At 33.7% G+C, this 72,089-nt stretch overlaps 4 protein-coding genes across 17 annotated transcripts; 2 read left to right on the plus strand and 2 right to left on the minus strand.

Annotated features, from left to right (window-relative positions):
• Positions 1 to 30,689: 30,689 nt before the first annotated feature.
• LOC101244846 (transcription termination factor MTEF18, mitochondrial-like) lies at positions 30,690 to 49,193 on the minus strand. 14 transcript variants are annotated; one of them, XM_069294943.1, is made up of 7 exons: positions 45,720 to 49,193; positions 44,503 to 44,621; positions 43,167 to 43,233; positions 42,381 to 42,472; positions 33,155 to 33,322; positions 31,221 to 33,071; positions 30,690 to 31,142 (listed from the first exon to the last, which is right to left on the minus strand). In XM_069294943.1, the coding sequence occupies exon 1, from the start codon at positions 47,567 to 47,569 to the stop codon at positions 45,872 to 45,874; it is 1,698 nt and encodes a 565-aa protein (XP_069151044.1). In that variant the 5' UTR covers positions 47,570 to 49,193; the 3' UTR covers positions 30,690 to 31,142; positions 31,221 to 33,071; positions 33,155 to 33,322; positions 42,381 to 42,472; positions 43,167 to 43,233; positions 44,503 to 44,621; positions 45,720 to 45,871. The 14 variants fall into 14 exon arrangements, with proteins under 14 accessions (XP_069151044.1, XP_069151045.1, XP_069151048.1 ...); XM_069294944.1 differs by lacking the exon at positions 42,381 to 42,472; XM_069294947.1 differs by lacking the exon at positions 33,155 to 33,322 and having other exon boundaries at positions 31,221 to 31,474.
• LOC112941067 (pentatricopeptide repeat-containing protein At5g39350-like) lies at positions 31,409 to 33,160 on the minus strand. Its single transcript, XM_069295833.1, has 5 exons — positions 32,874 to 33,160; positions 32,634 to 32,766; positions 32,363 to 32,565; positions 31,794 to 32,064; positions 31,409 to 31,474 (listed from the first exon to the last, which is right to left on the minus strand). The coding sequence occupies exons 1-5, from the start codon at positions 33,158 to 33,160 to the stop codon at positions 31,409 to 31,411; spliced, it is 960 nt and encodes a 319-aa protein (XP_069151934.1).
• Positions 37,180 to 42,933, plus strand: LOC138347220 (uncharacterized). The gene has a single exon (XM_069294950.1). The coding sequence runs from the start codon at positions 37,180 to 37,182 to the stop codon at positions 38,338 to 38,340; it is 1,161 nt and encodes a 386-aa protein (XP_069151051.1). The 3' UTR covers positions 38,341 to 42,933.
• LOC138347539 (uncharacterized) lies at positions 48,848 to 52,023 on the plus strand. Its single transcript, XM_069295834.1, has 3 exons — positions 48,848 to 49,217; positions 51,305 to 51,309; positions 51,487 to 52,023. Exons 1-3 carry the CDS (start codon positions 48,848 to 48,850, stop codon positions 52,021 to 52,023), a joined length of 912 nt encoding a protein of 303 aa, XP_069151935.1.
• The last annotated feature ends 20,066 nt before the right edge of the window (positions 52,024 to 72,089 follow it).

Genomic DNA, 72,089 nt, shown 5'->3' on the forward strand with positions numbered 1-72,089 from the left:
ACCTCTACACACTCACTAGAGATGATATGACCAAGAAATGCAACCAACCACAACAAAAACTAACACTTGTTATACTTAGCAAATAGTTGGTGATCCTTAAGCACTTTCAAATTCACCCTCAAATGGTCCATATGCTCACCCTCATTCTTCGAATATAACAAGATGTTGTCAATAAAGACAATGATAAATGATTCTAGGTAATTTTGAAACACCCTATTCATGAGTTCCAAAAAAACACTGGTGCATTTGTTAACCCAAATGACATGAATAGGTACTCTAGTTACCTTATCTAGTTCGGAAAGACATTTTGGGATATCTTCACCTCTCCCCCTAAGTTGGTGATAACCCGACCTCAAATTAATCTTATTAAAGTAGCTTGCTCCTTGGAGTTGATAAAACAAGTCGTAAATCTAAGGGAGAGAATACTTGTTCTCAATGGTGTCTTTATTGAGTTTACGGTAATCAATAAACATCCTAAGTGACCCATACTTGTTTTTCAGAAACAATACCAAGGCACCCCACTGAGAAATACTAAGACGAATGAAGCCTTTGCCTAGTAAGTCTTTGAGTTGATCTTTCAACTCTTTCAACTTGGTTGGAGCCATCCGATAAGGAGGAATTGAAATGGGATTCGTATCTGGTAGCAAGTCAATACCAAAATTAATTTCCCGTTTGGAAGGGATTCAGGGAAGATCATAAGGAAAGACCTCCGAAAATTTCATCAATATGGGGACCAAAATCAATAGGAGGATTTTTGGAGTCTAAATCTTTAACTCTTACAATTTGGTATAAACACCCTTTAGAGATCATCTTACTATTCTTTAAAAAATAAATGATACAACGTCTAGGAATAGAATTTCCCCCTTCCACTCTAATATGGGTTCATTAGGAAAATTGAACTTGAAAACTCTACTTCTACAATAAGTGGAAGCAAAACAAGCATGAAACCAGTCCAGTCCCAAAATGATATCAAAATCAACAATATCAAGTTCTACTAATTCAGCATGAATAACTCTATTATGCAACATTATAGGAAAATTTTTATATACCCTTTTTGCAACCACCGAATCACCCACAGGGGTAGACATCATAAAAGGTTCATTTAAGATATCGGGTAAAATATCAAACTTTCTATCTACCAAAGGAGAAAAAAAGACAAGGTAGCGCCCGGATCAAGTAAGGAATAAACATTAATAGAGAAGACTTGTAGCATACCGGTCACCACGTTGGGAGAACTCTCCTGTTCACCCCAAGACCAGAGAGAATAAAAGTGATTCTTTTTTGAAGCATCAGCATTAGAACCATTTGTGTGTCCACTCCCGTTGTCTTGCCCCTTCACATTATAACAATCTCTAACCTTGTTACCATTCTTGTCATGCCCAAAGAAATTTTCCATCTCAACTAGGAACTCACCCCAATGTTTCTTGCCACACTTTCCACAAGAAGGCTTCTTGCTTGGTGAGCTAGTACCTCTTTCATTTTGATACTTAGGGTTAGACGCCCTATCTTCACGAGCCTTAGGTAGATTAGAAGGAAATTGATTAGAAAGCCTCTTCTTGAATCTAGGCTTGTTCTGAAATTTTTCATCTCCCCGTTGAAGAACCACCTTCATAAGCTTTGGCCCTCTTGGCCTCTATATTCTTCCTCCTTAGTCTACTTTCTTCCACTTGTTGAGTATGAACCATGATATGAGAGATATTCATTTTATCATGAAGCTTAGCCGAACGACATTTTTCCATCAAGTCCTTGGACACTCCCGTAAGGAAATGACTCATCTCATCCTTCAGGTTAGAGACCGAGGAGGGAGCATACTTGGACAATTTAGTAAACTTTAAGGAGAAATCAAGCACACACATACCTCCTTGACGAAGGTTGCTGAATTATTCAACCTTAGCTTCGCACAACTCTCTAGTAAAGAACATATCAAGAAAGTCCCTTTTGAAGATCTCCCAAGTCATAGGAACACATTTATTAGTGACCTATTGTCCCTTCATTCAGTGTACCATGTTTGCACACCATCTTTGAGTTAATAGGCGAACAACTCGACTTTTTTATTCGGAGTCACACATATATAAAATAAGATCTTATAGACCTCATCAATAAAGTATTGGGGGTCTTCATCCAATCTTGAGCCGAAGAACATAGGAGGGTTCATCCTAGTAAATCTCTCAAACGAGAAGCCATAGTGCTATCCTGATCAGGCATACAGGGTGCAACTTCCTGATTCACTTGAGTCATCATGGCTTGAACTAAAGAAGTGAAGGAATTAGTTTGAGAAGTCATGGCTTGAGCCAAATTAAGAAAATTTTACCTTATCTCTCCATCTATCATTGGCGGAGGAGAAACCACAACTTTATCACCCATAGTAACTTGCTCAAGTGGAGGAACGTGATTGCCTAGTGGATGAGCTTGGTTTTCTTGATGAGGATCTCCTGCATTAACAATCTATTATTTGACCCTTATTGTGGATTCCCTCTAGTATTCATACCTATAACCACAATAAAAGGTTTAGGTGAAAACAAACACATAAAGTAGACTCCATAGGCACGACATAGGAGTACAAGAAGATAAGAATTTCCTAAGCATCACATAGTCTTTAATTCATAAATGTGGCGCGTTTCACAATTATAAATAAAAATCTACATAGACGTGGTTTAATAAGAAATTGATCCTAAAGATATTCAACATCATGCTCTGATATAATGTTTTTCACATCTGGGGAGCACCCCTTAGACGTAACATGCATTGTTGTCCTCGAAGAGGATAATATATGCATGAAAAGCTCGTCGATTATTTTTATTAAATTATTTTGGAGGGTCTTCCATGATTTAGTAGAAATTCCACGCCATATCAATTTTGACATAAAATAAATATTTTAATGGGAAAGATGCACATCTTTAACCAAATTATTCGTTATGAACCTAATCCTATATTCCCTTGTAAATCGATTTGCAATGTCACAAATATAAATTAGGTATATTCATTAAAAGTTAGTACACTTTCGAAAAGGGGTTGTTACATATATCCCCTAAAAGCATAGAATTTCTGCACCGGGTCTCCACAAGATCTGATACCCCCAACAAAAACTTCACATTTGTGTCCTTTGATCGGCAACCGTGTGTTGAGCATACTTGGAGAATTAGTGAACTTTAGTTCGTACTCTTAGATGACTAATATGGTACCCTACCTCAAATTCATAAAATCGTAAGCCTTAGCGTCCCTTAACTCCCTAGGGAAGAACCTGTCTAGAAAAGTTCAAATAAAACAATCGCAAGTCACATGATCTCATCCACACCTTTATTGTATCTCCTAAAGTGTGGACCATATGTAAGCCACAACCTTATGCTATTAAGATGACAACTTCACCCTATCACTCCAATTCACTTGCATCACTCTTGAAAATCTTCTTGACCTCATATATGAATTTCAGTTGGTATTCACAAAATATTGACCCTAAAAATTCTGGTGGATTTTACCCAAGAAATTTTTAAACCCTAGCTGCAGCTGATCCACCATTAGTTTTTAGTGGGAACATGGTCTTCTGATTGTTCTGATTTTCTACACTATGTTCAAGGAGATAAATTGGATTTCAAAATACCACATTTGTGACCTCGTGATTTGGGACTAGATGGACTAGGTTAGCATCGTGTGCATTACTATTCCATGTTGTTACAACCCGCAAGTACACCCTAAAAGTAGAGCATCCTTGTGTCTCCACACAGAAAATGAGACTTGAAGAAGTCTCATCTAAGCCACTCGTATCGTTCATTGCATAATAAACATTCTAAAGTGAGTAAGAATTCAAAACTTTGTTCACGCACAAAGAATTCTTTCCATAGTCAATACGCAAGCGGAAGACTTTCATTTAAAACATTATACCTTTACAACATGTCATTGAACCATCTAAACTTTGGAGTATACAGCACTTGGGATTAAGCCCATACAAGGCATAAAATAAAGACTAAGACATAAAGGAATGTATGGACATTGTCAGCGAATCGATGAGGACTCACCAATACTTAATCTTCAACACTTAGAAACCTATCCATTCTCCATGGCGTATCAAGACTTCTAATTCCCTACACATTACTGAAAAGGGGAAAAGAAGGGGTTGGCACATTATATGCACTAAGTATGTAAGCCATGCAAAAACCATAAAAAAGGGACATATAGTAAATAACATGCTTTTCATGAATTTTGATTAAAACATCATACTAGAATCATAAGAACAACATTAAACAACTTAGAAACACATAAAAAATCATTTAAGCAATTATTCACATTTTTTAGGAAAACATTACAGTGAGCAAGTTCACTGTTACAGTATAGTGAAGTCCTTTAACTTTATCTTAAACACTTTCTATCATGAAATCCCCTCATTAAAAGCTATCCTAAGACTCACTTAAATAAGACAAAAAGATACTGCACATACAACCTCTCTAGGAAGACCTAAATGATCCCTAAGACCATCTATAATGAGATACATGCCAAGCACATAAACACATGAGCATGAGATTCTCCTACCAAAGGTGATTCTAAGTCTCACTTGAGTGAGTTTTGAAGAGACCGCCCATACAATCCCTTACACACACACTTAAGAGGTCCTATAGACTACCTAAGATACAATCATGCTCACTTAATACATCAAAACATAGATAATATGACATTCTCCTTCCAAAGGCTATCAAAAAACTTACTTAAGTAAATCAAGAAGATAACATCCATGATTGACCTCTTCAAGATTACCTAAATAATCCTTAAGATTACCTAAGTCTTAGATCATGTCTGCATACTCAACCATCATTCCTAACTAGAGTCATTCTTAAGACTAGTCTAGTTAAGATACGAAATGACCATTCATATGCCCCCTTCACACCTTAACTAGACAACCCTTAACAACACTAGATAAGTACTTATTCATTTAACAAACTTTCTTAACTTCAGACATTACATTCATTATTTCATTTAAGACTCATGCATCACATAAGGACATTCAAGTAATGGTCTTGGACAAGACCTGGAGACTCTAACTAACACCTCCAAAGATTATTGTGCAATGTCTAGATAGTGTCTCATACCACTACCTAAACTTCATAGAACTTCTCTAATTCTAGTAGGTATCCCATATTATGAGAATAGGAAATAACCAACATAGACCATGGTAGCAAAAAATGGAATATGAAGTTATAACCTACTCCGATTAGGGTGTTCTACTTGCCAATGATAGAACTTGGACCCATCCCATGTAGGAACATCGGTAAGGAATATGAAGGGTGTGCTTTGTACTCTAGTCTCATCCATTAAATATAGCTACTTCCTTACCATACTCACTCAGTTCTAGCCTTTGTTATTATAGAGTAATTTACACTTTAGGTTCATACAATTGGGTTCCATATCTAGTTCACAACCCAATCACATTTACCCTACCAAAGAGGTCCAATAGGGCTACCTTACAATGGCGACAAGAAGTTCATAATGACTTTCCTAAGAATTTATATGATGTCGATCCATCCAACCAACCTTAAGTCTATCATTCCCTTACTTGAAGGATACAATTACGGCTTTCTACTTCAACATTCATAACCTTACCACTAGGTTCGAGGTTCCACCGAAATGACATTCTTAGAATCATTCAAGGTCTCATGTTATTCATACATACAAGACTAAGACGCTTTAGCTCCTAAGTCAAGACATCTCATATTCACATTAATGCATGCATCAAGTAAGGGACACAAGTCAACAAAGACAAGACATAACATGCTTCACTTTAACACATATTACATGTCATTCTAGAAGCACATAGAAATAATCATTATAATCTTATTGTCATCCTGTACATTACTATATCATCATCAATATAACCATCACAACTCATATATTCAAGTAGGAACAATCATACATCAACATCTAAGATTACACATATAAGCACATAGTCATAGTCTACATGATCACATAACATACATAGAAAGAACATATACTTTCAAATTGATCACATGCAAATAGATATACTCATACTCCACATACATCAACTACACAAATCATCATAATACTTCAAGTAGTGCCGACAAGTCCATGATCATCATAATATATAAAGTAACGCCGACAAGGCCACATCAATTCACATTGCACCACCACCATAAGTGGACCATACCAATCAACATTATAATACAAAAGCTATATATAATATTAAGAGAGTTAGGGAAGCATACCACCCATTCCATCTCACCACTTCAATTCAAAGCTAAATAATCCAATTCAATACCAATAGGAACTTACCCATAGCCATGAACATCAATTAAATACATAAACTATAATACTCAATGAATCTAGGTAAATTCAATATAGATTTATAAATCTACGACAACCTAGATATCAATAAAATTATTACATCAATCAATAGCCTATAGAAAACTACACTAGAATTCATAATAATTAAGTCAATATCAATTAAATAAGCTTACTATTCAATGGATCTAATAATATTCAATACTCAGTTTGTCAAACTAAAACAGCCTATAAACCAATCAATCATAATCTAAACATAAATCAAAAGCCCATAACAATCTACAGTTGAATTCATTAAAATCAAATCATGATTACATAACCCATATTTTAGTGAAATTGAGATATTTGAGAAGGTCAAGGTTTCATGGATAATTTCAATGGAAAACATCAATTATGCATCAATAATATCATATCTTAATGTTTGAAAAACTTTAATGAAAGAACCCAAGATTTATAGTAGATATTGGACTTTTTTCATCTTTGAAAATCATATTTGAAATTGACATTAAGGTGATAGCAAGCCTTAGAAGAAGAAATCCCATACCTTATTAGAATAATCCAATGACAATAGAAGAAACTCCATTGAAGATCCATCTTCAAGATCTATCTTCACCTTGAGCTTTCATGGAGGTTTTTGAACAAACTTTGGGAGGGAATGGGTTTTGATTTAGGTTATAGGAAATGAGAGTTTTATGACTTATATAATATTAAAATACCCTCAAACACCCAAAATAACTATCCTCCTATCTTATAAGACATAGAGTGAATTTCCCAAAAACCCCAAGACTTAAAAGAAAACTCAGTAATTTACAGCACCATCGAAGCCCTAGCATCGACAGTCCGTGGGTGACACCATGCCCCATCGATGGGGTCCGTTAGTTTCTTCTGCAGCTCCTCAACCTTAAGGACATATGTCTCAATTGACGGGCCGTCGTTTGGGGAAGTCAATTGCCACTGCCTAGCAATGTTGAGCTCCAAGCGGGGTCCTCCTTCTAGGGCCCTTTGTGGGTCCTACATGGAGTCGTACATGGACATTTCCAATCCAAATCTGTTCATATACGATTTTAAGACCTACCACATAAATTTCATTCAAAACGAACACGTAAAACTTGACAAAACATGCATAGACAGATAAAGTCATTTCAAGGAAAACCTTTCGAATGTCATGGACGTTCTTGGACGTTTGACCTCCAAACTTCATGAAACTTGACACACTGCCTTTATATACAACATGAATCCTGTGAGTACCTCATAAACTCATGAAACATACAATTAGGAACATAACCACATATAAGGCACATACTTAGTCATCAAATATCTTGGTCGTCCCTTGACGTTTCACTTCCAAAACACCTAAAACTCTAGACACTACCTCAATACTACATTTAAAATATTTTAGGACCTTATACCATCATTAAAACCATGTTAGGATCTAGCTTCACCTAAGTCATTTGAGGGGTGTTATACCATGTATAATCTTTATGAGGAGGTATGATCTACATCACATAACGACGGATTGGAAATGAGAAGTTGGATCATACCTATGCACTCACCTTGTTCCTACTTGACTTACCAGGGGGGTAATGAATGATAAAAGTATTAAACAATGGAGATTTATTTATGGATTTGTTTCTTTATACTATTCTGACTTTAATTAGTCAACGTGAAGGTGAATACCCAACCCAATAAATAAGGACTAATCTGGGGTAAAGGTAAGAGTTAGTAAAGCACACACCTGTAAACTTGCCAAGTTATAACGTGGAAGTTCCTATTTCTATTACCAATCACTTATGGATACCTAACTTTATTAGCCTTGCATGTCAAATACTAGGATAGAATTACTATTTTTAGGAATAATGTGTTAAGAGACTGTGGGCAACAGACATACCATAGTTTCCATCTTTTATTGATATCTCAAATTTTGAATCTTGTTTAGTTGTTACTCATTAATTCAAACCAACAATATCTTTTTTTATTAAACCCCCCCCCCTTACTTTTTTCCAGAAATAGTTTGTGACACCTCAATAACAAGACCCAAAAATAATTTGCAGAACTCAAATGAAGTAGTGAACCACGGTAGGTTTCAAGGACCATGATAGGGTCCACATTCTATAGACCTGCCCTTTTTTCCAAAATCAGACCCCAGCAGGACTGACCGTCAGACCAAGGGACCCTTCACGGGTCATGGTCTCGACGATGCACTGAGGAGGCCTCTGTGGTGATTGAATCAGTTGATGCCCTAACCTATACAAGACCTTCCACGTATAAGTGAATAACACACAAACTTTCACGATCTGTAGTCCTTCACAAAGACTGTAAAAGGCTCGAAGAATTCAAGCAGTATCTCCCGCCCCTTGGTCAGCCCCTCAGACGACCACACACAATTCAAGATCACAATGGCCTTCACGGTTCGTGGACGTCATTACGACTTATAAGAGCGTCCGTGAGGATTAACTAGTAAACCTCTATACCTGAGCCTCCATACCTTATCTCAAGTGTTGACCACAGGACCTTCACGGTCCATGATCCTCAATAAAGGTTGTGGTAATGGCTCGTGAGCCAGAGGCCCTTGATTCAGGACTAGGTGCGAATCACGATCGACTTCACGGTAAATAAAGAAGATTATGGTCAACACCTTTGCAGCTTTAAGTCAAGGGTACTTCGGTTTTTCCCATTTTTTGACCCCTAAACTACATCGTTTTAACCCTAAACTAGGGGGTTTTGGTTAGTTTTTGCGTAGAAATATAACTAGAACTTATATTAGTCAAATCTTTCATCAAAAACTTTGGAATTATAACATATAAGGAGATAGAGGTTGATCAACCCTAGTTCCAAGAACGCGACAAGATTTCCATCAGCTCCAACCCTGAAATCACAAGATTTATCTATGGAGTTTGATAACAAGTATGTGGAATTACACTACTGGGTTCCTTTTTCCCATTAGGTTCCTAGATTTCAGTCAGATTCTTGATTCCCTACTATCAACTAGACCTAGGATTTTTGGAACTTCAGCAAATTATCATCAATTGGTTATTTATATGTTCCAAATTCGATTATCATGTTATAACTTTGATTATTGCATGATTTTCATAAACCAAGCAATGTATTTCTTTATTTCTTTAACTACGCATGCTAGGTCAAATATTTCAGTATGTCAGCTATATATGCCTAGTCTTCAATGTGTCATTATTAGTATTTAATGTAGATTCCCAATTTGTATGTCAATTTTGAGCTATCTAATATGTTATAAGCATTTAGTCATGATGTGTTAATCATCTAAACTATTGGGAGTAGCATCATACTGAGTTGGTCTAGGGTCAAACACCCATATAGTTCCACAACTACGAGCCACGTAAGTTCTAAGTCCCCATTGTGTGCATCACGCTAGCATGCCTCTACATCTTTGTTCGCGTATACTAGGTCCTCTCGATGATGCATATACATTGGACTCCATATCTACCTCACGTGGTTCTAATATTGCTTATTAGTACCTCACACAGTTAAATCAAACTCTATTGCATTTACCACATGTCAGTACAATTTGTATTTAGTCTTATTATGTTAGAATTTGGTCATTGCATTCACTTAGCTCAGTATTCAGTATCTATATCATGTTCAGGTTATACTCTTGCTTTATTTCTTGTTTAGTTACACGTTTATTTCAGCTTACTCTATCCTGCACACCAAGTACCTTTCAAGTACTGACACATACTCTACGCTACATGTTCTTTTAATGTAGGTTCAGGTTCTAAGTATCTAGACCATGCTTAGATCGATTCTCGATCTCTAGATCAACAACATCAATGGTAAGTCCTCATTATTTGAGAATAATAGTCATGTTAACTTTTCTTAATTTTGGTCTTTTAATTTCAGTTTTGCTAGACTTAGTTGGGGCATGTCCCAACCCTTCTAGTTAGTTAGAGGGTATCTCGAAACATACTTAGATTCAGCATATTATTTGAGTTTGATGTTTATTTTGTATTTGAACTCTGATATTTCATATATTCAGTTTTAGTATATGGGTATTCCCCATCCTTTTAAGTATATCTTATGAGTTATCTTCAACATGGTTTTATGGCTAAACTCATAAATAGATCCCTAAACTTGTAGGGGTTTTCCCCTCAAGAACCTCAACTACTCCATTTTCTTATTGAATCATTGAACCACCAATTTTTTGTTCCTTTTAAACTCTATTGACTAATTTTGGTTGGTTTTTCTATTGTAAATTCCTTCAATTGTGTTCGTTTAGTAATGATTTTTCTTAAAGGATTGAAGAATAACGTTTTGTGTTGAGAGAATTACTGTTTGAATTTGAGACACAACTTAAAAGTTGATGGGTAACTTTTATGGACCCTAAACGGATTGTACAAGTCACCATTGGTCGTCTAGGGTCCCTCCAGGTGACTCCCACCTTAGAAGCCTTGCACGGTCTTCCACCATTCCCTAAATAGGTTGTGGACCCATAAACGGGTCGTATAGGGTTCTGTGAAGGTTCCATGATTTATTTTGGGTTTGTGGACTTGCTTGTTAGCCCTCTTTAGCCTTTCTGAAAGTTTGAGGTGTTACACGAACAATTAAAATTTTAAGAGTAGAGTTGGGAGGTGCTATAGAATGATTAGGGTCTTAGACTAGAAATTTTTGGGTGTTACATCATGTCTCCTCATCAGAGGTAGCCAAGGTAATTTTTTGGAAACACTTCAACAATTCTTGAACAATAGGAACACTATTAGTTATAAGATTCTTTACTTGAGTATCATGAACCGTAACAATAAAACCCAAAAACCAACGATTAATAATTTGACATGCCTTCACATATAATACATCTTTTCTTGAGTCAAAAAATCATGATTTTCCACACAAAAGGTGGTTCTCCAGGAAAATCAAAGCGTACAAGTTTAGCATAGCAATCAACCAAAGTATAACATGATTCCAACCAATCAATACCATGCTCAAATCATAGCCGGTCATCGATAAAACTAGTGGAGAAACTATGTTGTCATATTCCTGAACAAATATAAGACAATCAATATAAACCCTATATAGTGTATCACCCCATAAAGTTTTCACGCTAAAATTATATCATTCTTCGTATGCTTATAGGTCAAGACCATTCGTTGTACTTTTATAGACTTAAACACAATGACTTATATAGCATATAGGTGTTAAGGTCATTGTTTTTTAATGTAGAAAGATTTTGGAGATTTATTAAGGTTAGAGGAATTGTCTAGCACAAAGTTGAGCTGAAAGTCTCATTACTGATTGAGTTATGATATAAGTTTTTACTTGGGTAAACTTCAAGAAGTCATATCTTTTAGTATATGAAGAGTTGTGTGCCTCATAACCTATCAAATCAAAGGTCTAACAATCTTATTTACAATGTTGTTACTCGCTCGTTAATCTGATTCCGATGTACAAGGTTATGAGCATTTTACCAAAAGGTAGCGAGCTGACTGACTTAATGAAAGCATGTACAATTCACATTTTGTATTGTGTGTTTTGTAACATACCAAGTGTGAAGGTCACTTTGTTCTGCATATATATATCAACGGCAATCTTTATTTAAATCCATTTTTCCTCAAAAAAATTGTTTAGTTTGATATCCTCTGAAGACTAAGGTTGATATTCTCTCCTATACTCATCCTCTATCTCTAAGGTAAGTCTCTCCAATGAAATATTATGTCATTCCAAGTATTTCAATCCTTGTTTTTTTTTTGGATTATAATTAGTTTTGAATATTGATAATCAACTTTGTTATTGAAGGGTAATTAATTTTTTATCAAGAAGCATGATAATAATGGAAATCAAAGTTAGAGATTTGGAACAAAGTCTCTTATAGTAAGAAAAAGTGGGGGCTTATGAAATTTTATTGAACATATGATAATCTCATTTGGTGAGTGATCCTTCACTTCAGTATATGGGAGTTTCAATGATTTCGAACCTATAATAAATTGTGCTTTTTTTGGTTTAGTCGATTATTCTAAAATACAAAGTTAAGAATATGAAATTTCTTTTATTTATTGTACATTAGAGCCTATTTGGATTGACTTAGAATAATAATTGTTTCACCAAATTTCCGTTGGCGCTGAAAATTAAATACAAGAAAAATAAATAAATGAAAAATGTGGTTTTAATCAATAAATTTTGTGAGTACAGTTTCGGTGTTCTCTTCATTCTTCTCTCCTAAACTTCTTCTCGATTTGAGGGCCTTCAGTAGCATATTTCTGGAATGTAGGAAGATGTAGACCTCCTTGAGATGTAGCATTCTCAAATCCTTGCAAAATGCTTATTAAAGAGTGCTCTTAATTATCATGTACATCCCCTATTTATAGTTGTAAGGGTTGTACAAGGTTATATATGATTGGTCAACGAATGTCATTTTGACAATTGACGGATTGTGATTGGTTCTTGCACTTTATTGGGACTACCATCTCATTTGGACACGTGGTGCCACTTTATTGGTCTTGAATACCAAGTCACTGTGACACATAACATGAGTTTGAGCTTCAAGGTGAAATAGACTTATTTATTTGTAAACTCAAAATTAATCATTCATCCCAAATAAACATTTATTCAATTAAAATTTTGTATAAATTTAATCCAATAAAATTTATGGGTCTTTAACCTTACTTCAGGACTTTTCGACGTGCAGGCTTGCCAAAGTATGGCAACAAGACTTGAAGTACTCATGTATGTCTTTTCATTTTTTGAGACTTCTCTACGTGTAGGGTTGCATAATTTGACGACTCAGAGTTGAAGTCTTGATGAATGCATTATTGAGACTTCAAGTGTATTTGTTTCTTGTTGTCACATTCTAACTAGTCCACGACAAATGATTTGTTCGTAGTGATTTCATTTTTCTTTTTTCAAAACAAATTCTTGCTTGACAACCACATGGCCCTCTATATTTATTTTAAGCAGATGGGTCTAGTGATCAATAATATTTCTTTTTCATGTGATCTGCATTGCAAGGTGTCAGAAAAACAAGAAGATTGAATGAAATTTTGAATCAAACAAAAAAATATTAATTTTGTTTCGTATCCAAGTCAATTAATATATTCTTCTTTCCTTAACTCTTTGTTCATCCTTCTATATTGGGATGACTTCAAAATGGATAGGGAATATCTCAACAAAAATCAGATTTTCTTTCTTCAAAATTAAATGTATTATGCCTTGTGGAAGGATTAGAAATCTTTCCCAAGAATCTTTATAAAATCCTTTCCAATAGAAGAATAATTTCATCACACAATTTAGAGGCTGCGAAAACCAAGTTATTCGAGTGTATTTAATGATTCAGTTGTGACATCACTTAATTTTTTTAATCAATCGAAAGATGTAGCCTCTATCATATCTCAAAAACTTCAAGTCAAAGTACTCCTGCTACTATCTCAGGTAACTTAACTTTGAATCTTGTTAAGCAGTAATCCATCTTGATGGTTCAGCTTTGTGCGTCTGTAGTGTAAAATACATATATAATTGTAGAAAAATCAAAATTGCAAACCATTTGACTTTTCCGAAACTAGAAACACAAGGATATACCATGGAAAAAAGTGCAGACAAATTTATATTCCATTGCTACAGTTTAATCTTCAATAATGAACATGTTTCTGATTGTCAGATTTGTGCGTCTGTTTTGTAAAATCCATATCTCATTGTAGAAAAATCGAAACTACAAGACGTTATATTTTTCTGAAACAAGAAACATGGAAATATGACATAAATTATTTGTAGCAAAATTCCTCTTCAATTGCTAAAGTTTTGATCTTAAATGTTGAACCCGTTTCTGATTGACAGATTTGTGCGTCTGTAGTGTAAAATTCATATCTCATTGTAGAAAAATTGAAATCACAAGTGTTTGAATTTTCCGAAAGGAGAAACATGGATCTATGACATATAAAATAATTATAGCAAAATTCCTCTTCAATTTCTACAGTTTTGATTTTCAATATTGAACTCGTGTTTTGATGATCAATTTTTTTGTCTTTTGATTTCTCCAGTTGTGTTTTCGCTGAAGTAACATTTTTTTTCTTTCAGCACTTTAGTGATGAAGAGGCTCCATACCCTTGCCTGGCAATTGTAGAGAACAAGCAATATTCGCGGGACAAATTTCTCACCTTGAAAGTTCATCCTCGGGTGATTGGTGCCTTCCCATATGTTAGAAAGTTTTTGGATGATTCTCATAATCTCCCGGAGTGGTCAACATACAGATGAAAGACGTCATGCAAAATTTTTCTAGAAAAGTTACAACTGAAAATTTTCTCCTCTTGAAGTCTTCAACTCGTGAAAATGTTATTGTCGCCATCTTTCTTTGTCGTGGTGAGAATCTTGGCAACTGGCATGTTCCTCCTCTTGGATTTAGTGAGGTTATCTATACGACTGGCTATTGAGAATGGGTAGAGAATGTGCTTGCCCATTGCAAAGAGACATTGGATGATATAAAGACTTATGATGCAATATTGATATAAGCTTTTTAAAATCTTGATGTTTGTCCCAAGTCTCCTTGCAACGGACAGCCACATCCTCTACCCACTCCCAATTGAAAAAAGTAAAGCAAAACTCACCAAACCCAAGAGGAGGAAATTCAGCTGCTAAGATTCTCATCACAGCAAGGATAGATAGCGGCAACTACATTTTGATGAGTGGAAGACTTCAAGAGGAGAACTTTTTCAGTTGTGACTTTGCCGGAAAAAAAGTCCATGATGTCTTTCGTTTGTGTTGATGACCACTTCGAGAGATGATGGGAATATCCAACAATTTTCTAACAAGTTGGAAGGCGCTAATCACTCGTGAATGAACTTTCAAGGTGAGAACTTTGGCGCGTCGATGTTGCTTTTTCTCCATGATTCAAGGCAAGGGTATGTCATCTCTCGGTCACTAAAGTCCATTGTCTTTGCTGGAAATCAAGATTAAAAAATTTCACTCTGAAAGAAAAAAAGAGTGTTACATCGGCTAAAACACAATTGAAGAAATCAAAAGACAAAAAGATCCGACCATCAAGTCACGAGTTCAATATTTAAAATAAAAAATGTAGAAATTGAAGTGGAATTTGGCAATAAATACTTTATATATTGTAGTCCCATGTTTCTAGTTTCATAAAATTCAAATGTTTCGTAACTTCAATTTTCTAAAAGGAGATATGAATTTTACACTACGGATGTGCAAATCTATCAATTAGAAACGCGTTCAACATTGAAGATAAAATTGTAGAAATTGAAGAGAAATTTGACTGCAGATATTAATTTATCGTAGTACCATGTTTTTAGTTTTGGAACAATCAAACGGCTTGTTATTTCAATTTTTATACAATGAGATATGAATTGGATGCGCAAATCTAACAATTAGAAACATGTTCAATATTGAAAATTAAAACTTTAGTAATGGAATAGAAGTTAGGCTGTAATTTTTTTCTATGTTATATCCTTGTGTTTCTACTTTCAGAAAAATCAAAACGGTTTATAATTACGATTTTGTATAATTAGATATGAATTTAACACTTCAGATGCGCAAAGATGAACCATCTAAATAGGTTACTTCTAAACAAGATTCAAAGTTCCTTGAGAAAGTAGCAAGATATTTTGGCTTGAAGTTTTTGAGATATGATAGAGGTTACGTCTCTCAATTTGATTAAAAAAAATTAAGTGATATCGCAGATGAATGTTAAATACACTTGGATAACCTATTTGCTGCAGCATCTAAAACTTTGTGTGATGAAATCCTTAGTGCATTGAAAAGGATTACATAGAGATTCTTGTGAAATATTTCTAATCCTTCCACAAGACATAATAATCTTAATTTGGAAGAGAGAAAATTTGATTTTGGTTGAGATATTCACTATACATTTTGAAGTCATACTAATATGGAAGTATGAACCAAAGAGTTAAGAAAAGAAGAATATTTTATTGACTTGGATACCAAAGGAAAGTTAATATTTTTTTTGTTTGATTCAAAATTTCAATCAATCTTCTTATTTTGTGACACCCTGCAATGCAAATCACATGAAAAAAAAATGTCACCAATCACTAGACTCATCCATTTGAAATAAATATAGAGGAACCACATGGTTGTTGAGCAAGCATTTTTTAAAAAAATAAAATTGAGATCATTACATACAAATCATTTGGAGTGGCCTAGTTAGAATACGACGACAAGAAACAAATAATCTTAAAGTCTCAACAATGCATTCATAAAGATTTCAACTCTCATCGTCAAATTTGACAAGCCTATACATCGACAAGTCATGGAAAAATGAATACAGATTCATGAACACTTCAACTTTCGTCGTCATATTCGGCAAGCCTACAGGTTGACAAATCCCGGAGTAAGGGGCATTTGTAGACACAAATATTATTGGATTAAATTCATATAAAATTTGAATTAAATCCATGTTCAGTTGGACTTAATGATCAAAATGGGATTTACAAATAAACAAGTCAATTTTATTAAATTCAAATGTAAGGTCCATTTCACCTTGAAGCTCAAACTCACGCCATGTGTCATAGTGACTAGGCACTCAATACCAATAAAGTGGTTTCGCGTCTCCAAATGAGGTGGTAGTCCCAATCAAGTGCAAGAACCAATCACAAACCACCAAGTGTCAAAATGACATCCTTTGGCCAATCATATGCAACCTTATCCACACCCTACAACTATAAAAAGGGGATGTACATGACATTCTAGTTAACCAAACTCATCAATTAGCATTCTGCAAGTATTAGAGAATGATACAACACCAGCTACATAGTTCATCAAAAGAATGGTCAATGGAGTTCTTCCTAAAGATCGACTTGAAACGATGAAGTACTTCCTAACGTTTTCGAAGATCAAATACATCTCAGTGAGGTTTAAATCTTTCTGCATTTTTAGAAATATTATATTGAAGACCCTTGAATCATGGAAAAGTTTAGGAGCAAAGAATCAAGAGATCACCAAAATTGTACTTATAGGATTCATTAATAAAAAAAAATTGTGATTTATTTTGTTTGCAGTTAATTTTCAGTGTCTACAGAAATTTGTTGTGAATAAATTTGGCATGCCTTGTGGGACCGATTCTTCTTTTCATCTCTGTCTTTTGAAAACCAAAAACTACAAATTCAACCAGTGTAATTTCCCTCAGAAAGAGTTGTGATTTTTGATATAAAGACTTTGCTGATGTCATATTTGCTGATCTTAGTTCCTTTGGCCCGATTAATTGGGGTAAGTTCAAGAACAGTGTGCTAGATGGATATTTATACTTCACTTATTCAGAGATGATGAAAAACAATAACTCCCATACGATGGTCATAACTGCAACGCCTAGGGGCAATCTTGCTTTCGTGTTGTTTGGAGAATTTTCTCAAATTGGCTCCAACTTTGGTGGATTCGAAGATTCAATAGATTCTCCAATTTCAATAAATGTCAATGATTTGATGGATGAATCAATCTACATGGACAAGAAGTTTTCAATGATGGAGAAAACCATTGAAGCCTTGAAAAAAGTATGTTGATGAAAAAAAACTTCATGTTCCTCAACTTATGAAAAAGTTGGAGATATTCACATCTGGAGAGTCAAGTCATGTCCCCACTTGTCCAGCTGGTTTTGATGTACAAAACAATGATGTTGAGGAATCTCTATGGAAATCAAAATTTCAAAAGGAGAAACGATCTTCTTCAATAGTGGCCTTATCTGTCCAAAATTTTCAAGAAATGGTAACAAACACTATTCAAACTCAATATGATGGAACACCACAAAGTTACTTGTATTACTCTAAGCCATATACCAGATGGATTGATTGTTTGTTAATGTCAACAAACTATTAACAATTTGATGGTAACGGGAACTCAAGGCAGTATATCGCCCACTTTGTTGAAACTTGTAGCGATGCTGGAACACAAAGTGACCTTTTGGTAAAACAATTTTGTTCATTTGCTGAAATGGAATGCATTCGACTAGTATATCGACTTAAAACACAAGTCCATTGATAGTTGGGATAAACTTGAGAAGGCTTTTCTCAATCATTTTTACAGTAATAGTCAAACCATAGGAATGATAGAGCTGATCGGCACTAAGAAAATAAAGGATGAGCCTATGGTGCATTACATCAATCATTGGAGATCATTGAGTTTGGCTTACAAAGATCTCATTTCTGAAATATTTGTTATGCATATATGCATTCAGGATATGTATTGAGGACTTCTAAACATACAATAAGGAATCAAACCACAAACTTTTGAGGATTGCAACACGATGGCATGACATGGAGTTGAGCATCGCAAGTCATGTGAAGGCATCTCTTTTTGCTGATCTGACAAAGGAAAAGAACGAATTCAAGAAAGGTATGACCTTACAAATTCACACAAAGGAATCCATGGCGGTGAACGCAACTTCTGTAAGGGCCACCACCAAGAAGAAACTAAAAGAGGAGGAAGCCCAATTCAATATCTAAAGGAGGAGAATCCATATCCAACCTTGAAAGATTTAGAGGCCAAGGTTTACCCTTTTCCAGATTCGGACTTACCTATGATTTTTGATGAATTACTAACTAAGAAGTCATTGATATTACAGAATCAAAGAGGCTCGGAGAAATCAATAAGAGTGGTGATCTTAAATACCACAAGTTCCATCGCATCATTAGTCACCCGACAAGTAAATGTTTTATCTTGAAGGAGAAAATCATTATATTAGTGAGTGAAGGAAAAATCAAAATTGGGAAAGAGGAGGGGAATGATGCTAGTGTAGTGCCCAATCAAAAGAAGTTCTCAAGGTCCCAAATTATGTCAAACACCATTTCCTTGCAATTCAGAAGTTTCACACCTATTGAAGTTGATTTTTCAAAGAAAAAAACCCTAAAGGTTCACTAGAGACAAACGACAATAAAGTTGATGGTTGGACTATAACTTCACATAAGAAGCGGTGACATCAAGAAGTTATTAAGATACGACTTCCTAAAATAGAGAAATAAGGAATGATGTGAATCAACTACAACTATCAAAAAGCGGCAAGCCTTGTACTAGCCAAAAGATCAATAATTATTTATGTCAAAAAGGTTCTGCTTGCACATTATGTTAGATGAATTCTTTCCTAAAAATTCCTTCGTGGTAGTCGACTTGGTGCAACACATGTTGTCTCCAACACAGATGAAACAAAGGAAAGCAAAGGCGAGCATAATCCATCAATACTACAAGAATATCAAATTGATGAAAAAGTTTCCCCATGTTGTGCTACAATTGCCTTGATGACTTTTTGTTAGCGTCTACGATACATAACAGACCTTTGGGTGTTCTAGGATATATTAGGGAACAACAATTCAATTGCATACTAATCGATGGTAGTTTGGTAGTCCATATGATGCAAAAAGTTATTTTGAAAAAACAAGAGATCTGTATTGATGAATTGTCCAAAAGTAAACTAATGATCCAAGGTTTCAATCAAGGAAGACAATGACCTGTACCAAAGATTTGTGTAGCATTTTCCATTGGTGACATGAAATCAAACACTTTTGTTCATGTTATAGATGCCTAAAATATATACAACTTGTTGCTCGAACATCCTTGGTTCATAAAAATGGAGTGGTACCATCTATTTTCCATCAATGCATGAATTATATGAAAGATTAAGAGGTAAAAAATGGATGTAAACATCAATACTTTCACTGAGACAGAGTCATATTTTGCAGATGCAAAATTCTATTTAGATTCTGCAAGATCAAATATGGAGGAACCTGCACAAGCTGACTCAATTGATCTCGAAGATAGTAAAGTTCAATGGTACCCTATCAAGATGTCTAAGAAAATAATAAAAGAGGTTTCCATTAAGATTTTCTATTTTCCATCAATGCATGAATTATATCAAAGATTGAGAGGTAAAAAATGGATGTAAACATCAATACTTTCACTGAGACAGAGTCATATTTTGCAGATGCAAAATTCTATTTAGATTCTGCAAGATCAAATATGGAGGAACCTGCACAAGCTGACTCAATTGATCTTGAAGATAGTAAAGTTCAATGGTACCCTATCAAGATGTCTAAGAAAATAATAAAAGAGGTTTCCATTAAGATTTCACATCTTAATGATACATACATATCAATATTGATAATGAGAAACTAATTTTTCGCTACATTTCATGTGAACGTGATAAGGCACAACACTCCTACTAGAATGTACTCAACAAGTTCACCCACCGAGTAAAGAATTGAGTCATGCAACATTCAAATATTTGAAGGATAAAATGATTTTTCAAGTTGCACAAGTCTCGTCTATCCCTTTGGATCCATCCAAAGACAATACCCAAGTTGGCAAGATAAAAGGGAACTTTCTTCAATAGGTCTTAACATTTTATGAAAAATCAGGTTACAACTTCTCATATCCAGCAAAGTTAGGATAATTCGTGGATGAATTCACTAGTGAAAAGATACATGGGCTTACAAAGTAACAATTTTGATTGAAAAGAAAAGGTATTATATCGCTACTCTAGGTTTGCGTTAGGATTCAGCTTCCCCAAACCTTTTCGAATTTTATCGAAGAAACAAAGGGAAATAAATCCATCCCATCACACCTCTATAGAAGAAAACAAAGGAGTATAAGGAGGTTTAAATACCACAATGGACTTTAGTATTTTAACACATTATGAGATTAACACCCCTTGTCTCTGCATTTGAAACACTAGGCCACAAAGATGAAGAGGAATCTTCTGAACAAGTGGAGGAAGATGCTACCACCTCAAGGACCTCTGTATTTAATCGCATGGGAGAAAAAAGGAAGTCATTATCAGGAAAGATGTTGTGGGAGCATGAAAATCAAGATTTTTATGATGTAACTGATAACAAAGGGAATCATAGTGTTTTCCCATCAAGTATGAAGAGGAAGATTGTATTATAAATTACTACATATCATTCATTGAAGGTAAAAAAACATTTTTTCACCAAATAGCTTCATGAAAAAACAAAAAAGAAGTCTTCGTAAGAAATCCGAGAGAAGATTCAAATTTGATATAATCATCCTATTACATAATAGTGGAAGAAGGTCCACATATTGATGATACAAATGATGATTTCCAAGAGGATCCCCTCAACTAAAGTATGGTGTACAATCAACCATAGACGACCTCAAGGAACTAAATATTGGAACTCTGGAAGATTCACGCCCAACCTTCATTAGTGCACTTCTTACACCACAAGAAAAGAGGAAATACTTCATGTTATTGTTTGAGTACAAAGACGTTTTTACTTGGTCGTATAGAGAAATGTCGGGCCTTAATCCTAGGATACATATTCATCATTTGGGTATTCAATGGAACACGTACTATAAAGCAGTCATAACGAGTGTTTTGCCATAAGTTAGTAACACAAATAGAAGCGTAGGTCAACAAGATCATCGAGGCTGGATTTATATAAAAAGTGAAGTATCCAATCTGGATCATAAATATTTTACCTATTAAGAAAAAGAATGTTTAAATATGTGTCTGCGTTGATTTTCGAGATTTGAACAAGGCATGTCCAAGAGATGATTTCCCTCTGCCAATCATTGAGTTCATGGTTGATGCTATAACTAGCATGAAGCTATTTCTTTTATGGATGGTTCTTCTAGATATAACCAAGTCAGAACGTCTCCAAAAGACGAAGAATATGTTGTTTTCTGAAATATTTATTGTTACAAAATAATGACCTTTGGTCTAAAGAATGTCGGTGCCACCTACCAACGTGCAACGAAAAAAATATTTGACGAAATGCTTCATAAGAGGGTGGAATGTTACGTCTATGAATTGGTGGTAAAATGAAGCAAAGGGAACACCATCTTGAAGACAGGCGAATTGTTTTTGATAGGTTAACGAAATTTGACTTGAAGATAAATCCACTCAAATGTGCATTAGGGGTTACCTCTGGAAAGTTTCTTGACTTCACTATGTATCACTGTGGAATTGACTTTGATCCCCACGGATATTTATGTCATACAAAATTGACTGAGCCAAAGAACTTGAGAAACCTATGCACTCTACAAGGAAATTTGGAATTCATTTGGATACTCATCTCTAACTTGAATAAACTATGCCAACCCTTCAACCATTTAATGAAGAAAGATGCTCCTTTTCACTAGGATCAATCATGGCAAAATGCTTTTGAAATGATCAAAAGATACTTGTTGAATTCACATGTATTAGGGGCACCACCTCCCGAAAAGTCATTGATATTATACATTACATCACAAGAGCGATCACTTAGGGCATGCTTTGCTCAAGAGAATGAAGATAAGAAGGAAGAATCACTATACTATCTAAATCGAACCTTGATAGGAGTTAAGTTGAATTATATTCCCATTGAGAAGTTGTGCTTCATCTAGCAAGATGGTCTATATTGTTTAATCAATATAAGATCATATACATACCTCAAAAAGTTGTGAAGGGGCAAGCACTAGCTAATTTCCTTGTTGATCACCCTTTTCTGGGAAATAGGGAACTTCATATGAGTATCCTAATGAAGATGCATTTTTTTTGTTGAAGAATTGTCGATATGGGTGATTTTCTTGGATGGATCTTCCTGTTGAGATGGTGCAGGGGCAGGAATCGTGTTGATATCTCCAGAAAGACATCTTACCATTTTCATTTATTCTAGGTGAAACATGTTCCAACAAAACCGTAAAGTACCAAGCTTTGATTGTGGGTCTTGAAATGGCATCATTTATGAAGATTTCCCTACTAGATATTTACGGTGACTCTCATTGATCATTAATCAACTCTTGGGGAGTTACGAGGGAAAGAAGGAATATTTTTTGTCATACCACCAATATTCTACTTTCTTATTTGAAAGTTTTAATCAATTTTTCTTAAATCAAGTCCCAAGAAAAGAAAATTGCATGCGGATGCTTTGTCTTACTTGGACACAATAATGGCACTCGGAGAAAATGAGACAACAAAAGGTATTGTATGTCATCGATGGTTTCGTCCTAGTTGTCTTGATCTTCTAATCTATGGAATCTACCATATACGAATCGAGTGGTTGAAGACGAAGATTGGAGTAAAAGACTAATTCAGCATCTTGAACGTGGAAGGATTCTTGGGGATCCGTGAATAAAAGCAGACATTAGGAGAAGGGCACCACGATTCATCTTTCACTAGAGAATATTGTTTTGTCATTCTTATGAGGGACCATTTTTGTGGCGTCTGGACAAAGAAGAAGGTCAACAAACAATGGAAGATGAGCATCATGTCACATGTGGATCAAACCAATCAGGGCCTAAAACTTCATTTTCGCATCAAGAGGATGGGATACTATTGGACAACAATGGTAATAGACTTCTTAGAGCATGCCAAACTGTGTCAAGCGGGTCAATTACATGCTAATTACATCCATAAATCTCCATAGGCTTTGCATCCAACTATAGTCTCATGGCATTTCGATGCATGGGGATTTTATGTTGTTGTACCTCATCCAAAGTCGCCAAAAGGACAAATGCATATCTTGGCCACAACTAACTATTTCTCTAGATGGGCTTAAATTGTACCATTAAAAGAGTTGAAGTAGGAAAAATGTTGTTGATTTTATCAAATCAAACATTCTTTTTAGATATGTCATACCAAGATGTATAGTTACGATAGTTTATCACCCTTTAACAATAAATTCATGAGCAGTTTATGCGACAAGTTCAATTTTAAGCAACATAAGTCTTCAATGTACAATGCACTTGTCAAAGGTCTTACTGAAGATATTAACAAGAAACTTGGTAACCTATTGAAGAAAGTATTTGCGAAGAATAAAAGAGACTGCCATGAGAGAACTAGTGAAGATTTCTAGGCATATCGTACAACCTTTAGAACGGCTATGCAAGCGACTTGATTTTCATTGGTGTATGTCGTAGAAGCAAAATCGTCCACTTGATAAGAAAATTCCATCATTTTAAATAGTAATTTGAAACGGACTTATAATTGAAAGTAACACTTAATTTTGTCTAGCATAGTTGGAAACTTTGGATGAGAAGAGATAGGAAGCACAACAAAGGTTGGAAAGTTATCAAGCTCGAATTGCGAGAGCATTCAACAAGAAGTGCAGCCTCTATCATTTCAAGTGGGAGACTTGGTCTTAGTAGTCAGGAGACCCATAATGTTCAATAGACATATCGGTGACAAGTTTACATCAAAATGGGATGGGTCGTATTTGTGAAGGAAGCATATTCAAGTGGCGCCTATAAATTTGTTGACAAGAGAGCGTAAGAGTTGGTCCAGTCAACGCTAATTTTCTAAAGCAATACTTCCCAAGAAGGTTTCCTATGCTCGTTAAGGTATGAGCATAAATTGCATGTTACTCTTGGCCTGCAAGAGTATAAATGATGTACGTCCCAAAAAACACTCGTCATCTTGAATTACAATATGACTTGATCATCTTCACCGAGGTAAGTAGGCGCTTGGAGTAATCACTCTCAGTTCAATCGCATGATTAAAAAAAGGGGGGTGGAATCATGTGATCATCACACCAGCTCTTTAAAATGATATAGCTAGCACGTGAGTTCAAATGTGTCACAGATGAGCAGAGGAGAAGAGTTAAGCAAGGCATCCTAGCTAACTTCAAAGGCGTATTTATAAAAATTCGTAAAGGTCTTGACTATGATTTTTACATATATCACAATTCTTAGAGTTTATTTCACAACAGAAAAATTGGCTCGTAATTCAGAGGCTTCTATGCTGAGTTATGATTTTTCTACCACGACCGCCAAAAGCTGAAAAAATCATCATATTTTGGGGTTTATCTGAGCAGACTTCAAAGGATTGTTTGTGAAAATTAATAAATAATTTGATCATGATTATTACACATATTTCATCTCTTGGAATCCACTTTTCAATGAAAAAAACGGGTCATGATTTCAAGGCTCCTACGTCAAGTTGTTAATGTTCTACCACGACCGCTCAAAGTTGTGAAATAGACCAACAGATTTTGGAATCAATTTGAGCAGACTTCAAAGGCATATTTGTGAAATTTCATAAATACTTTAATCATCATTTTACACACATTGAAGTTCTTGAAGCCCTCTCCGCAACAAAAGAAGAAGCTTATAATACAGAATCTCTTACGTCGAGTCATGGATCTTCAACTATGATCATTCAAAGTTGCATATCAAACATCTTAGGTTTGGAATTAAACTTAGAGATGATGAATTCATTGGTATTGGATCAGGCGACTTGCGATTCAACTTGAGTGTTTGCTTATGGTGGAGATAATTTTGTGTAATTCATTTATGCTTCAGTAAGTTACTCAAAATTAGGGGCCTCTTTACCTAAAACATCACATCGAAATAACCTTCAGATAAAATTTCTATATTAAAATGGTGTACCCACAAAGATCCTGATGTTAACACTCCATGTTCAAGAGACAAGTTTTTTAATTGTTGTCAAGAGTGCACAAAGTTGAGGAATTGACATTCTGGGCGAATAGCCTACTTGAGAATTTTAGAATCAACAAATTAGAGTGAATTTTGTTGTAACTTCTATAAATTGTGTTGTTCTTGATGCGCTCGTCACAATGAGATAATAATCTCTTGGTTTCATCACACTTATATCGATTTTTGTACTTTACACTAAAGATGTTTTCCACCAATTAAAACAATAAAATCTCATAGTTTCATAATTCGAGCTAACTTTGCAATGTATTTGTATTAATATGGAAAGATTTTGACTGTGATTTTTACATATGTTGTACATCTATGAGTTATTCTTCCAATGGTACAATAACACATCATTTCAAGGCTCCTATGTCTAATTATTGATTTTCTTCCAAAGTTGTTCAAAGTTGATGAGTTGATCGAGATAGAATTTGAGCTAACTTTAAAATACATTTGTAATAATCCAGAAAGATTTTGGCTGTGATTTTTACAGATGTTGTACTTTTATGAGTGATACTTCTAAAAGAACAAGAATTGCATCATGTCAAGGCTCTGACATCGAGTTATTGATTTTCTCCCGAAGTTTCTCCAAGTTAAAGAGTTGAACGAGATAGAATTTGAGATAACTTTAAAGTGACAGAAAATAAATTAAAATCACAAATAAAATATGAAAAAACAGTTTTTATTGATCAAGATTGTGGGTATAATTTTGTTCCTCCCTTGATTCTTCTCTGATAAGATTTATCCATGATTCGAGAGTCGTTCGTGGCATGATTCTGAAACAAGCTAGGATTATTTAGTTTTGACCTCTATATAAATATTTTATGAATTTTCTAGAATATTAGGGATATTCAAGATCTGTAAGAATACCCAAGAGCTTATGAGATATTTGAGCTCTACAATGGGTACTTCACTTATCGGATAAATCCAGCTTCGATGAACTTATTCACCTCCGCTTCAAGTTGTGTTACCAACTCAGGGATAAACACTCGTTATGATTAATTTTATAGGTCGTGTTACATTTTTCATCCCCAATTACGAATAGTTATCCTGGGGCTATGGCCCAACATTTTTCTGTATGACCAGCAAAAATGTCTTTATAACCTCAACCAATAACTTGAAGTATTTCATCTCTTCTTGTGGTGTAAGAAGTGAACTAATGCAGGTTGGGTGTGGATCTTCCAGGAGTCCCAAGATTTAATTTCTTTAGGCCGTCTATGGTTGATTATACGCCATCCTCTAGTTGAGGGGGAGCCTCCTGTACATCATCGTTTGTATCATCAATGTATGGACCTTCTTCCATTGTTATGTGATAGGATGATTGTGTCAAGTTTGAATCTTTCCTCTGATTTTCTACGAACACTGTGATGGCTTCTCCTTTCTCATTTCCTTTAATTTCATGAAACAGGTTGGTGTAAACAACATTGCTTCTTTTTACATTCAATGAACAATCTATGGTAATTGGCAATACAGTCTTTCTTTTTATACCTGATGGGAAGACATTGTGAATCTCTTTGTTATTGGTCACATCATAAAAATCTTGATTTTCATGCTCCAACAACGACTTTCCTAATGACTTCCTTTTTTCTCTCAAGCAATTTACAGAGGTCTTTAAGGTGGTGCATCTCCCTCCACCTTTTTCAGAAGATTCTTCTTCATCTTTGGGTCCAATCTTTCAAATGCATAGACACGGGGTGTCAATATCCCAATGACTTCAAACGACGAGGTACATCATGGTGTTTTCCCTCCTTAGACTCCTTTTGTTTTTATACTAAGGTGTGGTAGAATGTAGTTATTTCCTTTTCTTTCTTAGATGAAATCCAAAAAGGTTCCAGCAAGTTGAATCCTAACCCAAACCTAGGAGTGGCAACATGATATCCTTTTTTTGTCAACTGCATTTGAGACTTTGTAAGCCCATGTATCTTTTCACCAATGACTTCATCCTTGAGTTTTCCTAACATTGTTGGATTTGAGAAGTTGTACTTGATTTTTCAAATAATATGAAGACCTTTTGATGAAAGTTTTATTTTATCTTACCAACTTAGGTATTGCCTTTGGATGGATCCCAAGGTATAGACAGGACTTGTGCAAGTGGGATAATAATTTTCTCCTCAAAATTTTGGAATTTTGTGTGACTAAATTCTTTTCTCAGTGGATGAACTTGTTGAGTACATTCCTCTAGTAGTGGTTGTCCCTTTTTTCATGTGAAATTTTCAACGTTCACATGGAACGTAGTGAAAATTGGTCTCTCATTATCAATATTGGTATGTATGTCTCCTTTGATGGTAAAACCTTAATAGAAACCTCTTCTATTCTCTTCTTAGACATCTTGATAGCGGCCCATTAAACTTTACTATCTATGAGATCGATTGGCTTAGCTAGTGTAGATCCTCCATATTTGATCTTCTAGAATCTAAATAATATTTTTCAAATGCAAAATAGCCGTCTCAATGAAAATATTGATGTTTGCATAGATTTTTACTACCTCTCAATCTTTCATATACTTTATGCATTGACGCAAAGTGGATGCCACCACTCAATTTTCATGAACCCAAGGATGTCCGAGCAACAAGTTGTATGATGTTTCTCCATCTATAACATGAATCAAAGTGTTTGATTTCACTTCACCAATGTACTATCCTACGTAAATCTTCCGTATGGACCATTGTCCTTTTTATTTAAAACCTTGGATCAATAGGTTACTTCGGAAAATTCATCAATAGAGATCCCAAGTCTTTTCAAAAAAGCTTTTGGCATGATATTGATTGTCAAACCACCATCAATTAGTATGCGATTGAGATGTTCCTAAATAGATCCTAAAACAAAAAAAGATTTTTTATGTAGCTTAGACCCTAACAACAATTCATCATCTCTAAAGGCAAGTGTAGCACAACATGGGGCAACTTTTTCATCAGTTTGTTCTTTTGTTATTGCTGGATTATGTTCACGTTTGATTTCCTTTGTTTCATGTGGGAAACAACATGTGATTCACCAAATTGACTACCGCATAGGAATTCTTTCAGGAAAGAATTCAGCTAACATAATGGGCTTTTAGAGCTTTTGCAATAAAAACTATGAATCTTTTGGCTAGTCCAAGGCTTGACGCTTTCTAATTGTTGTAGTTGATTCACATCACTCCTTATTTCTTTTGTTTTAGGAATTCGTATCTTATGAAATTTGTGGTGTATGTGCTTCTTATGAGTAACTAGAGTCCAACCATCAGCTTCATTTTGTCTATCTCTAGTGAACCTTCAATGGTTTTCTTTGGAAAATCAACTTCAACAGGTGTGAAACTTTTGAGTTGCAAGGAAATGGTGTTTGGCATAATTTGGAACCTTGAGCACTTCTTTTAATTGGGTGTTACACTAGCATGATTCGCCTCTGATGTTTCATCCATGTCAACAATGATTTTTCCAACACTTACTAACATCATGATATTCTCCTTCAAGATAAAGCATTTACGTGTCGGGTGGTCAAGGACGCAATGGAACTTGAAGTATTTAGGATCACTAACCTTATTGATTTCTTTGAGCCTCTTTGATTTTGGAAGATCAATGACTTTCTTAGCAAGCAATTCATCAAGAATCATAGGTACGTCTAAATTTAGAAACCGGTAGACCTTGACCTCTAATTCTTTCAAAGTGGGACATTGCCTCTCTTCCTTTAGATATTAACTTTGGGCTTCCCCCGTTTTTAGTTTATTCTTGGTGGTAACCTTTACAGAAGTTGCTTTCACCGTCATAGATTCCTTTGTCTGGATTTTTGAGGTCATAGGTTTCTTGAATTCCTTCTTTTGCTTTGTCATATCAGCAAAAAGAGATGCCTTCGCATGACTTGCGATGCTCAGCTCTATGTCATGCGCTCGTGTAGCAAGTTCCTTAAAAGTTTGTGCTTTGATACCTTGTAATATGTATAGAAATCCCCAATGCATACCCTGAATGCACATTTCCACAACAGATATTTAAGAAAGACAATCTTTGTAGTCCAAACTCAATTATCTACAATGATTGATATAATCCACCATAGGATCTTCCTTTCTTTGCTTAGTGTCGGTCAACTTTATCATGCTAATACGAGTATTGTAAAAACGATTGAGGAATTCCTTCTCGAGGTTGCTCCCAACTATCAATGGACTCGTGTTCCAGGTCGATATATCATTCAAATGTATGCCCTTTCAGTGAACGAACAAAATGTTTTACCAAAAGGTCACCATGTGTTCCAGCATTGCTACAAGTATCAACAAAGTGTGATATGCTGCCTTGGGTTCCCCTTGCCACCAAATTGTTGAAGCTCTAATGGTTAATAGTTTGTTGGCATTGATAAACAATCAATTCATCTGGTATATGGCTTGAAGTAATACAAGGAACTTTGTGGTGTTCCGCCATATTGAGTCATGATAATGTTTGTTAGCATGTCTTGCAACTGTGGGACAGATAATGCTCTAACTGAAGAAAATTGTTTCTCCATATGAAATTTTAACTTCGCAGAAGACTCCTAAACATCCTTGTTTCGTGCATCAAAATCAGGTGGACAAGTGGGGACATGACTTGACTCTCCGAGTGTGAATGTCTCCAACTTATTCATAAGTTTAGCAATATTAAGATTTTTTTCATCAATGAATTTTTTCAAGGCTTCAATAGTTTGCTCCATCATTGAAAATTTTTCGTCCATGTCGAATAAGTCAGCCATCAATGCATTGACATTCATTGAAGTTGAGAATTCATTGAATCTTCATATTCACCAAAGTTGGAGCCAATTCGAGAAAATTTTCCAAAGGACACTACTGCAAAATTGTCGCTAGGTATTGCAATTATGACCATCATATGGTAGTTATTGTTTTTCATCATCTCCAAAGAAGTGAAGTGTACATATCTATCTAACCCACTGTTGTTGAACTTATGCCGAGTAATCAGGCTAACATGACTGAGATCAGCAGATACTTGTATGAAAAATAACTACTCTTTATGAAGGTCATTGCAGTAGTTGAATTTGTAGTTTCTTGTTTGCAAGAGAAAGAAATGAAGAGCAGAATCGATCCTACAGGTAACTGCATGCAAAATAAATAAAAGAAAAATGGTATTCTTATTAATGAATCTTGTGAGTATTATTATGTTGTTCTCTTGATTCCTCTCTCCTAAACTTCTCTATAATTTGAGGGTCATCAATAGTGTATTTCTCGAATGTAGAAAGATGTAGACGTCCTTGAAATGTATTTGATCTTCAAAAATGACCGGAAGTACTTCGCCGTTCAATTTGATCTCTAGGAAGAACTCATATTAATTGCACAACAAATGTGACACAACTAAAATTATATATTAGTGGTGGAGCCAAGTTTTATAACATAGCTATGTACATTCTATTTACATAGGCAAAAGGAAAGTGATCCGTTATGATGATGCTTGCTGCAGTGACAAAAAAATGGCTTCAATCATACTGCAAATTGTAGCCAACATGACTTTTCACTGATAAAAATGGCTTCAATCACACTGCAAATGTGTAGCAGACATGGCTTTTCACTGATAAAAAAATGAAGCACAACACTTAGTTGAAGTACTGAATGTAGGAAGTAGTAGTTTTGGAAGAAGTCTATATACCTTGTTATAGTGTTTTGGAAGGGGAGTCTTCACCTCTAGAAAATGCTTGTGATTGGAAGTGGCCTCTTGCTTGTCTTTTTATTTTTTGTGACAGGATTTTCGATGTTGCTTTTGCTGCTTCCTGCTGTGTCCATTGGAGCAGGATGGTGCACTGATGATGTTTTCTTTTTCCGCATATGACAAGATAATTAATTTTCCAGGAGTTCCATCCATTGTTTAGCAAATGACAAGATTAGACGAACTTTGCTGAGAACCTACAACAACAAACCAAAATGACAGAAAAGATAATTAAGAGCAGAAGGAAACAACGAAGAAAATTAAACTGTCCAGCTAACATCTGTGAGTTGAAACTATAATTACAATAGCAAAAAATTGACGAGATTATAAACACCACCGGAAACTTGAGAGGGTTAGCTGTGGTCCTATTGTTGCATATTTCTCTGATGTTACCCTCACCCTGCAGTCTTTGTTTAACTCTATTTGCAAGGAAACTAAAAGAAATCATCTACTTGTCACCCAATGACACTTTGAGCTGGCGCCATTATCAGTCCGACTTCATTCATCAAAAGTCACATTCTCTGCATCTTTCCATCTTCCAACTGCAGAATAGATCTTTCCCCATAGTATATAATTTTCTGTGTTCTTTGGCTCCAGCTTAAACAGCCACCTTGCAGACAATTCTCCCAGTTCCACATTTTCATGTATCACACAAGCACCAAGTAATGCACCCCAGATGGCATGACTTGGTTCAAAAGTCTCAGTTTTAATAAGTTCATATGCCTCCTCAAGTCGGCCAGCTTGATCAAGAAGATCAACCATACAGGTGTAATGATCTGTTCTAAGACTACCAGAGTGATTTTTAAGCATAAAATTAAACAAAAAAAGACCGTCATCCACCAAACCAGCATGACCACAAGCATGCAAAATCGAGGTGAAAGTGACTTCGTTAGGTTTGACCCCAGATTGCACCATCTCATTAAACAGTGACAAAGAAGTCTCGCCATGCCCATGCATCCCATAACCAGCAATTAACGTACTTCACAAGATTATGTCCCTTTCTTTCTTGGGTATCCCATTGAAATCTTGTGACCATTATCTAAATTTCCACATTTAGAGTATATATCAACTAAACTAGTAGTTACCTCAGTTCTTGTAAAAATCCAGATCTTACAAGATAGCTGTGCATGCTCAACGCTTGCCTTGGATCAGCTTCAATGACAAATGGAGGAAGTACACTTTTCAGGGTTGCATCATTAGGTTTGACAGCATCTAACAACATGAACTTGAAAAGCTCTACCGCTTCTCTTGCAAGCTCAGTCCTCTTCTTGCTAGTCTTTGTAAATACCTGATAGCCTAGTCTAAAACAATTGCATTTAGCATACATGTCAATAAGGTTTCTACATTAACATCAACCTGAAGCCTGAAGGTCCAGCCTGATAGCCCAGCCATGCGGCATTTGCCAAGCCTCAAATGAGGCAAACTGGCACATGCAGCAAGAAGGGATGCGAGAGTTACTGCATTCGGCTTTACACCTTCAAGCTGCATCCTTTGAGAAAACCATAGTGCATCTTTTAAGTACCAATTGAAATGAAACCGTGGATCATTGTAGTCCAAGTAACCACATCTCTATCGATCATCTTCTCAAAAACCGACCTTGCTTTATCCATTCTTCCATACTTGACGTACATATCAACGACAGCTTTCCAAACAGACAAATTGTCCCGAAAACCTACTTGTTCGACCAGTGAGTGAACCTCTCTGCCCATCTCAAAGTTCTTCAGACACCCACACGCAGGCAACACAGAAAGCACAGTGGCACAATCAGCGTGAACACCAGCATCTTCCATTCTCCTGTAAATCATTAGGGCCTCTTTAGGACTATCATTTCGGCAATACCCACTGATCATAGTATTCCAGGTCACAACAGTTCGTACCTGCATTGCTTCAAAGACCCTCCTAGCACCCTCTTTTATCTCCACAACTCATCTACACGGACAAAAGTGAATTTCCCACAAAAGTATCCCACATATGGCCACTTCATTCAATGAATCATGCAACATCACTGTGTTCCATCCTAATCTCACAAAAGTTCCACGTCTTTTCTGCTAAGCAACATATATATTCATTATTATTGATCAATTGGTACAATGAATAACACCAATTCATCCGAAGCCCATCAACTATTCAGACACAGACATATACACTAACACATAAGCTTCATCCATGACAAAGCGATTTCTCGCCGCAACGCACAGAGCCAAAACCTTTAAGTCCGATTCAGCTGTAATTTCAAGAGCTTTACAGCTCCAAAATTAGCAGACCCCAAATAAAATCGAACAAACTTGAAATCCGGAAAACATATTCGGTATAGCATAGAAGTTAACCACAAAGAATTTATAATCCAGCCTAATTTAGCAGAAAGAAATATGGAAATCTAATTGAAAAAGGAGAAAACAACAACTCGAAATTGCAGACCTGATAACAGAAAGTATAAACAGAGCAGCTTCGACAGAACGGCAACCTTTTCTTCTATATACAACACACAATACTTTTCCCTTTTGTTTATACAAGGAAGCAACAAGAAAGCTAAAAAACTAAGCAAAAGCAGAAACAAAGCGCAGAAATTGGAGGTCACTATTAAAAAAAAAATAAAAAAAAAAAACAAAAACAAAACTATATATAAATATAAACAACCAAGACGGAGGTATTATGTAAAAAATCATAAAATAAAAAGACCATACAGACCAAAAAGAAAAATATCCCAATGTACTTGTTATAATTGTGGAAAGATAGGACACATAGCTAAAGATTGTAAATTACCCAAAAATCCAAAAAGAAAACAAGTAGCAGAATTAATTATAGACAATGAAAAATATATGCAAATAGAGTACATAGATTATGAATTAAGTGAAAATGATAGTATATATGAAGTATCAGACATAGAAACTGAGAATGAAGAAGAAAATATTAACATAGATAATAACGAAACAGATGAAGAAATATAATGTCTGAAAATGAAATAAAAATAATATCTAAGGAAGAATATCAAGATGAAGAATCATCAGAACAGAAAATTATATTTGATAATATGATATTTGAACAAATAAAAGGAAAAGAATTAGATTTAAGTGTTGAAAAAGTACTAGAAATACCTATTTTAAGAAATTGGTTTAAAAGACAAAAAGAAGAATACTATGTAGTTAGTCAAAAAGAACATATCATAGATTGTAAATACACAAGAGGAAAAGCATATATACCTATAATAAATAAAAGAATGATAAACAAAGAAATACAAGATATAAAAGCTAAAACACCAATTAAATATGTACATTTAGGAGGAACAGAAATATTAATAAAAGCCTGTTTTAGAGAAGGAATAGATACACCTATAGAAATATATTTAGCAGATGATAGAATTGTACACCCTATAGAAAAAAGCATAATTAGTGCAGTAAAAGGAAACTTAATATATCAAAAATCTAAGTTTACAATAAGTGCTAATTATACAGTATCATTAACAGATAAAAATATAGATAGATCATTAGTTTTATATTGGAAAATGTCTGGAATAGAACTAGCACCAGGGAGCAAATTATTTACAGCAAGATGTAAAAATTTATATATATATTAACAACAAAGCATAAAATAACAGCAAGAAATAAAATTAATAAAATAAAAATAGAAAATCCTTTTGAAAAAATAATTACTGTAATAGACAATAATGACTATAGCTATAAAGAAATTGATATAGAAGAAGATTTAGAAATAGTAAAAGAAAGATTAAGCACTTCAAGCGTACCAAATACATTAACAAGAGCTACCTCATCAAGGATGAGTACATCTAAAAGAAAATATGAAATTCCACAAAGCTTATTAGATAAAGAAGAAATAACACCATATCATTATTTCATAACAGGAATAATAGACCAAAGAAAATATAAAATATTAATAAATACAGGACAAGAAGAAAATTATATAACAAGAGAGTTAGTATTAGAAGAAGAAATTATAAGAACAGGACATATATGCCCTGGACTACCTAGTGAGATAGTGAACACGAATGAAGAAACAACAGAAAAAGAAATAATTATAGGAGGAATACCCTTAGTAATACAATTCAAAATATACCAAGGAGATCATAATATTACATTAGGAATAAAATGGTTAGAAAAAGTTAAACCATACAACATAGAAAATGAACAATTAACAATAACTTGTCAAAATAAGAAAATAATTATAAAAAGAACAAAATGATTAATAAAAATATTTATACTTACAAAAATTATAGTAGAAGGATATCACAACAGATATTATACTCCTATGATAGATACAGGAGCAGAAGCGAATATATGTAAATATAATTGCTTACCAGAAGATAAATGGGAAAAATTAAAAACACCTATGGTAGTAACGGGATTTAACAATGAAGGAAGTAAACCTATGGAATGGATAAAAGGAAGTGAAAAAATAAACCAAGAAATGGAAAATATAAATAATAAACAAATAACACAATTAGAAATTATTATATTTGCTATAGACAAAGTTAAATTAATTAATGAACAACTAGAATAATTATATAGTGAAGACCCATTACGAGGATGGAAAAAACATAAGACAAAAGTAAAAATTGAGTTAATAGATGAAAATATCATAATAACACAGAAACCATTAAAATATAACTTTGATGATTTAAAAGAATTTAAAATACATATAGATGAATTATTAGCAAATAATTACATACAAAAAAGCAATAGTAAACATACAAGTCCAGCATTTATAGTTATAAAACATAGTGAACAAAAAAGAGGTAAAAGTAGAATGGTCATAGATTATCGTAATCTAAATGCTAAAACCAAAACATACAATTATCCAATACCAAACAAAATACTAAAAATAAGACAAATACAAGGATATAATTATTTCAGTAAATTTGACTGTAAATCAGGATTTTACCACCTAAAACTAGAAGAAGAATCTAAACAATTAACAGCATTCACAGTACCGCAAGGTTTCTATGAATGGAATGTTTTACCTTTTGGATATAAAAATGCACCAGGTAGATTCCAACATTTTATGGATAACTGTTTTAACCAACTAGAAAACTGTATCGTATATATAGATGACATATTGTTATATTCTAGAACACAAGATGAACATATAAGATTATTGGAAAAATTTATACATATAGTAAAAAATACAGGTATAAGTTTGAGTAAAAGAAAAGCAGAAATTATGAAATCACAGATAGAATTTCTAGGAATACAAATAGATAAAAATGGAATAAAGATGCAAACACATATAGTACAAAAAATAATTACTATTGATGAAAATATAGATACAAAAAAGAAATTACAATCCTTTCTAGGATTAGTAAATCAGGTAAGAGAATATATACCAAAATTAGCAGAACATCTAAAACCATTACATAAAAAACTTAAAAAAGATGTAGAATATCATTTTGATGATAAAGATAAAAAACATATAAGAAATATTAAGAATTTATGTAAAAAATTACCAAAACTATATTTTCCTGATAAAAATAAAACATTTACTTATATTGTCGAAACAGATTCAAGTGATCATAGTTATGGAGGAGTTTTAAAATACAAATATGAAAAAGAAAAAATAGAACACCATTGTAGGTATTATTCAGGATCTTATACAGAAGCACAAATAAAATGGGAAATAAATAGAAAAGAATTATTCGCATTATATAAATGTTTATTAGCATTTGAACCATATATTGTTTACAATAAATTTATTGTAAGAACAGATAATACACAAGTAAAAAGGTGGATAACGAAAAAATTAGATGATTCAGTTACAACAAAAGAAATAAGGAGACTAGTATTAAACATACTAAATTTTACATTTACAATTGAGGTAATAAAAAATGACAAAAATATGATTACAGACTATTTATCAAGACAGAGTTACACAGCCAGGACAAGATAATGTTATGGAAAACATACTCAAAACCCTAACTACACTTTGTACAAAAGTGGACAGTATGGGCTTGAGAATTCAAAAGCTAGAAGAAAAGGAAGAATCTACAAGTCAGCAGCATGACTATAAAAATGCGGAGCTACGTCGTTCGGCAGACGAAAAACAGCCAGAGCTAAAAGGAGACGTTGGGAAACTCCTTAAAACCCATGACATTACTGATGCTGCAGGTACAAGCAAAAAAGCTATGGAGAAACCTACACCAAAAAACATAAACCTAAATAGCATATTTACCAAACCATTTACTCCAAAGATACAGATAGTAGATGCTTCAACACCACAAACATCTACCTATGCAACTAGCCTGCATAAAGAGAAGAAAACATACAACCATATATCCCGAACATATATTGAAAACCTATACAAAATACAAAACTTTTTAAATCAAAAACCCAAATCTACCACAACATTAGAAAAAACCCAAGACTACCTAACCCAAAAACTACAAGGCTATAACAAGTTAATTGCACAACCAAAAACTAATCCAAACCTAGTTAAAACTTGTTATAACTATGGATTATTAAATACAGTCTATACATATACAGGTGAAGAGATAAGTGGAATCCAAGAGGTCCACAAAGCATTTTTAATATATAAAAAGATAACAAAAGGAAACTTATTTTTCATAAGATTCTACACAGCACAGCAGAGATACTCTAATGATGAAATAAAGCCAATGATCCAGATAGTCAAAATTGGGCTAACACGAGAAATGATAATCCCAGAAGATATAGGCCAACAGCCAGAGATAACAAGAGTTGAGATACCCAGTTTCTATGCCAATAAAAGGATAATTGGATTATCAACTATTATACAAGAGCTAGCAAATAACTATCTACAAGGCAACGCCATATGGAGCTACTATTCGAGAGACCACTTAATGATATATGCCAATTCGAAAGAAATAAGACAAGCAGATATGGAAGAAGTCCAAAAATGGATTTTGACCCTGTTAAAACCAGAAGCTACGCCAACAACTAGAGCAATAAAGCAAGGATTCATATCCGAAGAACTAATGACGAGATATTGCAAGCTAGTCGGACACAATTACCCAGACCATATATGTTCCAAGTGCAACCAAGGTGATGACATAATTCCAGAAGTACAAATGGAGTAAGCTGAGAAAAAGAAAATAGGGAAAAGATAGACATAAAATATATGTAAATTAGTCATAATTATTGTCGGCCACATGTAAAAAGTAAAGGCCATTAAATAAAGAAGAAAAAAGTATGTCGGCCATTTGGCCAAAGTCTATTTTGTTTTTTGTAAAAAAGTTGTAAAGTAAATAGTGTCAGTATCCTATTCATGAATAGTAACCATGAATAGTAAGAGTCAAGTTACTGTGTAAATAGTAAGAGTGATGAAAGGTCATTATGTATGTCTATATAAGGGGCATTTGCCTTCATAAATAAAATATCCTTCTTCCAACAATCTTCTCTCTACTCTAAAATAACAAAACCGCTTCCACCCCTCCAAATGCCCCTTATATAGACATACATAATGACCTTTCATCCTTGTTAAAGGACGATTGGCCTTTACTATTTTTTCAAAAGGATTTTCTATTTTTATTTTATTAACTTTATTTCTTACTGTTATTTTATGCTTTGTTGTTAATATATATATAAATTTTTACATCTTGCTGTAAATAATTTGCTCCCTGGTGCTAGTTCTATTCCAGACATTTTCCAATATAGAACTAATGATCTATCTATATTTTTATCTGTTAATGATACTGTATAATTAACACTTATTGTAAACTTAAATTTTTGATATATTAAGTTTCCTTTTACTGCACTAATTATGCTTTTTTCTATAGGGTGTACAATTCTATCATCTGCTAAATATATTTCTATAGGTGTATCTATTCCTTCTCTAAAGCAGGCTTTTATTAATATTTCTGTTCCTCCTAAATGTACATATTTAATTGGTGTTTTAGCTTTTATATCTTGTATTTCTTTGTTTATCATTCTTTTATTTATTATAGGTATATATGCTTTTCCTCTTGTGTATTTACAATCTATGATATGTTCTTTTTGACTAACTACATAGTATTCTTCTTTTTGTCTTTTAAACCAATTTCTTAAAATAGGTATTTCTAGTACTTTTTCAACACTTAAATCTAATTCTTTTCCTTTTATTTGTTCAAATATCATATTATCAAATATAATTTTCTGTTCTGATGATTCTTCATCTTGATATTCTTCCTTAGATATTATTTTTATTTCATTTTCAGACATTATATTTCTTCATCTGTTTCGTTATTATCTATGTTAATATTTTCTTCTTCATTCTCAGTTTCTATGTCTGATACTTCATATATACTATCATTTTCACTTAATTCATAATCTATGTACTCTATTTGCATATATTTTTCATTGTCTATAATTAATTCTGCTACTTGTTTTCTTTTTGGATTTTTGGGTAATTTACAATCTTTAGCTATGTGTCCTATCTTTCCACAATTATAACAAGTACATTGGGATATTTTTCTTTTTGGTCTGTATGGTCTTTTTATTTTATGATTTTTTACATAATACCTCCGTCTTGGTTGTTTATATTTATATATAGTTTTGTTTTTTCTATAATTTTTATATCTTTTAGATTTTTGTTTTTTAGTTGTGCATCCAAATTGTGGTGCCATTTTATTTTTACAACATGATAAATTTTTATTTAATACTTTTTCCATTTTTAATTTTTCTTTTTGGTTTTCACATAGTTGTATGAACCATTGATTTAAAAATTTTATTCTAGATCCTAAAGTATCTACCATTCCTTCATTATCCCAATCCTTTATTACGTTTGTACTAAATGGTTCTGGTAATTTTGTATAATATTGTTTTCTTATTTCTTTTGCTTCGTCTAAATTGTATTTAGCTTTGTAATAATATTCTTTAAATGCGCAAGTATATTCTTCTAAGTAACACATTTTACATATAGCTAATTTTGTCATAAGTTGTCTATTTATTATTTTTTCTCTATTTTGTTCTCTTATATCTGTAGTCATGCCTCCAAATTCATTTCTTATTGCTGATTCATATTTATCTAGTATATCTATATTTGTTGCTGATGCGGATCCATCCATTTTCTTATCATTTCTAAGTACTTCTAAACTTTCTGGGGGTAGATTTTCTATCCATAATTTTGCCGTTCCTACGAATGTTCTTTTTATATATATTGGTGTTTTTGTTGTTTCTATTTTATTATCTATTAACTGCTTGGATATATTTCCTGTCCATAGTAATATTGCTTTATTTATGTCTGTGACGCAATCTAATTCTAAGAAATTATATTGTTCACTTATTGGTTTTGGTATCCAATTCTTATTTAATCTACTGTTCCATATTGCATTATTTCTATCTGATTGTTGATAACTTTCTGTATAATAAGTTGGTGGTGTCCACCTAGGACTACTTCTAGGGCTATTCTGGGACTATTATCTGGGGTTTTTACTCTTGACGTACTAGGTCTATTCATATCTCCTGTGTTTATTTCTAATTTTTTTGGTTTATTTATTTGTTCTAGAATTTCTGTATATGTTTCACTTATATCACTTATTTCCGATTGTTGGTCATTTTCATTTCCGTCTATTTCATTTACTTCAATATCTTCATTTAGATCTTTTAGATCTTCATTTAGTTTCTGTTCCATTTGTTTTATTTCATTTGTTAATTCTAGCTCTTTATCTTTTTGTTTTTGTTTATTTTCATATAATAATTTTAACCTAGCTAATTCTTTTTCTAATTCACTTATTCTTGTATTTTTTATTTCTTCTAAATTTTGTACTTCTTGTTTTGCTTGTGTTTTTATTTTTTCAATTTCTCTTGATTTATCTATTTCTTCATTTTCTTTTGTTATTTTTACCATAGCTGTTAAACTATCTTCTAATTTTGTTGTTTCTTTTTCTAGCATTAAGTATAAGTTATTTCCTATTTTCTTGTATCTTCTTCCTAAATTTGAAAATACTATTTTTATTATCATTCCATCTTGGTTTTCATATGTTTTTTCGTCTACTGCAAATTCTTCTTTATTTATTATGATCTATGTATTATATTATGTTGTAATTCATATTCAAGACAATCTAATTCTAATTTTAACATTGATATATCTTCTCTTTGTGCTAGTAGTGATTTATTACATACTCCTGCTAATATGTTTTCTTCTAATCTTCTTTTTCTATGTTGTAATTCTTGTTCTTTTTCAACCATTATTTCCATTATTTCTTCTATTAATTGTTGTTTATAGATTTCTCTGTTCATACTGTTTTTTCAAATGGCAGACATATTTATATTCTATTTTTGAAATTATGTTTATCAATTGATCTTTTCTATCATTATCTGTTTTGACTAGTTGTGATAGTTCATATTCTATATATAAAGATCTTAATTTTTTCCATATTTTTCTTACCTTTTTATCTATCTTAGTTCTTTTTATTTTAGTATTTTTATTTTTATTCATCATAACTTTTTATATAATATTTTAAAAAGCTTACTTAATTTATCTGGATATCTAATCTTTTTTAACCTGTAATTCCTACCATATCGCCTTAGCCAATATTCAGTCATATTTAATCTCCAATATCTAAATCATCATATAAATCATACATATCATAATAAAGCTCATCTTGTATACTTTGTATGGTTAACTCAGTCCAACCTTGGGTTGTTATTTCTATTATCTCATATGTTAATAATTTATTATAAATTTCTCTTTTTATATCAGTATTCAAATTTTTTAGTATATAGAGTAGTAATATCTTATAATCAACATTATCGTCTAATAGGTGTGTTTCCATTTTTATTATTTTCATTTTTCACTAAAACTTTATTCCTTCCAACCTCTTAATAAATTATACTTGCTTATTATGCAAAAATAATAATTTAATAATCATCTCGTCTGGTCACTACTACAGCTTTCTTCTTTGATTAGTTACCCTAACAGCGCCTCAACTTTGTTTACTCCCCTAAACGGCCTTCTCTGCCTACCGGTTTCAACCTTAGGATGGCATAGTCTAGGCATACTTATTCGAAGAATATTTCTGTAGCAAACTTTCTAAAGATGGTTATTATAACATTATTCAAACATGATAAACAATTATAATTAACAAGAGATTTTCAGGAATAAATTAATTTAGCTACTCATAAATATAAAATGGTATACCTGTTTTTGTATATCATCTGTCATAGTTGATTTGTTTTCCATGATTATTTAATTCCTTTATCACTTTGAGAATCAGAATGACAAAAATATCCCTGTTTGCCAATTGAATGACCAATAGCAGACATGTCGAAAAGCAACTTAAACTGTCTCTTCTATATAAGAGAAATATCACAACTTTGACCAGAATTTGGACAATATATCAACTTTAAATTAAAAAATTCCATCAAACAATATTTGGTTTGCTGTGTTGTTTTTATGAATCCAGTTGCTAATATTATTTAAAATCCTTAGTAAAATGGTTACAAGTTTTCTCTCCAACTAAACAGGTTCACTTTCCATCATACCAAAAACACCTAGATAACAAAGTTAAAACTGGAACTCATTGATACAGGGGAAGCTGAAATCTGAATTTTGAAGTAACAAACTCTTAAGTTCTTCTCAGTGTATTTTCTGAAATGAGAATTCTAATTTCTCTTCCTCGGGACGATTGACAAGGAATAGTATGTGAATGGTGGTTGGAATCATTCCTCTAAATAAAGAAAAAAAACATTTCATCATATAAGTTACACAAAGAAATCAAGTTCACATGTAGCAGAACAAAACTAAGTTTTTGCCCCTAATAAATTCATAGATAAAACCTCAAAAGATTTCATGCCCTGCGATTAGAGTGACTTTTCTCTACTTTTGAAATGTACAAGGCTAATCAGTAATGCTAGCACGGATGTTGAATCTCTCCATTCACGAAGAAATTAAATTATACCATTACTTGATCATCTACCAAATTACCTTTGATGTTGTTCACCTCTTGGCTTTAATTTCTTTTTTTCATGCATCGTTCTTGATGTTTTAACAGCTGCACATAATAAATCAGTGATATTAATCTAATTGATGATTAAAAATAAACAGCCAAAAAATAAGAAATTAAGGTAAGAATTTATATCAGGAAATTGATGGAAGACTTGTGTCCGGACATGAATGGATGTCAATGGTGTATATTTCACTCTTTGGTTAGTATAAATATATAATGTTGAAAAATACCTTGAAAAATATCCACATATAAATAAGATCAACTAATACAAAGGAAAAAAGCGAATTAATGCAAATTCCACACAACTAACTGGAGGCCCCAAAAGAAATTAAACAGGGAACTTTCTTCTTTATGAAAAATAAGTGATAAATCAATGCAACCTTGAAGTTCCTTTCCTATGTGTTTCAGAACCTCACTAGTTGTTGGGGTTGACTCTTATGATAGTTAATGTTATGATATTATTGCAAGGAATGGGACTTATAGAGTCAAACCGTATGTTGTGTGTCCCACATCGGTTACATGTGAAACTGATGTGGGGCTTATATAGCCCTGGGTTCTCCCACCTTAATAGCCAGCTTTTAGGGTGTAGTTCTCCTAAGGTTGTATCAATGGTATCAGAACCACCCATCACTCTCCATGCCCACTGTACCTTGGATGGTGACGCCGGTATGGCAGTGTTTGTCCAGGGCTAGCAATGTCTAGTGCACAGCTCTTGAGGACGACGATGCGGAGCGTAGTGGTTTGTTATGATATTATTGCAAGGAATGGGACTTGAGTTCCACATCAGTTCCATTAAACTGATGTGGGGCTTATATAGCCTTGGGCTCTCCCAATTTGATAGCTATAAGATAAACTTACTAAATGAACCGCACTTCCTCCAGCAGATATGGGCGATGAAACAATGTGTTTCTCTTCACTTTTAATATGAGCTCATATATGGATCATGTAGAAGCACAAAACACCATCTAAATGATCGTAAAAAGAAGCTAGCAACAATATAATGCACCTTTGATATTCCTGACTGCATTTCTAACTTGCAATTTAAAGCAACAATCAGACAGAAAAGTATCTACTTCTATTTTCACTTGATAATATGGAAAGTAATTGCCTTTGTTTGGGATAACACTGTACCTATAGATAGGATTGGCGTGTTATGACTTATGGATGAAAATTTTGGTTTTAACATTGAAAGAATAGCTATTTATAAATGAAAATGGAAGTCTTTTATTGATCAAAGTAGTTTTGGCTGTGGATCAGTTCCTCTACATGTTTTTTTTTTTTTGAAGCAGTTTCTTTACTTGTATTTATCCTCACCTCCACCTACATTGACCAATGTTTACAGCATGCATACATGCAGCATTTTTGTTCTTAAAGTGGGCTCTGGGGTTTGGCACTCCATGTCATGTAGCTTAATACCTTGATCTATAATGCACCTGCATGATTATTACTGTTAATACCAATAGGGCGGATATACAAAAATAACAAATAAGGGAACCAGTTATAGGCAGGAAAGGTAATAAAACAGTGGAAAGAGAATGAAATGAAAAATAGAATTAAACAAATGAAAAAAGAGTGAGAGTAAAGAGCATATTGGTGTTAGAGCTTCACCATAGCAGCTCAATGAAGAATAAAAGGCAAAACAGGGAGAAGAAGAGGAACATTCATGTCCGCAACACACTCCAGTTACCTTGATCTGAATTCTAGTATGTTATCCACAAAATCTCTCTTTTGTTTTTGATAAATACTAGTATATCTCTTTTATGGTTTACTTAACTTTTCTTTTCACTTTGACTATTTTGCTGTTTGTTCTGATGTTTCGTAATATACTATCTTCTTAAATATTAATGAATTGTATATTTTGGCAGAAATGATTTTCCAGTTCAGTGTTAGATTTTACTCAAAGTGATAATGATTCTCTCTGATTCTGGTCAATTCTTCTTCATCATTAACAGATTCATCTATTGTGCAGAAAGAAAGAAAGACCTGCAAATTTACATTCATAAAAGTGGTAAATTACATTCTTTAACATAAAATGATATTATTTAATGGTTTCTGAAAAAGTTAAACTCCAACAATGCAAATAGAGGACATTGAACATGCACTATACATCACAAATAGGGGGTATATGCCATGAATGGTACTGAATGCTAAGCACCAAAATCAGCCCACATACTGGAATTTAGTTTTTTACTTGGCACAAGATAAACATTATTTTCCTACAATCTGTATTTTCCCCTAATACGAGTAAGATGGTCCTTTGTTCACTTCACCAATAATATAAGCTAGTGAGAGGTCAATGCTAAGGAGTAGACCAGTTCATAAAGAAGACAATTCCAAACAAAGACAAAGAATTTTTTAATTTTAACAGTACAACAATAACAAGTAAAACAGTTAGACATATTGCCACCGGAAAAGACAGGTGAATCAAGAATAGTGGACTTCAAGAGCAAACACGGACATTATAATCCTTAATCATTGAATGGGTCAGTAACAGGGACATCCAAGTACGATACAATTAGAAAGGTAATTACCTGGATGCCTGCTCTTTTTTGTTTCACTCAAAGTAAACACATTTAGAACTGGTAATCATCTTAACTTAAGCAGGAGACTGCTTTAAAGAGACTTCAAGCTTTAGACTTCCCTTTGTCAATGCTACCAGATGGAACGACTCACGATATCTCACTCAATCAGGATATATCTCTCTTTTCAGATCTTGCCAGACTTCAAGGCCTTTAGGATGAGGATTTACATAAGTCTTCATGAATAGTTTCTCTGAGCAAGCTATGATAGTGCTCAAAGACAATGTTGGGTCCACTTTTCCTTGATCTTTGAGCCAATTATACATTGAAACCCTAAGTGTGGTTCTTGGAATTGTGTAGTTCAGGTAGGATGGAAACGAAACTAAAGTAGACAGTGGAAGACCCAATTTATTCAATAGAAAATCAATTTTTGCCTCAAGTACCTCTTTCCTTTGATTGAGTATTTGCGGATATATTTTCAGCACTGAAGCAACATGCTTTCGATTCAAACCAGCATTTACCAGACAATCAAACCTCTCTTGGAGCTCCACCCCTTTCCCTCGAAATAATTTGAGAGCTTTTTCCATTTCACTTGAGTTCTCAGCAAAACCCAAATCCAAAAGGAACTTAGTTTTCATCATTTTGGATCTCAGCTCCTCCTCAGCTATAGGTAACCGTTCAACTTTGGCTCCACGAACCAAATTCCTCAAAAATTCGGGATTCTCCTTGATCACACTACAAAGCCGCTTCTTCCCTGTATTCAGGGTAGTTAGCAAGCTTGTAGCTTTCTTCAAAACACATGAGCCTAGCAATGTAGGGTATGAATGAATAATATTTCCAATCTCTAAGACAGGCATCTCAATTTCAATCAAGAACTGGTATCCTTGCCTCATATTGAAAACAAATGTGGATATTGGAATTTGTGGTAAGTGTCGAAATACACCAAGTAATTCGGGTATCTGAATACCAAATTTCAACCAGAATCCAATTAGCGAAAAAGTAATACGTCCGGAACAATCAAACAGAAGACCAGGAACTTGACAAATTAACTTTCCCAATTGTTGATCAGTCAAGCCCAACCCGTTCAAGAAGCATATGAGCTTGAATAAGTGATTCCAATCTACGAAATTTCCATTCAATTGCTCCTCAATCCAACTATATTCAACTCCTGTTTTCTTTAATTCCTCAAAAACTTGAAAAAATTCCTTGTGTACATTCCCAATCAAAAGATGAGGACTCGCACAAACAAGCTTGACAACAGTACACTGATCTATCCCAACCCCGTGAAAAGAAGCAAGTTTCAAGTCCAAAACTCCAGAATCATATCTAAAAACTTCTGGAGCTTCAGCAAAAATCCTTCCTATCTTATTTCTTGAAATACCATAATTACACAAGACGTGATAGTTATCAAGCAACCTATAATCATCATTCAAAAAGATGAGATCTCTAGGAAGAAATGGCAAGTACTGACAAGGTTTCAGACCAATACTCTCAAAGAATGGTTCAAATTCATTGATGGGATGATATCGCAAGAATCGAGTTAAAGAACGTCTAATATCATTTTCATTATCAATTCTTCGTAATAAGTTGGAAAGAAAAAAAGGTGAGTTTTTACTCATATGTTCAGCATCCATAAACTGCAAACTTCTAGTAGAATGCAAGTAGTCTAGCAAAGCAGCTTGTGCTTCCTTCTTCACTGCACGAGGTATATGACATTCTTCTTCTTCTTGTTTCAATTTAGATTTTTTAGCAGTTGCATAAAACCTGACCTTTTGGAAGGAACCAAAAATGGGTCTAGAATTGTTAAAAACATAACCCCATTTGAGAATTAATGGAGTTGTCAGTTTCTGCAAATGCTTCATCAATGGAACGACAAGGATAAATCTCTCTAAGATTTCAACAAATCACTTCACTTTCGATTCTGCGGGAAAGGGTTTGAGTTGGCAAAGTAAGACCACACAAGGGTTTTGCGAGAAAATTAAGGTCAAATAAGTCTCGTTTTTGTTTTTGTTAACAAATTAAGAGCCCGTCAAATACTTTCTAAATGTAATTAAGGACCAAATTAATATTTTTAAAACTTTCTAATTTTTTATAAAATACCAAAAAAAAAATACTTTTTAATTCAAATCAAATTATTTATAAAGAAAAATCTTTTGATCTCCTCTCCTCTCATCTCTCTCTTCTTTTCTTCATCTTCTTCCTTAGAAATTCGGAAATTCATCGTTACTCTTCCTCTCCAGTCTTCCATTACTCTCTCATCTTTCTGATCTCTAATCGTGTTCGACTAGAAATGGGTAAGTTATTTATTGAAATACTTCACAATTTTTAAAGTGTTTTTCTTGAATTAATGAACAGTAAAATGTCCTGTAGGTGTAAAAACTTAATAATCTACTTGATGGTGTGTATTATTTATCATTTTTGAAAGAAAATCAGCCAACTCAAGAAATCCTTATTTTGAGGAAATGTATTTATAATGTTATCATTCAGTGAAAAGTCATTTTTTGTTGTTGTTGCTGTTCTTTTTTTTGGCCATTTTGTTGATAAGGTTTTAGCGTATGTTGCCACATTTTAGTGATATGTTGGTCATCTGTTGCCACATATGATTCAAATGATGCAATAATCTGTACAAATGAGTCAACATATGATGTATCTTTCGCTACATAAGACGTATATATTGCACAATAGCAGGCACATATGTGGCAACATAATGTTAATTTATCGCAACAGACTAGCCATCGGTTGCAACATACTGCAAATATTATTTTATAATAAATTGTAAAATTGATATGTTGATCATCTGTTGCCACATAAGATTCAAAGGTTGCAATAATCTATACAGATGTATCAACATATGATGCATCTGTTCCTACATAAGATGGATATGTTGCACAATAGCAGATACATATGTGGCAACATAATGTTAATTTATCGCAACATACTGCTATTATTATTTTATAATAATTGTAAAATTTCAATATTTTTTTATTTACCTTGTAGATGAAATGATACAAGAAGTTTCATCCATGACAATAACTCAATCTTCTAACATGAAATGCTCTTTTTGTATATACGAAGAATGTGAGCAGCAACATGATTATTTTATTAGTTGTGTAAAAAAACTCAATGATATTTTTAAGAAAATGTCTCATAATATTGATGTGCAAAGATCCAAGAAGACTTCACAGCCTTTGAAATTTAAGAGGTTGGAAAAATCTATTTCTCAAACACTTTCTATGATTATTGAGAAGAAAGAAAAGGAGAAGAAGGCAAAGAAGGAAGAGGAAAAGGAAAAGGACAAGAATGCAAAGGAAGAGAATGAGAAGAAAGCAGAGGAGGAGAAGGAGAGGGAGAAGAAGGCAAATGAAGAGAAGGAGAAGGAGAAGAAGGCAAAACAGGAGAAGGAGAAGGAGAAGAAGAAGAAGACAAAGGAGATGGAAAAGGAGAAGGAGAAGGAGAAGGAGAAGCAGAAAAAAAACGAAAGCGAAAAAGAAAGGGAAGAAAGTCGAAGTTGTCAGTTGTGATGTGAAGTGACAATGTCCATTTCAAGGTTTTAACATTGACGGCGAGGGTCCAACTAAACTAATATCATCCTTTTTGCAAAGTAAGTAAAGTAAAGCAAGTAAAGTCGTTCAACTATTATTAGAATTTCTTCTTGTTGTCCAATATATAATGATTTATAATGATTACACAATTACAGAGGAAACAAGGAGGATCACTACTTAGTCAATTGCTCAAAACTTGAATTTGAAGAACTTGATTTAGTAGTTACATTTCCAATGAATAAGGACTGATTCTACGTAATGTCTCAACCCAATAGGTGTTGGAATGATGAGGTAAATCCATGCTCACTTCTATATGTACTTTTAGTACATGAATGTATGATTAAATTGATACACTTGTTTGATGCATGTGTGCAGTATGTGGATGTCATATTTTACTATTTGCTTAAGAAGTTGAAGCAAAAGATTCAGTCTGATTATCAATATACCACCACTAGTTGTTTTTTTAAAATATACATTGACAATTCTAGTGAATATGAGGATAAAATTATTGACATAATGAAATGGTCTGCTATACCTTCTGGAATGCCTTGGCACTTGACGGATGATGTTTATGTCTCTGTAAATAGTAATGGAGAATTCCATTAGATCTTGGCAGTCGTTGGATTGAAGGAACGGTGCATAAAAGTGTACGATTCCATGTCCTCAAATAGGTCTAATAGAAAAATATCCTCTGAGATTCAAAAGATGGCTACAATGTTGCCAAAGTACCTTGAGTTGAGTGGATTTTTTGAGCAAAATAAGCGAACCAACTGGTCAGATTTTAATTGTTACCAAGGAAAGAACAAATCTCACCCATTCGAAGTCATTCATGTTACTGTATTGCCCAACAAGAAAGAAGTAGTTTGTAAGTATCACAATATTATTTTGTCTTACGACTATCAAAATGTAATGTCATTATATTTTCTGATGCAGAGATTGTGGAATTTTTGTTGCTGCATACACTGAGTATTTGAGTGATGGATTACAAGTACCATCAGTGAAATTAGTGCTGACGCCCTTCGCTTGAGATATGCTTCACTCCTATAGAATTATGGAATTGTAAAGGCTCGAAATGGTTACGTTAGTAACAATGAAGACCCACAGATGCGTAGAACTAAAAACAAATCTAAGATCGATGAAAATGTTGAGTTTATAACCATTGATTAGATAGGCGGTTATGTATATCATATCATTGTGAATTACCTTTTTGTTGATAAATTGTATAAAACAATTGGTGAATTGTTAATTAAAATGTAATTTCTGTAGTAATAAACATGACAAAATTATATGTTGCAACAGTTCGTGTATATGTAGCAACAGATAGTATATATGTAGCAACATATGTCACAGTTTCAACTGTCAAAATTTAAAAAAAATGGCTTTATTTTCATTTTCCCTATCTCCTCTCTCCTCTCTTCTATAAATGTCATTTCGTATTCCACAAGATTTATTTATTTATACTAATTTTTCTTCTATATATGTAATTTCTGTAGTATTAAACACGACAAAATTACATGTTGCAAAAATTCGTATATATGTAGCAAAATATGTCACAGTTTGAATTGTCAAAATTAAAAAAAAATAAACGGCTTTAATTTTCATTTTCCCTCTCTACTCTCTCCTTTCTTCTATAAATATCATTTCGTATTCCACAAGATGTATTTATTTATACTATTTCTCTTCTATATATGTAATTTCTGTAGTAATAAACACGAAAAAATTATATGTTGCAACAATTCGTATATATGTAGCAACATATATTATATATGAAGCAACATATGTCACAGTTTGAATTGTCAAAATTTTAAAAAAAATTAAACGGATTTCATTTTCAATTTTCCTCTCTCCTCTCTCCTCTCTCCTCTCTCCTCTCTCCTCTCTCTTCTATAAATGTCGTTTCGTATACTACAAAATTTATTTATTTCTTCTCTACTGTCAACTACTTCTCCTTCTCTCTTCTCTTCTTCTCTTAGTCCTTTCTTCACAGATCATCTTCTACAGCAAGGCGGTGTTGTCCTCATAATTTCTACTTTATCTTTGATTATATCTTTTCAGGTAAGGTAACATTTAATTAGGGTTTGAAATGCATGTGCTTATCTGCTTATTGCCCTGTTTTGACTTGTGGTTGTAGCTCATGTGTGTGTGTCTTTCAAATATCTTATTTTTATGGTTGCATATACAAATATAATGGCTCTTGTCAAAAAAAACTTGATATTGATACATTTGACTAAACAAAGATCCAGAAGAAGGCTAGGTCTAAAATTCATGGGAAGAGGAACGAAAATACTACATTTTCAGAAAATCTTGCAACTGAAGCAGTTTCTTCTTCTCAAGCAGAAATAAAATTTTGTCAAAAAGAATATGAACAAAGACAAGTAGTAGAGGAAGAAGATGTAAAACAAGAAGTTGAGATACAAGAAAAAATAAATGAAGTTCAGGAAGAAGAAGGGAAAAATACAGAAGTAGTAGTTGTGGCACAACAAGAAAAAATAAATGAAGTTCATGAAGAAGAACGAGAACTTCATGAAAAGTTCAATGCTAATGGTGATGATGGGATTAAAATCATCAATGCAAACACTTTCCCTGTGCATCTGCAGTTTGATGCTAATGGTGACATCATCATTAGGTCAGTCCGGGAAAGACCTTTCGTCAAATTCAGGTATATCCTCAACAAAAATCAATTGGAAGAGTTTTTCAGAAATAGTTGTTTTGGTCATTTTCTTGATTTACCCATTGATCCACTTTCACGTTTTCAAATGACCATCGTGTATTAACTTCTGAAAAGAAGGTTCATTTTTTAAAATCTCAATAAGAAGGATGAGATTCTAATTAATTATTGTGGCATGCCAGTTTTCTTTTACATAAGAGAGTTTGCCATAGTTACAGGGCTAAAATGTCATCCTCCTGTTGAGCCCATCCCTGAATACATTGTTAAAACAGAACCACGGGGAAAGAAAATAGTTAAAGAAGTAGCAGAAGCAGAACAACAGACACTGCCAATTGAGGAGCAAAACTTTATGTCCCTCGTTGGCAAAAGCTTTAAAAATTCTGACTTATTAAGTTTGTTGGAACGGGAGGATACAACAAGGAAGTACAAGAATCCATTGTGCTTACTTTGGTTTACACATAATATTGTTTTGCCGAAGGATTCCGACAACAACATACTTTTAAAGTATGTCAATTTCTTTCAGGATATTGAAGCTTTTAAGAACTACCAGTGGGGTCATGAGAGCTTCCATCTAACTGTCGACTACATGTTGATACCTTTAGGAGAAAAGACCAATAACTTGTTTGGTTTTCCATGGGCTTTCATGTTAAAGTTGAATGTTTTTAATCTTTTTATATTATATTAAATAATAATTCAACATTTGATTATTGACAAGTTTTCTTTTTTTACAAGCCTGGACATTTGAATTCATTCCTTATTTGACCCACCAAGTAATTGCAGCAGAAGAGAGATCATCCCCAAGGATGATAAGATGGTTGATGGCAAGAACAAAAACTACCAAAAAAGGGCATATTCCAGATCTTTTTAACCCTCCTTTTGATGCAGTATGTTATTATTAGTATATTACAAGCATATGTTGCTACATTTGTGTCACATGTTGCTACATGTGCCACAAATGTTGCTACAGATGAGTCGTGTGTTGCGACATGTGACACATATTGCTACAGATGATTCATCTATAGCAACATTTGTGACACATGTCGCAATAACCAATTCATTTGTAGCAACATTTGTGGCACATGTCGCAAAACATGATTCTTCTGTAGCAACATTTGTGTCACATGTTGCTACAGACGAGTCATGTGTTGTAACATTTAGCAACACAATCATCTGTAGCAACATTTGTGACACATATTGCGATAGATAATTCATCTGTAATAACATAAAGTTCTTACTAATGACTCATTTTTACTATTTTAGGTTGTCCATCCATGGATTACCCCAAAAGAGGAGGAATTACAAATGTCATATCTAATAACTCTAGGGTTGGCTGAAACCATTTTTGATCCTGTTGTGGATAGAGTTAAAATAGTGTTGGCTAGAGCAACAACCATCAAAAGAGAGAGAGTTCCTAGTGAAGTCAGTAATGAATTAGTTGTTTTTGATGCTGATGATGGTGTTGGTGTTGATGATAGTGCTGGTGTTGGTGCTACTGCTGCTGCTTGTGTTGGTGTTGCTGCTAGTGTTGCTTCAGGACAACATGAATGGGCTACCTCTTGTAGACGATGTTGTGGTTTTCTATGTGAGAAGTGTAAGAAACATGATGAAGATTTTATCATGTATCTACAAAAATTGAGTGAAGTTGTCAATGAATTAAAAAACAAGAGGGATGTGAAGGACATTGTATCAAAGAATGTACGGCATGCATATACTTTAAAGGCCAAGCGGAGAAAAAAATCATTTGCCAAGGCAATTCAAAATTTGAAGAGGAATATGTTTGGAGAAATTCCAAGGGTCGTAATGGAGGAAGAGATGACGGAGTATAAAAAGTTGAATATTTATAGGCGTCCCTCTGTAGCTGAAAAAAAAAAGCAATAATTAAGGTGACCAGTGCAAAGGATATTTGAATGGAATACGACATGCATGTTTTTACCGGTCAAGATTTTAGGAACATGACAAGCCTAACAGTTTGGTGGGAAGATTGGGTAATCCTACTTTTTATATTATTAACTATTTCCTATGTCTTTTTGTGACTACTCTTCCTAACTATTTAATATTATTTTCGAAAAAGGGCCTAAAATACCCTCAAAGTATTGGAAATGATACAAAATTACCCTCCATCCACCTATTGGCTCGAAAATACCCTTCCCACCCACCTAGTGGGTCCAAAATACCCTTGTCATCCACCTTTTGGTTGAAAATTAAAAAAACTTATTTAACGGTTTTATATTTAAACTATTTAAATATTTTTTAAAATACGTGACGCTCAACTTTTTGTTATAATTTAACTTATTAGTATAATTTATAAATCAATCCACTACCCACCACATTACTAATCAAATCCCTCTAAATTAATGAATGCGTCACATTATTAATGCAAGCTACTGCCAATTGAGTGTTTTTAAAAATTATAGAAGTAAATTATCATACATTCAAGTGGCTAAATAAAATTCACCGATAAACTTAAAAGTCTGACTATGTTCATTTTAATTATTCTTACGTCTCAATAATGTGATGCTACTTCATAGGTAACTTTTTTTCAAAATAATATATTAAAGGTTTTAAAACAAATCATAAATATTTATAAAATTATATTTAAAAAAAGTGCATGAATTAATTCGGGATGTATTACTTCTTTACTTTTAATCATAAATTTCTAATTCAATTTTGAAAGAAAGTGTCCTCCTAAATTAGCGGCTCAACCTAAATTTAATTGGGCTTTGATTCGGACTCGAATAATTTTGAGTGTCATTTTCAGGAATCTATAATTTCATCATTTAATTGGATGAGGTTTAATTAGTAATGAGTGAGTAGTGGGTTGGTTTATAAATTATATTAATAAATTATATTTATAATCAATAGTTGAACGCCAAGTATTTTAAAAAATATTGAAAGTGTTTATTTTTAAAACAATTAAAAAAAGTGGTCAATTTTGAACCCAAAGATGGATGACAAAGGTATTTTGGAGCCAATAGGTGGATGAAAAGGGCATTTTAGAGCCAATAGGTGGATGAAGGGTATTTTAGGCCCTTGTTCATATTATTTTTTATTTCAATATCTTGATGAAATCCTTAACCTCATGCATCAGAGGCATTGGAAATACCCGGACTACTATGATCCTAGAGATAGAATCCTGGATCTCAACTTTTGTATGAACTTTCTACATACATATAATCAAATGAGAGATGAGGCAACAATATCAGGTGGTAAAAGCATGAGTCAGTTACTAGATGACTTTGTATGGGATGATGATATGATTGACTATGTCAGGGGTATTAGGACAACTCCTGGAGGCATGGATTGGATTGATGCAAAAAGGATTTTGACATTCATGAACACTTCGGGTAACCATTTCGTGACTGTTGAAGATTCTCTTGCATGAGGGATTAATCAATGTTTATGACTACAACCTGGTGGTTACGGAACATGACAAGTTTTTCACTCATACAACCTGTCTTCGAGTTGCTGCCTAAATTGTTGAAGCAAAATGGAATAATAAAGCATTTGCCAGAGAAGTTGCTCACTCAACCATGGGAATTTAACGGTCAAATAGAACCTATGGTACAAAATGCAAGTTGATCGGCGTGCCGGTCATATTCCATTTCATTCATTGAGCACTTGATTAGTCACACAGAATTGCATCCACCCAGTTCACTATTATGTGATAATCTAATTGAACGGGTGCAATATATTTGGGCTAATGGGATAATATCTCAATGCTTAAAGTCTTGACATTATGCTTGTAATTAAAGACAATGTTTAATTTATCAAATATCTTGTTTTATTTTATCTTAAGGACAATATAATTAAAGACAATGTTTATTTTATCAATTTGTCTGTCACAACATTTGGCATATGTCGCTACAGATGATTCACCTGTAGGAACATTTGTTTCATATGTTGCTACAGATGATTATATATAGCAACATTTGAAGCCATATGTTGCTACATATAATTATATGTAGCAACATTTGATTCATATGTTGCTACATATGATTATATATAGAAACATTTGAGCCATATGTTGCTACATATGATTATATGTAGAAACATTTGAGTCATATGTTGCTACAGCTGATGCGTATATCGCAATATTCATCCGTCACAACATGTGGAATAGGTTGCTACGTATGATTGTCTGTAGCTACATTTGAATCAAATATTCCTGCAGATGATTATATGTAGCAACATTTGTTTTGCATATGTTGCTACAGATGATTATATGTAACAACATTTGAGTCATATGTTTCTACAGATGATTATAAGTAGCAACATTTGAGTTAGATGTTTCTACAGTTGATACGTATATCGCAACATTTGTCCGTCACAACATGTGGCATATGTTGCTACATATGATTATTTGTAGCAACATTGGAGTCATATGTTGGTATAGGTGATTATATGTAGCAATATTTGAGTCATATGTTGCTATAGATGATTATATGTAGCAACATTTGAGTCATATGTTGGTATAGGTGATTATATGTAGCAACATTTGAGTCAGATGTTGCTACAGATGATTTTATGTAGCAACATTTCAGTCATATGTTGTTACAACTGTTTAATAAAATAATATTAACCTTGCATCAACATGGTCTTAAAGTTGATACTACACATTTAGTGAAATATGTTAACCTCATTGGTAGATTTATAACATTATTATTTATTTAATAGAAACAAGTTAAATTGGTGGTGATATAATATTGATTTGAAACTACTTACCTGAATATATTATCTGAATTACTCCTTGTATATATGAGCTAGAAAAATATATTTTATTCATTTCTTTTTATTATTCAAAAATCAAAAAACATGAAACTCAAATCAATTATTTGTTTTTTTATAGCTCACACATAAAACATATCCTTACCAAACTCAGAATTTGCTCTAGTAAATGTCTTTTGTTCAATTAAATAAGCTACGGAAATGCCTGTACCTAATTTTGTCTTGTGGAATAATGGCTGTTTTGGTAAATAAAACTTGTCTTTAAATCAACTTAATTAGTGTTTGGCAACACTTTAGATTAAAGGGATTAGATTACTTCAGTCTTAAAAAGCATTACTAGCTTAGAGTTCATTGTAAAAGGATAAGACATGACTAGAAACAACTATTGTCAAACTTAACTTATCTGCACTTTTTCATCTCACTTATAAGTGGCATCTAGTGTTTACACTAAACTAGATGATTTAACCTTGCATCAACATACTCGGTATAGTCTCACAAGCAAGATCTGAAAAGGATAAGATGACCTTACCCTACCTTTGTAGGTACGGGAATCTGTCTCCGTAAACCCTGCAAATTAGATAATTTGAACTTAGCAGTTAAAAATTGAAGTGTACATAGAACTAAAGCATAATTAAGTGATGAATGTGTGAACAGAACACACAGACCCTGCATCTATTGGCTTGGTTTATACATCAAGTGTAGGTTGTTTACAGATTGAAAAACAACAATAGAGTCGAAGAAGAAAGCTAAACTCTCTTTAACTAGCGAAGATGAGAAGGTATTTGATGGTTTTGTTTTTTCTCAGGCCAATGGCACTTCAGCCATTTCCTGCTCCACAGCTGCCACCTCAACAGGATAGTAGTGGTAGTGGAGTTCTCCAACATCGTCTCCTAATAGCTTCTTCCATTCATTTGGTCCGACATGATAAACTGACACGATCCACGAGTTAATGACAAATACACAGACCATAGAACGAATATACAACAGAACAATGGGGGAAAGCCAACTAATATTTGTATTTCCTCTTTTTTTGTGGATGAGATTGCAAGAACCATACCACTAGCAACACCACCACTAGCCCCATCACGAAATGTAGCATGATAAATAGCTCGTCTGGCCAACTCAGCTACTTCTTCCATAGATAGATCATATCGGTACCTACAGTGAAACAACATAGGGAGGAAAATTGGAATTACAGAGAGGACGCAATAGTTCAGTGGTTTGCTAAAGTTAAAAATGTGTAACAAAGCCGTCAAAGTGAGCAGCACAATAAATTATGCAGTCACTTTGAAACATCTGTAACACCCCCCACCACAACCACCACCACGGGGTCCTCTCTCCCTTCAGTGTATTGAGTAACCTTAGGGGCACAAGAGAACTCTCTTTTTGACAAGACACTGAAGTCAAGTGTGGCCAACAGGTAAATGCATCTGATCTCGTGTCTTTTGCACTTCAATATGCACACGCCGTATACGAAAGACATAAGTATTATGATATCTTAAATCACCTTTGTCATACATATACCACGATTCTAGCTAACAATCATTCGCAAGTAGACACTAGGAGGGGAACCATGGAAAAACTGATAAGGAAATGTGGAAGAGAACACACATCCATTATCCAAAACACCAAAAGCATAAGGAGAACAAGATCCAGCAGAGAATCTGTTTCCTTTAAGCCGTCCTCCGTCACTATCGACATAATATAGTCCTGGGCCCTGCACAATCAAGTTGTTATATTAGTAAGTATACAGGAATTTGACATTCTGAAACTGTACCAGCATTCATTGTTTACTACCTTCACATCCCAATCAGCAATCATTGTTCCAACAGACAAACCCATTCCACGGTAAGAATATAAAATGTTTGCCAGCATCTTTGAAGCTCCAGTAACTGAAATTCTCCTTTCGTTTTCCAGTTCATGAAGACGACACTGAATCACAAAAAGAAACCGGTGGCTAACTCTTCCAAAGTACATGAAGCCAAAATCCTCACTACCTTTTATGAAAACAAAAAAAGAACTTCAGAACTTTCTTCTGCAAATGGGTCAGGGGTAGAGGATATATATGTTCCCCTAAGGGTTGCAAAAATATGCCCAACCATACCCAACCCAACTAGGATGAATGGGTTGGGTTATAAGCAAAATAAATATGGGTCATACTGGGTTGACCCCAAATAAAACAACTAAATATTTGGTAAAAATGGGTTAAGTTGGTGTAATCCAGCAGGTTAAAACTCTAGATTTAAGGAGATAAGGCAATCGGAACCCCTACAATTGCAGAATGGCAGAACCCATTCTCAGAATTCAGAATCAATTCCCTGCTCCAATGATCTCTATTCTCTACTTTTTTCTAGTAAGTTTCTTATCTTTTCCTTTCTTCTTCAGACTTCCTATGGTTTTTCTTTGTTATTTAGGGCTTCTCCTGAAAGTATTTTGAAAAATTTGTGAATAGAATGGTGTAAGTGATTGGTGAATAACATGACTGTATAAGGTAGTAATGAAGGCTAGTACTATTGGACATCCATTTGTGATATGAGTAATAAGAAGGTGATTTTCTTTTGGTCTGCTGAATAATGAAAAACTTTCCCAAAAAAATTAGCAGTACTCATTACCCAGTACACACTTTTGAAAACCTTTGATGTAAGTTTTACTAATATTAAAAATTTCAAGAGAACTCTAGTAACTGGTCTCACAACTCAAAACCCCTTTTCTGGATTGAGAATTAATCGAAGATAAACAATTTCTTTTAAACTTTTTTCAGAAATTGATGGAAAATACAGATCAAGTCAAAGAGTCGATTGAAGCCAATTCTACATTCAAGAACAGCTTCAGGTATGAGATCAACTTTGGAAGTTACCACTCGACCTTATCCAGGTTATTTGGCTGATTCTATAGTTCATACTTCAAATTTAAAGCGTCACCTAGCTAAGCGTCATATTAATGTGTCGTAATCAGGTCTTTATCCAGCTGTAAATAATAAACTATTTCGTGAATTGATTGTGAAAGCTATAGTAAGGCATAACTTAACTTTTGCATTAATAGGAAGGTATAAGGGATATACTAAGTTTCTTGAATCCTAACCTCAGAACTATTTCAAGAAATACTTCAAAGGTTGATATTTTGAAATTATATCAAAAGAAAAAAGACAAAGTTCATTAAGAAATTGCAGAAATTCCTAGTAGAGTATGCTTAACTACTGATTTGTGGACATCAATTACCTTAAATGGTTATTTCTGTCTGATAACATATTGTTGATTTGAATTGGATTTTGCAGAAGAGGGTTTTGATATTCCGCCATGTGCTTCCTCCACACACCGGTCAAGTTTTGGAACCAATATTGATAAACTTTTTGAAGGAATGGGGAATCGAGAAGAAAATATTCTCGATAACATTAGATAGTGTAAGTTACAATGAGAAAATTGTGGATAACTTGAAAGAGCACTTGAACTTGATGTATTCTTTGATATGTGATGGGGACTTTGTCCATATTTGTTGTACAAATCACATTCTAAATCTGATTGTGAAAGCAGGTCTAAAGTCAATAAAGGCATCAATCTTTAACATAAGAGAGAACATTAAATATGTGAAAGGTTCTGAGTCTAATGTCACGGACTTAGACTTCAACTAAGTACACCCCTCTATTTGACAACTTGCTCATGATCTTGCAAGTTTAAGCAAGCCTTTTTCAAACTAGACCTATAAGGGAGTGAAGAAAGACACAAGAGAATTACTTAAGAAGGTTTTTGTATTGCTCAAGACTTGGAACATTTGCTTGGTTCTTGCTTGATGAATTTACAAATGGTTGCCTCTCTATTTATACTACTAACTTAGGGGTTAATATGTCAATAATAATTGTCAAGCAAGTCCATAGATATTAACAAATAAGTCCTCCTTCTAGAATTACCTATATAGGTAGAAGAGTTCAAGGACGCCATGCAAATCCGTGGAATTCTATAACCTACCATGGGAAATCCCTACATTTCTCTAGAATCTTCAAGAAAGGACTATTTTTCTTTTCAATGTAAGCTTCCATATAGGCAATTTTATGCCATGTGGCACTTACGTGGTGCTTATGTAGTGTGATGACATGGCGGATCGTCATACTCTCCCCCACCTGATATTGCTACAACCACGACGTACTATTGTTGCATAAACTCTCAGATCTTATATTTGAATAGCCACAAGTCCTCATTTCATTCCCATGTAGCTTCTTCCGATGTTTACCTTTTCAATTGACATGGATTACGACAATGACTTCTTGTCTCTATCTCCCTTAAAACTTGTAGTGGTTTTCAAGAACATCGACCCTTCCTACTCAAGCCCCTTTACAAGTTGTATAGCCAAAAGTTGTGCTTGCCCTTGTGTCTTTGGTACCTTAACTAAGGGCACTATACGTGATCCTTCTCGCTATGTGACCACGAGTCATTGGGGAGAGGGATCGATCATTGTGTGACAAATCTGGAAGAACTCTTGAATAAGAATTATATCAAAGTTGTCTAAAGGAGAGACAGTAAAGTTGGTTTTGACCTTGCCACTTGCCTAACATAATTCTTACTGCATGAGCAACTACGCACATGAGAGTCAGTGGTGTGTTGACCATCTCGAGGTGGGTGTTACTTGGATGTAACTTAACCCCAATGTTGTTGTTGCAGTCTTGGTCATGACGTTGGCCTCCGCACCTGTGTCGACCATAGCACAAGTTGGTCGTCCATTGATCTTAACGTCTACATACTGTATATTATATTCTTTCGACTTCTTTGATTGCTTTGCGATAGCTCAACATAGTCCAATCATGCCAAACTGCGGCGTGCCCGAACCTTACCCTCTTTTTTCTCGTAATATGGCACCAAGGTTCTTTAGTTTAGAGCATCTTGCATAGCCATACAACCCACCACATATGTAACAACTGTTTCCTTTCTCTCAACATCACTTTGACATCCAAACTTCTTGCCATCAAACTTAAGAGGTGTCATGATTCTTGGGATGTGGATACTGCACCTTTTTTCCCACTATATCCCCCATTTTGGTTCTGACTACCTCCCATCTCCTCTCCTCTACCTTTTTTATGCTTGTCATGCCTAAAGTTTGTCAAAGCTTTGGCCTGCGTGATGGTTTCATCAATAATCCTAACATGTACACGTTCCAATTGCGTCTTGGCCCATCCATGAAGTGGAACAACATATCTTTATTCGTGAGGTTGGTAATTTGGAGCATGAGGGTGGTGAGATGCTTCACTTATGCTTGTATGCTTCAACTCTCTAAATCAGCGATTTTCCGCATAGATGACGTTGTTGGGAAAGAAGACCTTCTGAATTTGACTCAAAATTGCTCCCATGTGTTGATAATGCAAAGCCTTTTCCCTATATCTGACTCCTTTTGCTTCCATCATAGTATGGTCATTTCTAAAAGGTATAATAGGACAGTGTTGTTTTTGTTCTTGTCACTCTCACTTTGTCACACTTGAGTAATTCTCCAAGTGCTAGAGGAAATTCTCCCTATTGCGTGTCACAAGCGCCTTTGAACATCGATGGACTAGGAGCCTTAATCTTGGCCTCCATGTGACCCTGTCTCCCTTGTACATCACAAATCCTGAAGCTTCAATTTCTCGAGCTCTTCCAATAACCATCTCGGCCTTCATAGTTTCAATTGTTCTTAATGTATCCATGAGACAACACTCCAAAGAGGTGATGATTTCCTTCTCTCATTATTTGCATCCTTACACCCTCTCTAACTCTTTACATATAATGTTATTCTCCTCTATGATCTTAGTGTGACGACCCGACTTCACCCTAGAGGGTCGTCATAACGCCATTCTAACTTTATATATTGTATCAAGAATCTTGGATTGAAATTGACTGGGAAAGCACATTAAGACGTGCCTATAAGATGGAACTACACTTTTCTTATACTTGAGAGTGGTATTCCATATCATTGGAATTTTTTTACTTTAAGTTACTTGATGCTGATTTTGAACGTTGTCCTTCAGGAATGGATTGGAATAAGGCAGAAACAATAGCCAATTCCTAAAGCTTTTTTTTATGACAAGGGAAACCCACAGCCACTACCCTTTGGCTGAGCACAGGGTAAAACCCCGCTCCTATACAATAGCTCGCAAACCACATAAGAGAGGTAACCCACACTAGGAAAGCCTGGTAAGACCAGCTCGACTCAGAAGGCAAACCCCTTGCTTTCCCTGGCAAAGGGTTTTGAACTTGAGACCTCCAACATGGAAATCCCAAGCTCAAACCACTGGGTCATTCTTAAGCCTTTTTTATGAAATCACTACTCTATTTTCAGGAAATCAATATCCAATGGCCAACTTGTTTTCCCATTAATTGTGGAAAATTCACTTGTTGATAATGGAGAGAAAAATAGTCAAAATTATGATATTAAAGAAATGGTGGAGAAAATGGAAAAGACATTTACAAAGTATTGGAAAGGGTATACTCCAGTTTTGTCTTTGGCAGTCGTTCTTGACCCTCGATACAAGTGAAAATTCATGAAATTTTGCTTCTCAAAACTAGACTCTTTGACTTGTAATGAAAAGGAGAAGGCTGTCGAAGATAATTTGCACCAATTGTTTGAGTACATGAAATATCCAGCATCTGTTAGTGCATTGGTAGGAAGTACTGTCGATGAATGTGATACTGAGATGAGAGATAAAATGGATGAAATTCATTTGTTTGCAAGTCAAATAGAATATAATTTGGAAAAAAACATATTACAACTATATTTGGAAGAGAAAGAGATTGTACCTGACTGCAAGGGGAATGCTAATCTAGATGTACTCAAATTTTGGAAACATAACATGAATATATATCCTGAGCTATCACTTATGCCAATTTTTTTTAAGTATACCTATTAGTACTTTGTGTCTGAATCAACATTCACCATAAGAGGACGAGTAATTGGAAGATATCAAAGTTCAATCTTAGCGGAACATGCAAAAAGCCAAGTTGGGTGCTCAAGATTGGCTCTACGGACATGGAGGTATAATTTACTCATGTTGGAATGTATTATGACTTTTTTTTCGTTACTTTTTCAATGTAGTTATAAATTATGTTTTGTCTATTTGTAGTGGCTGATGATTCCAATTAAGATGATGTTGCAATTGATGTGAAGAGCTAGCTTCTAGGTTTTGAGCGCTAATCATCGTTATTGCAATTGTTAGTATATCCTCCTAGATTTGATTTACTGTCTAGAGTAGGCTATGAAAAATGTAGATTCTAGAAAATGCACCTTTGTACGTAACTAAAACATTGACATATTTTCATATAACAAACAACACAGAAGCTATCAATTGTCATGTCGCATTCTCTGTGTTTCTCTATTTTATTGGGAGGGTGCTGTTTAGAGGGGATGTAACTGAAATTTTGACTATTAGAGTTCCAGGTTTCCAATTGTATGGGGGTCTTCCTCTCTATTCATGATAAGGACAAATTAATTTTGGCTTGTTTGCTTAAGATTACAATCTGGTGTAACTAGGAGATCATTCCTTGAAGAATCTAACACAGTCTAGAGAAATTAGTCACTTATCTCTACAAAGTTGTTTAATTAAGACAAGTTCTTTCTAGCTTTAAAAGGTGTATTATGACAAATTCATTTTTATTTTGATTGTACTATAAGATAAAAATCTCAAAACAACAATAACAAATCCAATTTAATCTTAGAAGGTGAGATTTGGGGAGAGTAGAATGTACGTAGACCTTACCCCTACCTTATGGAGATGAGTTACGTGCCAGCCGAGAAATGACCTCAGGTCGGTACCGTGGCAGGCTTTCTACCACTGGTGCTTGATTATACAAAGGTCAAAGTATCAAAATAATTTATGTAGTCACTGCCTCACTGCTAATAAAATGTTGGCACAGCTAGTGTGCAACTTCAGTTCATGCAATTCTTCCACAAATAAAGCAGCATACAATAGCTCTAGTTTAGTACCTAATGCAGGTGATAAGAGTAGCTCTTTCAACTCAAAGTTTTCTCCAACTAACTTGAGCTCAGTACACTCGACAAAAGCTTGATACCACCTACAGTGCATCTATTCTTGATGTCTAGTAATTATGTCATTTTTTGAGTTAAATCGAATATCAATCGCTTGTTGACATAATTCACAATATGATAAACTTTGTGTTTGCAGGATCTTGCAAATGTTGGATCCACCAAGAGGTCAACTTTTGTGTTTTGATATTGACAAAGCCTACTAAGGGGGGACTTGGGCGGGAAAATCAAGAGAAATTGAAAGAAGATTATGATCAAGTTGTACCCGAAAGCTGATATATTTAGGCTAGAATACTTTATTTGATTTTGTGTTGGGACTTGGGAGAGCTTCTTTTTTTGTGGGATTGAAACTTTTATTATCATAAACTAGTTTCAGCCCCTAATCAGTATTACTTAGTTTATCTTTTTTTTGTCTGTGTGTAGTCTATTTTTCTCATACAATATGTTTATATTGTTTGTAATGACTTTGTTTTGTATTCCGGCTAGCTCATTTTTCATAATTTATCTTTGAGATCTCCATCTTTGTATTTAAATTTTAGTCATTATTTTCCTTGAAATTAAAGGAGGAAGTTGGGTAAATCTGTTGGGGAAGATTGTTGCTTTCTCTGGAAGTGAATATGTAGAAAATTAAAGCAGTAAGTTGGGTCAAGTTGGGCGGATTGGGTAATGACCCTTTAGTTGACCCGTTTTGACCCGACCCCTTCGGGACCCAAGTAAATTTGGGTTGGGTTGGGTTTTGACCCATTTTAACCCATCTAATTTTAACCCAACCCATCCAATTGCCACCCCTATGTTCCCCCCAATCCCCTACCCTTTTTTTATTTTTGGAATAAGCATAATTAGACTTAGAAGTCAGGAGACCTTAATCTGCATAGTGAAAATGGCCAACAGAAGGGTCTTAGTCTTGAAGAAACTAACCAGAACGAGACTTCCAAAGAACCGTTCGCTAATAGGCGAGGAGAAAAATATTTCCAATCATCATTTCCTGACCAAACCTAACACCAGTTAAATTTAGTCATTTGTTTCTTTTTTACCTCTTCAATGTAGTCATATTTTCATTCTTACTATTAGCTTATACTCTACCTTTTTGCTTTCTCTTTTTTTACTATTCAGTGAAGGGAGAACATATCCATCCTAGATAAATATGTGTAGTCAGAAGCATTAAAATTCTCTAAAATACAGGGTCTCTGTAATTTAGAGGGGTCCAGAATTGATCTATATCAAGTACTCCCCTGGCAAAAATGGGTAAATACAACAACTCGGAAAAGGAATAATGAAATACCTTGATTCCCAGGTTTCTATGCCAGAATTGGCAGCCAGCAGCCCCACCAGCCTTGTGCCAAGCATATAAGGATTAATTTCAATGATTTTCTTCACAGATTGAGATGCTGCAAAAAATTACAAGGAAAGGAAGATATTTCTTAAAAGGTCAGGTCAAATCAAAAGAACTGCAACAGATCAAGAAATAACACTTAAAACAGAATTTCTATCGTCCAAACAAAGTAGAAGCATATTTTACCTAAATTTAGAATTCACATTCCTCTAGTGAAGAACTTGACAGTCAAATAACTAAAACATAACCAAGTCTCGTATAGCATAACTCCACAACACAACCTATAAAAGTTAAAGTTAATTTAAATTTCGTTTCAGGTACCCAATAGATCAAACTTTTCTTTTTCTGATCAATCAGAAATCAGATTATGTCTCTATTTTATCCAAACACCTTGCTGCTCAGACACCAATTCCAAGTTCTAGTCATTGTACCAATAACTATAGTGACATTGACGACAGAACCATACTCTTAAAAAGGTATAGCATATTACATAGATATAAACTTGAATAAGCCACTGAAGAAATTTTGTAGAACGTGGAAATTTTTAAAACCAATAAACATTTTATGCTTAAACCGGTTAAATATAGGTTCACTTGCACCAAAAAAAACTCAATCATGAAAATAATGAGGTCTTCCATGTCCCTTATCAAGTCATTTGACAGGGTTACAGGGTAGGCAACAAGGTCACAAGAGCCATTGACTAATGGATGGTCATAATAGAAGAAGTTGATAAGTAATTCAAGAACTTCTTCACATTGTTTAACATAAAGACAATAATGAGCAAAGGGCATGCTAGCCCGAGAATCAACAACAACCATGACACCTCCTTTAAAAATGAAAGCAAGGGTTGTGGTTCCCTTCGCGGGCTTCACCATTTGGATTGCTTCTTTTTGAAAACCATCAAACTAAAATACCATACATGATAAATAGTAAACATAGTTAGAGAATTAGGACTTCATAAATCCCCTATTAATTTAATATAATTGGAAACAACAGAAAAATAGTCAGACTCACATTAGCAGTATTAGGAAGATGGAATGATGGAGAATTTGAAATTCCATTAAACAGCTCAGAAGACTCCCGTCGAAGTGGGGCAGTTTGTTCAAGTCCGTTAAAATTGATCTTCATCATTTACAACCTTTAGCTACAATAATTGATAATTCAAATGCATTTCACTCTGTAATACTTAACAATCGCGGTAGAAAAAAAATTGATTAATTATTAAGAGAGAACCTAACAATGAAAGCTTTCTAACATACTAAACTTAATATAAGACATTCCATATAGCCTCCGTTGGATTAATGCGAGCAATTGATATCAAATGCTGATAGTTCATAGTTAGAAACCAAAAATGGTTACTGATAATAGGAAGGTTTGGGATATAAGGATCAGATGTTAATGAAGTGGCTTAATGGTCGATAAAGTGGGTTGAGAACATGAGGTATGGGGTTCAACTTCGAGGAAGGCCAAAACTACTAGGTGATTTCGAAGCATACGAGTTGTCCCAGACACCACGATTATCAACAAAAATAAGGATTAAATTTTTTAACAAAGACAAACCTAAAGATTATTTATTACTACCAGGTTATTAAAATTTATCACTTCCATATCTCAAAAATTATCATAAAAATTCCCTCTTTCATGGCATTATACTTCTTTTATCTGTACTTCTAATAATTCTCAAAACATTGCTTACTAACACTCAAAGGCAGCTTACTACACCATCAAATATTTCAACATAATAATAACATGGCAAGCAAAGAAACAAGGGTGGCTAGTGACTTTAGGCCTAAAAAATAAGCGCTCAATATTACAAATCTTTCAAAGAACCAAAAAAAAACATTCAGTTCGAAAAAGGTAGCTCAAATACGAAAACATACCCAAAATGCACAAAAAAGAAATAAATTCGACCAACAGGCAAGGAAAGATTAAACGAAGAACTAAAAGCATGGAACAGATAAAAAGATGAAGGAGATACATACATAAAAGAGAGGACCAGATCTGATGAAGGCGATGTATAAATTATAATGTTACTCCTGTTTTATACAAGGTCACCCCTATGCAATTATTTCATGTAAAAATTAGGCAGATGATAAATTACATTTTATTCATATAATATTAATATTTATTAAAAATCTCTTATTTTTAAGAATTTTGTATACTTTATAAAATAAGAATAATACGTAAATAAAAATGGCCGGATATTTAATATTTTTTTATTTTTTGGTAACTGTGAAAATAAAGAGTAACAGATTTCGCTTGATTTATGTTAATTTTGTAACAATATTACCGTGACAACTGCATAACAACGTACTAACTTAATTCATTATTCAATTTAAAAATATTTTTAAAAGTTATATTCTGAATCAGAAAAAAAAATATTTTGCATAAAAAAATCTCTGGAACGCCAATTCTGAATTTTCAAAGATGAATATTTCGATCTTTTGCGACATTCTGGAATATGGGAAAGTGATGTTATGTATGAGCAATACAAAAGTGATGGGATAGTGGTTGGTGAAAATATTTCGTTCATGAATCTTATTTAAATAATTGCGGCTGAGTTGAGTATTGACTAATCGAAAAAAATATAGAGATTAGATATGTTGTTGAAGGAAATTCGTCTCCATTGTGTATTCGGAATGATATTGGTGTAAAACTGTATGTAGAAATATTCTTGATGACACCTATTGTTGCATCGAAATTTATCATCTCTTCAATACCTTTATCTGAAGTATCAATGAATAAAGGATAAGTTCCGAATGTAGCGTCATGTTTCTTAGAATATTTCGATCTTCTTGCGACATTCTGGAATATGGGAAAGTGATGTTATGTATGAGCAATACAAAAGTGATGGGATAGTGGTTGGTGAAAATATTTCGTTCATGAATCTTATTTCAACAATTGCGGCTGAGTTGGGTATTGACTAATCGAAAAAAATATAGAGATTAGATATGTTGTTGAAGGAAATTCGTCTCCATTGTGTATTCGGAATGATATGGGTGTAAAACTGTATGTAGAAATTAAGAAACATGAGACTGGATTCGGAACTTATCCTTTATGCATTGATACTTCAGATAAAGGTGTTGAAGAGATGATAAATTTCGATGCAACAACAGGTATCATCATGTGTGTAGAGGGTGAAAAAAGCGACGCAAAGGCTCTCAATTTGATGCACCTTCTTTACAAAAGATTCTTGATTTATATTTTTTTAGTTTATTTGATGTGTAATAATGTTTTTAAATATTTTTAATTTTCTAATAATATGTGAACTTGTTTTATTTGATGTGTTGAACAACATGTGAATGAGTTAATCTACAAAATCTGATTTGATACTAAACATATCAAATTTTGACTGTATTGTAGTACATGCAAAGACATTTACAAATTTATAACTTGTTTAATATCAATTACATTAAATGATAAACATATAGTGGATCTGATATTAACTAATATAATTGAATTCAAAAAGTTGACAAAAATATAAACTAAACTTACTGTGTATATATATATATATATATATATATATATATATATATAAGTATATTATTCAAACTCTTGTACTATACTACTTATGAGTATCCAAATAATTTGCATAATTTAAAGATATACTAATTTTATTTTTTGATACTAAAATAAGTATTCTATTGTTACTTCGTATCTGATTATAATATAGTATCATATCTTGGTATTTATAAAATAATTAATAAATTTTAACTAAGTAATTATGTGTCATAATTTAGTAAATAACTTAAATGTTGTTAAAAAAATTTAATATAGTATCATCAGCGGTTTGACAAGATAAATTATTAAAACTAAAAAATGCTTAGTAATATTGAATCAAAAAAATAAGTTGAAACACAAAATATTCCGTTCCAATAATAGTTCAAAAATAATATAAACCTAAAAAATCAACATCAACAAATTCATCTTCTGCCTGTTTAGAAAATTCTCCCTTTGGCTTTGTTGGATCATCGCTATGACTAACATATCCACCCTTCAACCTTAATAGATGATAGTATTCAACAAAATTCGTGTTGTATATTGGACAAATCTTTAATAGATTAGTTGGAATATGTTTAATGACGTAATTCATATTCTGCAATAAAACAAATAAAATTTTATCAAATTGTAACATACGTAAAAAGTTTATAAACTATTGACTGCGTATAATAATATTATTGTTTTAAATGATACTAAAATTTTCCTAATGCTGATACTAAATAAAAACAGGTTAACATGATACTTAAATATACTATTTAAAACTATATATAAATGAAACATTAAATTTAAATATATTTTTTTGATACATTAAATTTCATGTCCAACACATAAGAAAATACTCAAATTCACAATTTGAATTAGATACTTAAATTTTTATATACTTATGAATAATTCATATAAATATGATACTTAAATAACATATGTATGACTGTATGATACACATATGCTATTATTAGATACCTTAATATATACGATATATAAGTAAAAATAAAACAAAGAATCATTCTATCGTAAGCACCAAAAAAATGATACTTAATAAAAAATGATTGAACATTGATATACCGTGGTTTCACGGTATTATAAATACTTTTTCCTTAAGTTTAGTGTGTCCAAAAGCCTTTTTGTGCTAATTTTTATATAAGTTTCTCCTTATTTGTAGGAAATCTGTCCAAGGATGAATGCGGAGGTTTTTGAGCAAAGAAATGCAGAAGAGACCACCTACGGAGCTTGTGACGGTCCGTCATGCTCGTGACGGTCCGCAGGTGGCAGCGTAGTGCAGCTGCTGAAGGAAGATGGGGAATTCTGACCAAGTGTGGGGTTACGGAAAGCGTGACGGACCGTTGTAGCCATGACGGTCTATCCTGCAGGTTCGTCATGAAGATCAGAGAAGTAGTCCTAGTACCCATATTCCAAGAGTTCAAGTGTTTTGGAATGGAGACCCTAGACAGACCGTTGTGCCTCTGAAGATCCGTCATACCTGCCGTCGAGGGTAATGAAGAGTGCAGCAGAAGAAATTGCACAAGTATGGGACGATGGAATCCATGACGGCCCGTCGTGACCACGATGATCTGTCGCGAGGTCGACCTAGCCGCGTTTTGACCGATTTCTAGCAAATAGAGTCCTTGTTTAATTAGGTTTTTATTTTCTATAAATAGTTTGAAAAACATCCTTTTTGAGGTTGGACTCTGGATTATTTGGTTAGACCCTTGATTATTGTTAGACTCTTGATTATTTTAGACCTTTTCTGAGATTCTTGATTAATTTGAGATTCTTGTAATTGATTGTTTGTAATTTTTGTTGATTAATCAAGCGAACTTTCAGATTTTACTCTTTCTCATTGAAGTAAGTACATGAATTCTTATACCATATATTTGAATATTGTGATTATGACTATGGGTAACTAAACTCCATAACTAGGGTTGTGGGAACCATAGGCAACTAATGAGGTAATACCTAACTAAAATAACAATTCTAGAATAGTGTCTTGAATGTATTGATAATTCTTTCGCTTAGAAGTATTTTTAATGGATGACCAACGTTAGAACTCGCCTTAATACTACTTGCCGGACCAAGGAGGTAGATAATAGGAAAAAAAATTATCAACATAGATTTAGTTTATACTATCTAATAGGCTAGTATTGATTGGTACGAGGTAATAACTTAGTCAAATATCGAATACGATGCTTAATAAGAGGTAAAGATAAGGGTTAGGATAGCAACACACGTAGCCGGACCAAGGTGCGGAGTGAGATGTTCTAGATGCCTGACCAAGGATTTAGAAATACATAACTTATTACTTTGCATGAAAGATACTAGGAAAGAATTGTTATAGTTAGACTTATGAAGTTATGAACCTGCGCGGAACACATAAACCCTAGTTACTTTCATTAATTGATTAAACTCCAACATTTGAAGCTGTTAAGTGTCTCTTTCAATTTCGCTAGTTATTTTCATTTATTTAGAAATAGAAAACCCCCTTTTTATCATTTTTGCTTTCCAAAGAAGTAATTGACTGAACAATAGTAATAATAGATTGATGTTAAGTCTAAACTATTTTCCTTGTGGGAACGATCCCAACCTCACTAGTTGGGTTATTTGCTTGACACGACCGCTTT

This window comes from Solanum lycopersicum, chromosome 3, assembly GCF_036512215.1.
Source record: "Solanum lycopersicum chromosome 3, SLM_r2.1".
In the NCBI taxonomy this organism is placed as follows: domain Eukaryota; kingdom Viridiplantae; phylum Streptophyta; class Magnoliopsida; order Solanales; family Solanaceae; genus Solanum; species Solanum lycopersicum.

Coding starts and splice junctions, on each gene's coding strand:
- LOC138347220 (XM_069294950.1), top strand. CDS start 37,180: ATGGAAAACATACTCAAAACCCTAACTACACTTTGTACAAAAGTGGAC.
- LOC101244846 (XM_026029876.2), bottom strand. CDS start 47,569: ATGAAGCATTTGCAGAAACTGACAACTCCATTAATTCTCAAATGGGGT.
- LOC138347539 (XM_069295834.1), top strand. CDS start 48,848: ATGTCTCATAATATTGATGTGCAAAGATCCAAGAAGACTTCACAGCCT.
- LOC112941067 (XM_069295833.1), bottom strand. CDS start 33,160: ATGCAGGTACGAACTGTTGTGACCTGGAATACTATGATCAGTGGGTAT. Junction 32,566..32,633: donor GCTGGACCTTCAGGCTTCAG/GTTGATGTTAAT, acceptor CTAGGCTATCAG/GTATTTACAAAGACTAGCAA. Junction 32,065..32,362: donor GGATTTTTACAAGAACTGAG/GTAACTACTAGT, acceptor TCACTCTGGTAG/TCTTAGAACAGATCATTACA.